At 46.9% G+C, this 55792-nt stretch overlaps 2 protein-coding genes across 4 annotated transcripts; one reads left to right on the forward strand and one right to left on the reverse strand.

The window, feature by feature from the left end:
* Positions 1–470: 470 nt before the first annotated feature.
* Positions 471–21708, reverse strand: LOC115173915 (tumor protein D52). 3 transcript variants are annotated; one of them, XM_029732424.1, is made up of 6 exons: positions 21566–21708; positions 5340–5464; positions 4776–4924; positions 4477–4578; positions 2995–3043; positions 471–2804 (listed from the first exon to the last, which is right to left on the reverse strand). In XM_029732424.1, exons 1-6 carry the CDS (start codon positions 21582–21584, stop codon positions 2667–2669), a joined length of 582 nt encoding a protein of 193 aa, XP_029588284.1. In that variant the 5' UTR covers positions 21585–21708; the 3' UTR covers positions 471–2666. The 3 variants fall into 3 exon arrangements, with proteins under 3 accessions (XP_029588284.1, XP_029588283.1, XP_029588282.1); XM_029732423.1 differs by lacking the exon at positions 21566–21708 and adding an exon at positions 8511–9134 and having other exon boundaries at positions 2976–3043; XM_029732422.1 differs by lacking the exon at positions 21566–21708 and adding an exon at positions 8511–9128.
* Positions 21709–23954: 2246 nt separating this feature from the next.
* Positions 23955–47792, forward strand: zbtb10 (zinc finger and BTB domain containing 10). The gene is made up of 5 exons (XM_029732425.1): positions 23955–24931; positions 31917–32955; positions 35758–35826; positions 41640–41815; positions 44516–47792. The coding sequence occupies exons 1-5, from the start codon at positions 24245–24247 to the stop codon at positions 44822–44824; spliced, it is 2280 nt and encodes a 759-aa protein (XP_029588285.1). The 5' UTR covers positions 23955–24244; the 3' UTR covers positions 44825–47792.
* The last annotated feature ends 8000 nt before the right edge of the window (positions 47793–55792 follow it).

Below are 55792 nucleotides of genomic sequence, written 5' to 3' on the forward strand. Positions count from 1 at the left end.
TTGTCTCTAGAAGGTTATAGAATGCCAAGCAGGTTCCGTAACCCCAGACAAAAAGAGAGTGAAGCTCCAACATGAAAAACAAAAGCTGCTCCAAAGAATGTCACTATAGCGATGATTAGTGTAAAAAAAAAAAAGCATCAAGTACTTGAATATATCATCTGTAACCACTGAACTATACCGGCTCTACACATGTTACTCCTCATTACAATAGGCATATTTACATTTCTACATACAATACAAAAAAGTATATTTCTAAATGTACCAAGGGGATATCTATTATTTATATATCTATATAGCTATTGGCACACCTGTCCACCTCTTGAAACCTGCCCTGCATAACATCATTGTATGAAACAGTGACATGACTATTTGTACCTCTGCCTCTTACAGTGTGATACCAGAGTGGATAAGGAACCCCCATGATGCTTTGGTACAGACAAAAGTGTCATAATAAATGGATGGAAAATGTATTCTCTTCTCATGCCTCTTAAATGTTGAAAACAACATAAAAAGACATTTATTTGAAAGGTTGTGAGGAATGCTAAAGGAGACAAGACAGGGCACTGTTCAAGTGCATTCTTGTTAAATAACCCAGTTTGACTTTTTTGTATTTATTTTTTTTAGACGTCAGCATTCCAATTACAGACCAGACCAGTGCCAGGGTGGCTGCTGAAGGTCTACTCTCTGGCAGTTTACCAGAAGACTTTTGATCACAGTTTCTGACAAACCATTTCTGCCCACAATGAAGAGGTGGGAAAGCCCCTTTCCTGAGAGGTACATCTGTGAAATAGGTCATGACTAAACAGAAAAGTCAACAGCAGATGGGCTAAATGGGGACAAAGGATCTACAGTAACTTCTCTCTGGAAGACATTTTATTAGCCATAATGTATTCTTAATAGTGGAACCAGGACTTTTCATTTCCACAATGAATCCATGCCATGATATGGCCAGTCGTCTTCCAGTAGGGGAGGACTTGCATTGGGCATTTAAACCAAATATTCACTAGTGTCCTAAAATGTACATACAGTGTACAGTGCCTATAGAAAGTCTACACTCCCCATGAAATGTTTTTCCTACAGATCGACAACCTACTCCACATTTTCAACGTGAATGAAAGTTATAGAACATTTTACCCCAAAAAATTACAAATAACTTAAATATAAATTGGATAAGTCTCTCTATCCTGAGTTAAAACTTGGTGGATGCACCTTTGGCAGCAATTACATCTGGGAATCATTTTCGTTCAACCAAGTTGGCACAACCCTTAGGGAAACATATATCCATCGTTTTAGTCAGGCTCAGTAAATTTGGTTGGGGATCACTGATGGACCTTGCCTCTGATTTTTTTTTTAAGCAGATTTAATTCTGGACAGACTAGACCACTCAGGAACACTTAACCTCTTAGAAAGACTTCTGGTGAAAAACATTCAAGGATGTGTAGACTTTCTATAGGCACTGTATGTATCATCCTAGTGTGGTCAAGAGTAAACATTTAACGGGATTCTGCATCTCACTCTTTTATACCTCAAGATGTTCAGAAGAGAAAAACATCCCCTCATAGAAAGTCAATTGAAAAAATGGATTAGCATACCACATACACTGTAGAGAAATTAAAATACCAACACGGGGAAATCTAGTTATTAGTCTAGGTCAAGAATAGTATATTTCCAATTTAAGGAAAATTGCACATCTTTATGAAAAGGTAAACAATGAAAATCACTAACAAAAACAACTACCATTCATATATTATTCAACAGTAGAGAAGTACACAGCATCCAGTAACTATCCTGCTGTGTTTCAGCAAACCAAGCAGAGAGAAGCCAGTGAGACAAGTGCCCCAATACGGACTTTGGCCCACCATGCTGTGAGGCTTTGAGTGATGTAAATTGCACTGACCTGAGGGTCAAGGCCAGCCGACACCATTACAACCAATCATGCATCTGCGACTATCATTACACACTGATCTGGATGCATTGGCCCACCCTCTCTGATATCAGAGTTAAGCACTATGAACTGCTCAGAGGTCAGATTTAGACCACCCCCATATGGTTAAGCTGTGAGGAGTGTGTGAGCTACACAGATCTGGTATTAACTCTACTCAGCTGTGCTCTATACCACATTACTGGTGCTATTGGTGATAGTAATAAATGACAGAGACAGCCTCTTCAGTGTTGGAACAGAAATGACATCCTAGGGTATTACAGTGACTGGAGTACATCAAAAGAAAAGAAAAAAACAAATGCCTGTTAGTACTCAAAGATATGGAAATATATGGGCCTGTGTGAACCAATTGGTTTTGTGCCATCACAACTTCACTTAATGAGAAACTGTATGTCACAGCAAGTGTAATGTATAATCTTCTACTTGTGCAGGTTCCTAAACCATGGACATTAGAATAGAAACATACAGTCGTACAAACATACAATTGTTACGGTGTCAACAATATTTTCATAATTTAATTGTTTTTAAATTTAAATGTTCCTGGGGAAACATTTTTCCTTTTTGGTTGTTGGTTCTGTTGTTTTGTGCTATAGGGTTGTAAAGAGTGAGCTGAAGAAGGGAGGAGGTGAGAGAACAGAAAGAGGGGAGACAGAAGGGGAAAGAGGGTATGGTTCTAGTGAATGTCAGCCTGGCTAGGGGTCAGGGGTGAAAGGTCAGGCTGGTCTCAGTGGGGCTGTTCTTCATGGCTGGCGATGGGCGTGGCCTCTGGCCGTTTCTCCACGGGAACAGTAGGGTCAGAGGTCGCTGTGGAGGTCAACACATCGCCAAAGTCACCCTGAGATGCCGTCGGGCTCATCTTGACCTGCAGATGGTAGAGGAAGAGAAAAAGATGAATGAATGAATAAATGAAGACAAACAAATTCATACATTTTTAACATCTGTTGCGTTTTGATGAATTTCTCCCCAAATATTCAAAGATAAATATTTTAGGGCTCCTCCAAATGTACTGAGAAGTGATTAAGTTCTTACTCACTCCTCTTCTCATCTTTTACCTTTAAAGTCTCGACTTTCTCCTCAAACGACTTAAAGGTGGGTGTGTTCCTGTGAAGAGGGACACGTGATATGAGTAGAGCAGGAAGAGGAGTGATATTGCAGAGACTAGTGTGTGGCGTCTGAAATGACACCATATTCCCTATTTAGTGCACTACTTTTCATAAGGAACGTTATCCGACGACCCATCCAGACAGTTCAGTTAACTATAGAGGATTCCAGAGTGGCCACATTCCAGTCTCTTCCATTCACAGATCATATAGACTATTTACTGACCAGAGGGTAAAAACACTAAGAATACAAGAACGGGGATAAGAAAATAATGTTAGTGTCAGAGATGCACCTCAGTCCCTATAAACTAGAGGGGTGTTGGCAGTCGCATCTCAACCAACAGATGTAGGCTCTTCATTTGATCACTCTTGTTGCTGGGAATTTTCCTGCACAGCGGGAAATGCAAACTTATATAGTGTATTTGAGGTTTAAAATAACTTCTAATGTTTGTAATTTCCATTTGAAAATGTCAGAACTCAAGCCAGTTTTTCCTCAAGTCCGTGAAGCTGCGAGACATTATTGTAAAAGGGGCTACAGAGAGTAGAGGAATCCAGCAAGCCGCGGTTTGGTTGTTAATGTGTGTGTTCCCTTACCTCATCACGGGCATACTAGCAGAATGCTGTAGGGAGCGTATGCTATCCGACAGCATTAAAAAAAGAGAGATGGGGGGTTACCAAAGAGAGTGCCCCAGTGTGGAGAGGTAGACAGACACATTCCTTCATTCATCCTTTATTTCCTACATTCAATCCAAGTTCAACTGACGAGTGACTAAGAGTATGTTGAGGTGAAAACATGCCTCAGTTACCATAGTCATTTATGGCAATGTAGACCTACTGTACACGCACAGTCATGCAATCACAAGAAGCATTTGAATGAATCCTCACAGATCTCACACAGAACCAGATTCCCCTAGCACAGAAGAACCCATGTAGTACAGTGACAGAGTGGAGAAATAGATATGAACTCTACAAGCAGCCAGGGGTTAACACTCAGCAAGACTACCTACAGAGTAATGATCTAAACAGCATCTAAATGACTTAGTATGGATGAACTAACTACCGGCACCAGCAGGGACAGTCTTACCCAAAAGCATTGGAAATAGATTGCAATCTGTAAAGGCCAAGTATTGTGTTAAAGACATGTACAGACAATGAACATTACATTTCCCATGATAAGACGAGCATGTGTATTCTCCCTGCCTGCCTCTTCAGTCCCCACTCTACTTGATAAAATACACTACAAAACTTCAGGTCTAAGCTTAAGCCCTCTCTGTGGTAAAAAAAAGAGCCTGTCTTTGTCTGCTTCCAAAATGGCGCCCTATTCACTACACGGTGCAGTACTTTTGACCAGAGCTCATTGGGACCTGGTCACAAGTACTGCACTATATAGGGAATAGGGTGTCGTTTCAGACGCAGACTATGCGTGTGCCTCACCTGACGTCCTCAAACTTCCTGCTGATGGCCGAGCCCACGCTGGTGAAGGCTGCCGTGGCCTTCTGACCAGCTACGGACAGGCCCTCTGACGTCTTCTTATAGCTGTTAGGAGGGAGAGGGAGAGCAAGACAAGAAAAAAAATGAGAGAAAATAAAGAGAATGTACACATTCCCCCTCTGACTAGTGAGCATGTGTTGGCTGACTCTGCAGAATAGTGTGCGTGCTCACACCTGCATGTGTGTATGCCTGTGTAGAAGTGTTACGTATGTGTGCGTTCCTGTGTGTGTACAGCCACGTACGCAGTAGAGGTGGTGACCTCTTGCCAGCTCTTGCTGATGTTCTGTTTGAGCTCGTTGAGAGGAGTGATGCCCAGCTTCCTCTTGAGGTCTGCCACCTGCTTCTCCTTAGCTGCCAGCACCTGAGACAGAGTCACGACCTCATCCTCCACCTGAGAGAAACAGACAGACATGACCGAGAGAGAGACATGACACAGAGAGACAGACATGACAGAGAGAGCGAGAGACATGGAGACAGACAGAGACATGGAGAGAGAGAGAGAGACAGACGGTGAGAGAGCGAGAGAGAACGCAACAGACAGTGAGAGAGAGACACACACGTTGAGGACAGAGACGGCGCAAGAGATGTGGACAGAGACGGCGCGAGACACGGGGTGTAGGGGTGAGAAACACAGGGTGTAGGGGTGGGCAGTATTGACTGAAACAAATTATCGTTTTTTGTTTCCCCCACCAGAACCACAATTCTGTCATTCGTACAACAGAGTTTTGTTATACATTATAACACTGGAAGTATCTACATTCTTATAATAGCTAGACCTCTGACTTGAGCCAGGGTTCCTGATTTACCTTGAGCAGTTCATCTCGTAGTTCCTCCTGTTCCTCCTCTGTCAGGGTGGGGACGGAAGGGGACACGGTCACCGACATCACTGCATCCTCCCCTACCTCTGTGATAGAGTCTGGTCTCACAGCACCTGGAGAGATGTAGTGGGAGGAGATGGAGAGAGACAGGGAGGGTAAAAAAAGAGAGTTAAGAGAGACATCCTCAGAGTTTCTGATCCTCAAAAGCTTGAGAGGACACAGCAGGGGTTCAATGATATGTCAACTTAGTGTTTCTCCTTCTGGAGTGGAGGAAGAAAAGACATAGCCCAGTGTCCACAGGAGGTGGAGGGACCAGCTAGATTAAGAGAGAGCCTTTGAAGGGCAGGTGTCAAACACACACACACACAATATTGTGGTCTCACTTCTTTGATGTTGGACTCTCAGCCAGGGCAAGACCCTGTAGGAATTGAAGAGTTTATTTCCAAAACACTATATCCACAAATCACAGTTGTGTTTATTCATAGATTTCAGATGTATAGGATTTTTTGTTTTGTTTAACGCTATATATCCATTGTTAAGCTGGAATGGAATATGTTCGTATCCTGTATACTTGACTGTCATATGCGCTTGTCTGTGGATAAGAGAATCTGCTAAACAGATGTTTTACATACAGATCATGTTACTGTATTCAATCAAATAAAAACTAAAGATAGATAGACACACACACACACACACACAGACACACACACAGACACACACACAGACACACACACACACACACACACACACACACACACACACACACACACACACACACACACACACACACACATACATATATATTGATGTCACAAATGTATCATTTGTACAGTTCTTTATTAAACATGTAGTTATTTGTTATATTTGACTGTAAAACCTAGCAGTACTACTTACTTCTGAGACTGAAGAGGATATTTGGCATTTTGCAAAAAAACCTGATTAATTGTCTTTCAGAAATGAAACCATCAAGTGATAGATTTTTAACAAATACATGTGTCATTGAACAAACGCCATGCCATGATTAGATAGATTGGGGTGGTTTTTCACTCATTATTTATTTAAAACAAAAAAAGCAAACGCACCAATATTTCTGAAAATGTATATATAGTGTTTTGGAATGAAACTCTTCCATTGTAACATGAATAACAGCTGAACTTCCTGGATGGAGACATTGAGATTTTTCAGCAGGAGAGAACCAGCCATGCAAGAGAAAGTGGGGTAGTTCAGAACAGAGTTGTCAATCAAAAAGACACTGAGAAAAAGGCTGTCAGTGGAATAAAAACTCCAATAACTGATCCCTAGCAGCAACAAAAGAACCATGTTATGAAAAATGTGGATATTTTGGCCGGTGCAGCACGAATCATGGGTGTTCATTGTGATCTGGGTTTTGACCCTGGGAACGGATGGTCCTGTAATTGATTAGTATTAGAGATAACTTGTGGTTACAGTAGTTCAGATACAGAACTGCAGCTGACATGTATCTATGGATGTTACCTGTATGGATGACAGTTGATTGCATCAGTAGCCTGTTTTAACCACTTTTCTTCATGCTTACATGAATGGCTAAAGAAGCAACTTCATACTAAACCAGTGATGTTTTGGACTTAAGAGATTGAATGACTTTCTGGTCCTTAGTGCTTGTTGACCACATTAAGGCTTCAGGATTAGGAAGACCATGACCAAGACCATTGGAAATAAGAAACAACTGAGTGAGTTTGCTCAGTGAACAGGCATCACACCAAGAGAATACAGAGAAGACATCACACCAAGAGAATACAGAGAAGACTGGCTTGAACAGGCATCACACCAAGAGAATACAGAGAAGACTGGCTTGAACAGGCATCACACCAAGAGAATACAGAGAAGACTGGCTTGAACAGGCATCACACCAAGAGAATACAGAGAAGACTGGCTTGAACAGGCATCACACCAAGAGAATACAGAGAAGACTGGCTTGAACAGGCATCACACCAAGAGAATACAGAGAAGACTGGCTTGAACAGGCATCACACCAAGAGAATACAGAGAAGACTGGCTTGAACAGGCATCACACCAAGAGAATACAGAGAAGACTGGCTTGGCCTCACGAGTTATTATGAAACAGTAGAAGCATGCTCTTCAATGTTGCTCAAATTACCATCAACCTAACAGAAATGTACCCAACTCTGAATATCAAATAATATTTCTATGAGATAAATTGTGTAGAAATGCTCAACACATTCACTCAACTCTTCTTGACCTTTCCCTTTCGATTGTTTCCCTCCCTCCCCTTGACGAGGCAGTGCCACTCAGGTGTCTGCAGTCCTGGTAGCTATACTGCTGACAGTGACAGGTCTGTGTAATCTATACCACCATCCCAGACCACAAGGGCTTCTACCTTATATCGGTTCGAACAGGAGTGTCAAACTCATTTTTCCCACGATGTGGCAGTAACTATAAAGATTAGCCTACATCACACAAAACGCTGATTGTTTTTGCTCCAATGCAATGTATAGGTACTCTGTATTCGCAGCCGCAGCCAAAAAATAAAGGCCACTACTTTAAATGAGGCCCGTCTGTTGAGAACTGAGGTTAATCCCATCAGAATGGCATGGAATAGCAGCGTATAATTAGCTTGTCAGTATAACAAGCCAAAAGGGGTTTTTAATTGTTAATTTAAGTCATTGAACCTTTATAAAAAAAAAATACAGTGGCCAGTGTAAGCCAATTATATTGCTGTAGGTTAACTAGTAATGATGGGACTGCCAGCATAGTTAAGAGTCATGTAACTTTTTGTTCGGTTTTTTGACCTATATTTGTTTAAAGGGCTTTGGCTGTGGTACCAGCTTTGTTCGGTCTTGTCATAGCTTGACCAAGCTCCTCTGATGCCAGCCCGACAATCCAAAACCACTCTAGGCTTCTTCCTAGGAGTGTTTTCAGTGTGGTCTTGTCAGAGTTCAACCCCCAGCAACCCCCCACCCATTTGACATCTGCCCCAGACAGACCCTTTAATAAAACAGGTCAGAATGTGACAGCAACAGAACACAGTCACACATCAAGAAACGCAAATTAGATCTCTTTTTGTTCACATGCACACCCCTCCATCTCATTCTCTTTGCAAACACCCTATCCACATCCCAGTACAAACTTCTTCACTCACTCACACACTGCTCTGGTTACCTCTGGCTGTGACAGTCACGTGCGGTGAGCCCGGTGGTGTTACATTGAAGCTGGGGGACAGATAGAGGTAGCTGCTATTCACGCCCTGCTCAAAGTCAAACGGAGACTTGTATTCCTGCTCCAGTGCGTCCATGGCTGTTGCCTGGCTGGGTTAGGTGGCTCCAGGCTGGGTTAGCTGGCTCCAGGCTGGGTTAGGTGGCTCCAGGCTGGGTTAGGTGGCTCCAGGCTGGGTTAGGTGGCTCCAGGCTGGGTTAGGTGGCTCCAGGCTGGGTTAGGTGGCTCCAGGCTGGGTTAGGTGGCTCCTGGCTGGGTTAGGTGGCTCCTGGTGGCTCCTGGCTGGGTTAGGTGGCTGGGTCCCACCACAATGACTCAGGTCGCTGCAGCCGCTGATTGCCTGCATGTGCTAGGACGCATGCAGCTGGGGCACAGCTCACTCAGTACTCCGATTGTCCTCTCCTGTCTCCTGGTCTGGCAGACACACGGTACTCCTGTGTCGTGTGTGTGTGTGTGACTGTGTGTCGTGTATATGACAGTGTGTGTGTGTGTCAGTATGTGACACTGTGTTGCGGTCGGACCCACACAGCTCCAGCCGGGCTAGCCTCCTAGCCTGTCTGTCGGTCTCTGGGTCTGTCTTTCTGCTGCAGGCTCACATGACATGCAGTCATCCAGGCAGGCCGAGGTGGCGTCACGACAGTCACTCTGTGGTGTTAATGAGTTACCTTCCCTTTCGCCGTCACTCTCTGCCGACACTGCAATCAGCAACCACCACAGTCTTTAGTCAGGCACTCCCAGTTTCCTGGTAGCTAGGCTTTTCTGTTGTAAATAATCCCAAAGGTCACTGGTGGATTGCTGCAATCATCCACAGTTTCTGATTCTGCACACCCAGGAGGTTTTTAAAGGAAAATACCATAAAGATGCTAGGCTATGCTAGCTTTTATGGAATGCAGGAGCGCTTCTGTGATGAGTTTCCAGCTCTAGTATACAGCCCTGGTCCCTCTCTCCCTTCCTCTATCGCCCCTTCCCCATCCATCTTGTCATCTAGGGAAAAACGAGGTTCCATTTGTTGGTTGGTCACATGACACGCTCAGGCCCGGGATAGGGCAGGCCCGTGAGATGGAAGCAGCCGTAATCTGCAGTGTCCCAGATTACAGCGAGCCGCTAATCCAGTTCAGACTGTCCAGCTGGGAGCTCCACTGTACTGTTACTGCAGCTGTATGTACCAACACTTACCGTACAGAGAGCAGGTAGCTGCATCTGTATGTACCAACACTTACCGTACAGAGAGCAGGTAGCTGCATCTGTATGTACCAACACTTACCGTACAGAGAGCAGGTAGCTGCAGCTGTATGTACCAACACAGAGCTGTGCTGTAGCGTGTGGAGAGAGCCTTGCTGTACTATATGTAGTAGTCTACCAATGCCGAACTGTGCTGTTTAGTGTCTACTGCAGACACAATAGATGAGCCTTTTGTGAGCATAGGCATATTAAAATATGTGTCCATGGTATACGACACCTACACTGGTGTACAGTACAGGCCAATGCTCACTCACACAGGTCTGTTTCAGAGCATAGCCTTAGCGTTCTTTTCCCATGCTGCTCGGCAGTAGCGGGGTCAGTGTTTGTATTGTGTCACACTAAAGTTCTGTACGTAGCCACTTCTGTATGGGTCTACATTTTATTTAATGAGGCAAGTCAGTTAAAGAACAAATTGTTATTTAGGGCCAATAGGGCCAATTGTGCGCCGCCCAATGGGACTCCCGAACTAGGCCGGTTGTGATACAGCCCGGGATCGAACCAGGGCCTGTAGTGACACCTTAGACCGCTGTGCCACTCGGGAGAGTGGTAAGGAAGGAAGGACCTTGGATTGAATGGAGCAAGGTTCTGCCATTGTTATAGGAATCTTGGATTTGTCCATTTTTGTCTTTGTAAGAGCCATGCGTGTCCTAGCAACCGGATTGCGAACTATAGAAATGATTCTACCAGTGAAATATATGGAGAGTGTTACAATATGACAAGGCTGTGATACAAAGATTCAGGTTACAATGAGGCCTTACAGTGAGCACTTCCATTCACCAAGTCCCTTACAAGCGAGCAAGCAGGTGCGCACGCACACACACCAACCTCGGCACCTCCTCATTCTCTCCGAAGTTGGTGTGAAGAGTTTATAGGTCCCGGATGTTTGCCTTTCTGGCTGGTCTTTGTTGGCCGGTTACCAAAGCATGCGTCACAGAGTACACACTCACACACATAAAAATACAAAGTAAAAGTCAGCCACTCATCATCTTAAAGGGAAAGTGTGATATTATTAATGCACATTTCATTCTAACACAGCATCATTTGTACCAGTAAGTAATATGCTATTCATTTATCTGAATGTTGATAATGCAATCCATGTGCTCTAGTGATGTCTGATTGGAGTTTGATTGGTTATACCTAGGAATTCCTACATGGGAGCACAAAGCAGGTTCCGTCACTCATTACAAGTGACTTGAAGCTAGCTACATCTGTGTGACTTATTTTTGTATTTCCTCCTTCCAGGGATATAACAAAAGCACCCTGTAGGTCAAGTAGTCACACTTCCTTGCCAACAAGTAGAACTTCACAATTTGTATTAATATTAGAAGAATTACAGTAATAACTTATTGAATCCATGCAACTTCTCCACAGTGGCGGGTATTCATGAATGCCAGTCTCTTGACAACAAGGTAGATGAAATTCGAGTAAGGGTTGCCTTCCAGAGAAACATCAGAGATTGTAACATTCTCTGTTTCACGGAAACATGGCTCACTCGGCATACGTTAGAGTCTGTACAGCCACCTGGTTTCTTCACGCATCGCGCCAACAGAAACAAACATCTCTCTGGTAAGAAGAAGGGTGGGGGTGTATACCTTATGATTACCGAGTTGTGGTGTGATCATAACAACATACAGGAACTCAAGTCCTTTTGTTCACCTGACCTAGAATTCCTTACAATCAAATGCCGACCGCATTATGCCGACCACATTATCTACCAAGAGAATTCTCTTCGATTATAATCACAGCCGTGTATATCCCCCCAAGCAGACACATCGACGGCCCTGAACGAACTTCATTTGACTCTGTAACTGGAAACCACATCCTGAGGCAGCATTTATTGTAGCTGGGGATTTTAACAAAGCTAATCTGAAAACAAGGCTCCCTAAATTTTATCAGCATATCGAATGCGTGACCCGGGCTGGCAGCATTCTGGATCATAGCTACTCTTAACTTCCACGATGCATACAAAGCCCTCCCTCGCCCTACTTTCAGCAAATCTGACCACGACTCCATTTTGTTTCTCTCAGCCTATAGAGAGAAACTAAAACAGGAAACGCCCGTGCTCAGGTCTGTTCAATGCTGGTCTGACCAATCTGATTCCAAGCTTCAAGATTGCTTCATTCACGTGGACTGGGATATGTTCCGGATAGCCTCAGACAACAAGGTGACTATTAAAACCTTTCCCAACCAGAAACCATGGATTGATAGCAGCATTCACTTTTAATCATGGCAAGGCATCCGGAAACATGACCGAATACAAACAGTTTAGCTATTCCCTCCGCAAGGCAATCAAACAAGATAAGTGTCAGTATAGAGACAAAGTAGAGTCGCTATTCAACAGCTCAGACACGAGACGTGTGTGGCAGGGTCTACAGTCAATCACGGATTACAAAAAGAAAACCAGCCCCGTCGCAGACACCGACGTCTTGCTCCCAGACAAACTAAACAACTTCTTTGCTCGCTTTGAGGACAATACAGTGCCACTGACATGGCCCGCTAGCAAAACCTGTGCCAACTTGAGTAAAACATTTAAAACGTGTTAACCCTCGCAAGGCTGCTGGCCCAGACGGCATCCCTAGCCGTGTCCTCAGAGCATGCGCAGACTAGCTGGCTGGTGTGTTTATGGACATATTCAATCAATCCCTATCCCAGTCTGCTGTTCCCACATGTTTCAAGAGGGCCACCATTGTTCCTGTTCCCAAGAAAGCTAAGGTAACTGAGCTAAATGACTATCACCCCGTAGCACTCACTTCCGTCATCATGAAGTGCTTTAAGAGACTAGTCAAGGACCATATCACCTCCACCCTACCTGACACCTTAGATCCACTCCAATTTGCTTACCGCCCCAATAGGTCCACAGGCGACACAATCACACTGCCATAACCCATCTGGACAAGAGGAATACCTATGTAATAATGCTGTTCATCGATAACAGCTCAGCATTTAACACCATAGTACCCTCCAAACTCATCATTAAGCTCGAGACCCTGGGTCTCAACCCCGCCCTGTGCAACTGGGTCCTGGACTTTGACTGGCTGCCCCCAGGTGGTGAGGGTAGGAAACAACATCTCCACCCCGCTGATCCTCAACACTGGGTCCCCACAAGGGTGTGTTCTCATCCCTCTCCTGTACTCCCTGTTTACCCATGACTGCGTGGCCATGCACGCCTCCAACTCAAATCATCAAGTTTGCAGACGACACTACAGTGGTAGGCTTGATTACCAACAATGACGAGACGGCCTACAGAGAGGAGGTGAGGGCCCTCGGAGTGTGGTTACAGGAAAATAACAATCACACTCAACGTCAACCAAACAAAGGAGATGATCGTGGACTTCAGGAAACAGCAGAGGGAGCAGCCCCCTATCTACATTGACGGGACAGTAGTGGAGAGGATGGAGAGTTAAGTTCCTCGGCGTACACATCACGGACAAACTGAAATGGTCCACCCACACAGACAGAGTGGTGAAAAAGGCGCAACAGCGCATCTTCAACCTCAGGAGGCTGAAGAAATTTGGCTTGTCACCAAAAACAGTCAAACTTTTACAGATGCACAATTGAGAGCATCCTGTCGGGCTGTATCACCGCCTGGTATTTCAAGTGCTCCGCCCACAACCGTAAGGCTCTCCAGAGAGTAGTGAGGTCTGCACAACGCATCACCGGGGGCAAACTACCTGCCCTCCAGGACACCTACAAAAAGATCCTCAAGGACAACAACCACCCGAGCCACTGCCTGTTCTCCCCGCTATCATCCAGAAGGCGAGGTCAGTACAGGTGCATCAAAGCTGGGACCGAGAGACTGAAAAACAGCTTCTATCTCAAGGCCATCAGACTGTTAAACAGCCATCACTAACATTGAGTGGCTGCTGCCAACATACTGACTCAAATCTCTAGCCACTTTAATAATTGGATGTAATAAATGTATCACTAGTCACTTTAAACAATGCCACTTTATATGTTTACAAACCCTACATTACTCATCTCATATGTATATACTGTACTCTATCCTTTCTACTGCATCTTGCCTATGCTGCACAGCCATCGCTCATCCATATATTTATATATTTGTATTCATTCCTTTACACTTGTGTATAAAAGGTAGTTGTTGTGAAATTGTTAGATTACTTGTTAGATATTACTGCACGGTCGGAACTAGAAGCACAAGCAATTTGCTACACTCGCATTAACATCAGCTAACCATCTGTATGTGACCAATAAAACTTGATTCGAAGCCAGACTTCCCCCACAAAAAATGACCAAGAATTATTTTTTTTAATATATTTTTTCTCTGCGTTTCATCATTTTCCTTCAATTCAAAGGAGGCTGAATGTATCTTACCAGAGAAAGCATCAGAGATGGTGAATCTGCGCCCCTGTCTCCGCTATGTGTAGCCTTATCTGATGCTGTCTGGTCAAAAAGAGTATGATAGTGTTGCCACCTGTAGCATTGAACGCAAAGGAAGCCAGCGAGCATTTGGCCTCCCTTGATTAGAAAAAAAGTATATAGCCATTCAGCGTTGAGCTACACTGTGAATGGTCCGGGCGCAAAAAAAAAAAAAAAAGGGTGTCAAGGGAAGCCCGTTTGGATTTGCCTTCACATCAAACATCATTGACAGAAAAAAAATGAATTGTTGCATCTCATTGTGTTGTTGTCCTCCGGTGGCTATCTAGCTAGCTAAAATTGTCCCTTTCCTAAATTAGCCATGGACAGATAGGGATTTGGACTTTTTATTCAATTACCGTACTGGCCAATGATTATTACGGTGATTCTGATCCAACCATAAATTCATACATTGTGTCTCTTGCCTGAGAGGATGGAAGTTCAATATGTAGAAGGTTAATGTTAACTAGCTGGTGCATCGTTGCCCATGAAAGGAAGTTAGCCTAGCGAGCAAGCATTTTAGCCAGGTAGCCTTGGACAACAAAAACTAAAAGCGCGTACTGTATGCCATAGACCAGATCGGCAACATGAAACAGGAGGATGGCATTGGCGTTTCTCTACAAGTAAGGTGAGTCTCTCACACACACACACACACACACACACACACACACACACACACACAAATCAGTACCATGGACAGCCACATATGTAGTTTACGTTGATTGGACTAAATTGTCTTTGGAATCTTTTATTTGTCGCAGTATTAGACTAAGCATAGGTGATTTGAGGATGTTGAAATGTTGGTGGAATAGTGGAACCAGCTCCTATATTCTTTGTGGTAATTCTCTGGTGTTCTAAATCAATAGTTGTTTAGTAGTCAGAAAATATCAGAAACATGACCTTGCTAACATGCTTTGTGGACTCCCTGGTTTTGTAATGAAAAAAAGGTGTGGTTGAATTTATTCTGCCACCGTCTTCTTATTGCCTTGGCCTTAACCCTATATATCACGGGGTCAAGGCATATGAACTAACAGGTTATAGAGCAAACAACACAATTATCACAACACATTGGCTGTAATGTGGCTTTTTTCCCAGTGATTTTACCCATGCACTGCCTCTCCATTTAGGTGTAGGTTTACAAGTTAGGTATTTGTTTTCAGTGGGGATAATGATTCAAAACAGCAGATAGCCATCTCTCTTTGCCTGAAATGTTCATTTCAAGAAACCCGAGCTGGCAACTTTAACCTTACCAGTTACACATAGAACTCCCTAAACCAAATAGGCTACTGATGAAAGCGAGGGTTTAAACTGGCAAAGGAAGGAGTGCCACTGTTCTTTGACTGTGTCTCTTACTTTAGCTTCCTATTTTTCTTATTCCCTCAAAACCGGGACCAGTGTCAGACATCCATTTTACCACTGCCCTGCAGAGTTTGAACACAAACAACGGACACCGTGGTCAGACAGAAAGACGGTCCTTTAAGTTGTTAATACTCCACAGCGTCTTGTCAGTAGATTATTTCCTGCGCACCGTGTCACATGATGGAGGGTCCCAAACAGGAATCATGAGACACTGGCTGGATGGATGATGACTTTCCAGCCCAGACCCAGCCCAACCGTGGCTGGCCAGTCAGTCAGTCAGGGGCAGGATGGAAGCCAGACAGTGTGGAGATGAAGAGGCCTAGGATTTCTCCACACCTAAAAAGGGGGGAATCACCCCATGACCATGGGACACTGGGGAAATGACTCAAGTCTCCAGTCCAGGCCTGGACACAGCCAGGGGTGCCATGTGAGAGGGGAGGCCTGCGATTTCCAGTGTTATGATAGGAGGCCCATGACAATCTACTAGAGAGGGAGTTCTACTGAGGCACTTCAGGGATATGAGGGGAGCTTTCCTTGGGCGTAAATAATAAAAGAGAGCAAATCTATATTTTGGTGGTGTAATCTGAGCTAGAAGACTGTTGCAGCTTATTTTTCAGGCTCTCACAACAATAATGTCATTCAGAGATGGCAATCGTGTCCTTCTCCCGTGGAGATGTTCTTTGCTCTACATTTGTCCCGATTTCCTCAAGATCTTATGATCAGGAATCCCACATTTTTCTCCACTTGAACCCAAAAAGCAGCCAGGTTATTCAGTTTGACTATTACAGCCAGGCCCAGGTTTCTCCCCTCAGTGTAATGTTAGTGCTCCCCCAGGCCCTCCTACAGCCCAGCCAAATCACACAGTCTGATGAAAAATTCACACAAAGTAATTGACATTGTAATGAATTCACATAAAGTAATAGACCCTATAAATAAATTCACATAAAGAAATAGAACCTGTAATGAATTGTGAGTCACACTGCACCCCAAACGTTTCCGATGTCAAGAGTTTATAGCACTGTGCTGTTGCTATTTTTTTATTTCACCTTTATTTAACCAGGTAGGCCAGTTGAGAACAAGTTCTCATTTGCAACTGCGACCTGGCCAAGATAAAGCGTAGCAATTCGACACATACAACAACAGAGTTACACATGGAATAAACAAAACATACAGTCAATAATACAGTAGAACAAAGGAAAACAAAAAGTCTATATACAGTGAGTGCAAATGAGGTAAGTTAAGGCAATAAATAGGCCATGGTGGCGAAGTAATTACAATATAGCAATTAAACACTGGAATGGTAGATGTGCAGAAGATGAATGTGCAAGTAGAGATACTGGGGTGCAAAGGAGCAAGATGAATAAATACAGTATGGGGATGAGGTAGGTAGATAGATGGGCTGTTTACAGATGAGCTATGTACAGGTGCAGTGATCTGTGAGCTGCTCTGACAGATGGTGCTTAAAGCTAGTGAGGTAGATATGAGTCTCCAGCTTCAGAGATTTTTGCAGTTCGTTCCAGTCATTGGCAGCAAAGAACTGGAAGGAAAGATGACCAAACGAGGAATTGGCTTTGGGGGTGACCAGTGAGACATACCTGCTGGAGCGCGTGCTACGAGTGGGTGCTGCTATGGTGACCAGTGAGCTGAGATCTCAGGGACTTTGAAAGATGGGTCTCAAAGGAGCATAGGGGGTTTAAGGAGTCTGTGCGTGTCTCATATATCAACCCAATTGAACGGGAGATTCTGGAGCGATGCCTGAGACAGAGTTTTTCCACCACCATCAACAAAACATCAAATGATGGAATTTCTCGTGGAAGAATGGGGTCACATCCCTCCAATAGAGTTCAAGATACTTGCAGATTCTATGCCAAGGCTCTTTGAAGCTGTTCTTGCGGCTCTTGGTGGCCTAACACCCTATTAAGACACTATGTTGGGGTTTCCTATATTTTGTCAGTTACCTCTATATGACAACTGTCTGCTCCTTGATGTTTTAACCAGGTCTTACAGGAAGAGATGTCAGTGTCAGTCAGTGGAGTCTCAGGTCTTGGCTGGTGGATGTTGCTGCCTCAGATTCTGAAATACTTCCTACAATAGCCAGACCTCTCAATGGAGCCTGTTGTGCCTTATTGAAATCTAATTAGAGTAACTTTGCCATGACCTTGGTCTTACAGTAATTACTATCATTAGGTTAGGCCACATCTCAGAGAAAAACATGTTTTGAAGCATGCAGGAAGGAGAAAAGTTGAGTTTTTCCTCAGTTCACACCATTCTAATGTAGAGCTAGTTTGTGGTTAATGCTACATTATGAAAGGAGATCAATATGAAATATTTTGTTTGCCAACAAAAGTTTACAATAATGTCTGTTTGGATTATCTGGGATGCATTACCAAGGGCCATAGATAAATTAAGGTTTTCAAAAGCTATAAACATATTTGCATTCATTTGATAACCGCATCTTATTTAATTGTCTGAGTAATAAAGACTTTCAGAGATTTCCAGCCTTACATTAAATAAACAGTAGGTCTATGATCATTGAGACTGCAATGAAACTGCTATGCCTGTTCTTATATACCCATTATGCCTCATTGTTGCAAGGTGAACCTGCAAGCATTTCATTGTAATGTGTACTAGAGGTCTGCGCGGGACTGATTTCTTCATTCCGCTCCTGTGGCTTTCTGTCCGACTCCTACCCACTTCAGCTAGAACTGGTCCCGAACCCAACCACAGTCCCACAATGTTATTTAGGCGTAGCCCATGTGACACAGCTCACTTGCTAGCCCTGGTCCCAGCAATGTTGCATCCTACATGCAATATCAAAAGCACTAATATCACAGAAGAAATAGATTCAATTACCAGAGATTACTCTACATAATTGAGACCACACATGCTCTTGCATGCTTAACTAGGAGAGGAGAGATAGGCTACTGAATTTAAAGCAGTGAATTCTGGGGTTCGTGTAAAGTGACAAAGAGGTGCTTTAAATACAATAGGTAAACCTAGGCTTACGCATACAAAGCAGAAAGATTACCATTTCCAAGTTGTCTGTCTGAACGACCGCGCATCAATGATCTCCGTTTAGACCCGCATCCCTCTACTGTGTACCCTTTGCACATGACAAATAAACTTGACATTGGCCCAGGCTTCTTCTTACTTCTGCTCCACATTATCAGTCATATCATGAAAAATAAACATCTCATTGGCCCTTCCACATCCCGCTAGTGTGGTGGTAGCCTACTTTTGAGGTAAACTGCAGCTCACACATTCATGTACAATGTCTCCACAAATATGTTACATCACAGCATAAGGCTCGCTAAAGTAAAGACATATCTGGGCCTCATTTTGTGCAGAAAGACATTCCCAGGCACTGTACAAACAAATGGACCCCTGAGAGCAAAAACGGACCCCTGAGAGAATAGAATAGGTAAGTAACCAATGGCAACTATGAAACAGAGAAGAGGAAGAAAGGGTGTTTGTATCAACTCAGCTCAATTAAACAAAGAGGCAGAGAAGTACATTTAAAAAAAAGTTAGAACACCTAGTCATGGTTTTCTTTATTTTCTACATTTTAGAATAATAGTGAAGACATCAAAACTATGAAATAACACATATGGAATCGTGTAGTTACCAAAAAGTGTTAACCAAACCCAAATATATTTTATATTTGAGATACTTCAAATAGCCACCCTAGTAAAAATAAAGAAAAACCCTCAAATGAGTAGGTGTTCTAAAACGTTTCACCTGTAGTGTATATGTTTACTGAACTGGAGCCATTCCCTAAGTAACACCAGTAAACCCTACAAGAAAAGGCATTTCCCCCCTGGTAAAACAGTTCCTTTTCAGGCCTTTGTCATTAAGGTTACCTTCAATTCTGATGAAAGATAGAGACCTGCAAAAGACACTATATTTCTCAAAAAGGAGTCTTAAAAAGCCCATAAATGTGCTCTTTCATCTGTTTAGGCATAATGTTTGACTGATATTGGTCAATTAGGCTCCAGATGAAGGTGCAGTCAGACACAGACTCCCCTACTGCTTTTACCTGAAGCACTAAAAACAAACTGAACATCTCCCTCTGTTGCCATGACAGCTGCCTGACAAGAAGAAAACCATTGACTAGTGGTCCCATCATGAGTCACCCTGATGAAAATCATGGCAACAGAGCCGTTTCATATCCAGTGTACACTGGGACTAACTATTTTGAACTAAAAGGTCATTCAAAAAAGGGGTCATATTTGCTGGCATGTGAACAACGCTGCCGTTTGTATTGAATGCCAGGTCGGCTTTTGATGAGCACAAATATACAAAAGGTATCAACGTTTTTTTGGTGTGTGTGTTGGGGGGGGGCAAACAGGTTTCTGAACCTCAAGACATATTACAGAACAAGCAGATGGACTTCAGGAAACAGCATCACCTCTATGCTCTATGTGCCGAAGGATGCTGATCCTGCTCATGACAGGTGACTAAAATGTAATCTATATAAAAGAAAAAGACAAGCAGGTCACAGAGGCCTTCCTACCTGGCAGCCCCTCCTGCAAAGTACACAAACAAGACACAGTGTGTCTCTGGCATCATCCTGCAACCTGTTGTTTAAACAACACGCTGCTCCCTGGCCTGCCTGGCCTGAATACCAGCTGCAGTGAGACGTGAGAGGTGGGCAAGCAGACATGAACGGAGAGGAGGGAGGAGAGGGAGGCACAAGGCAGATGGCTGCCCAGCAGAGAGGAGAGGGAGTAATCAAAGCCAGGAAAGATGCATTCAGCTGCTACCTGTCTGGCCCTGCATCGAATCACCTCCCAAGAGGGATGTTGGACAGAATGGGAAAGGGAGGAGAGGGAAGAGGTCAGAGGGGTCATAGGGGACTGGAGAGCAGACGTAGACAGTGGGAGAATATCATTGCATACTCCTCACCTCCTTCTCAAAAACCATTGGATGAGAAAGCCAGAGGCCTCTGACCTCCTCCAATGGGTTTTGAGAAGGTGGGAGGGAGAGAGGAGTATGCAATTCAGATTCTCCCAGTGATGCTCCTCCTCAAAATGACACTCAAGTGGCATAGGTTACTACCTGGATTGTTATTGTGAAAGGTGTATATCATTCTGGGAGTAAAACCATAGGCTAGACCTGTAGAGACATGAAGTGTTTACCCATTTCCGAGATGGCAGGAAAACTGAAAAAGTGCTGATAGAATGTTGTCGAGTAGTCTGTCAACATCACAAGACTAACCACAAGAACAGTGCAAATCAAAGGCTGTTTAGTGATGCGGCCTATCAAATAAACGTAACACGACGACATCATAAACATAGTACATTCAAAGTGTGAAAATTGAATTGTGACAACTGTGCCAGAGACATTGACTACAACGGAGATAATGAAGTTGTTCACAAACCTTTAAAACGATTAAAGACATACAGTAAACTTATCAATGGGTAATAAATGCATACACGTGAATGATCAAGAAGGAGAACAATCTGTACACAGTAAGGAATGTATGACACATCTACAGCGAGGTGTGGTGTGTGGGCGTTCCAGGAGCAAACATATGGTAAACTGTATTTTCAACCCACTTCAGTGAAAATAACAGCAAAACAACGCATAAATGTAATGTTTGAACCAATATTATGACTCATTCAACGTTCTTTCGAACGCGTGCAACAAAGTAACGTTAACAATTGAAGTTGGGTTTTAAATTCGAGGACTAGACAAACTTCCTTATCTGTATTGTTTTTCCTCCCACATTCAAAGAACAGGAACATTGTACAATGTATGAGTATTTTGTTTAACTTGTGTGGTTTGAGATGAATGGCTTGCATATTATTGTCTCTGGGTATATTGAAGACTAGAACATTCTTTGTTTTACTTTTCTTTTTTTTTTAAAGCTTCTGCAGAAGGATGAACTTGAGTTAGTTAGCATACGCTCTGATTAGCCTACAGCTAGCTGGCTAACTTTGGTTAGAAACAAACTAAACAGAGTTTTAAAATGGTTGTCAGTAATAGTACTGTCATTTTGCATGCTGTAACAAATACCTTACCTTGATCTGCTTGCTCCATCCTCACGCTATATGCTGTTTCTGCTATTCTTATTTGATCCAAAAGCTTGCAGGTTCCCCACTTCGCTCCTGCAATCTTGTGCACTCACATGCTCGCGGTAGGTGGGGTCCTCTGTGACGTCAAGCCGTAGAAAGAGCACGTAGAAGTGTAAACAGAGGCTGCGTTCGTAAATCCACCCTGGATATCTACTTCGATTCCACTGCGCTCTCGTCTGAGTGTGCCAGAGCGCAGAATAACTCATGAATTTACAAATGCTCAACACCCGTTGAATATGGCCGTTGTCAGTAAACGTCGACAAAAACTGAACAAGGCAGTTAACCCACTGTTCCTAGGCCGTCATTTGTAAATAAGAATGTGTTATTAACTGACTAGCCTAGTTAAATAAAGGTTAAATATGGATGCATGAAAACAGCCTAACCAGCTCTTATAGGGTGAGTAAAATGGCCAGTGAGGTGTTCTCTCATATGTGTCTGGAAGTAGCTAGTAAGCTAGCCAACGTTAGCTTGGTGATTGACTGCGGTTGTGATGTCAGAACGCTCGGATCAACCCTACTCCACAGCCAGAGCTGTGTCCAGTGTGCGCTCCCAGGGCGAAACGCTCTGAATTTACGAACACAACCAGAGCTGTGTCCAGTGTGCGCTCCCAGGGCGAAACGCTCTGAATTTACGAACACAACCAGAGCTGTGTCCAGTGTGCGCTCCCAGGGCGAAACGCTCTGAATTTACGAACACAACCAGAGCTGTGTCCAGTGTGCGCTCCCAGGGCGAAACGCTCTGAATTTACGAACACAACCAGAGCTGTGTCCAGTGTGCGCTCCCAGGGCGAAACGCTCTGAATTTACGAACACAACCAGAGCCAGGCACATGGTTCAGTGTGTAACACGTAATAAAGCTATCTATTTCAGCACGCCAAGGCTGACAAACTAATATTTCACATTTTGTTATAGTCATTTTTCTATATTTCATTGTAGGACAGCCGTATTGATGTCTTTCTGAACATACACAAGTGAATTTAATGTGGCCCCAGAGTGACCTTCCAGACTGTTTCAATCTGACCTGTAACCTAATTGATAGACACCCAATATGAGTTTTGACTCAGACTATAACCAGGCTGTCTATAGACTGTCTGTTGACACACACACACCCTTCATGATGATTGATTTATTCATTTGCATTCAACGAAATACTTAACTGACTTGCCTAGTTAACTAAAAATATAAAGTATAACAAATACGTTTAAGCCATTTAATGGAGAGACGGATTGTATGGGTGTGCATATTGTATTACCCTCCCTTTCACTCTGGATTTAGACCTGACGAGGCTTTATATACACCTGCCATTACCAGAAGCAGAGTGGGTCACACTCCCCATCATGTTCACACAATGTGTCCTGGTTTAGTCCTTCATTTACTGGCTTTGAAACTGGACGCCAGGCCTAACAACGCCACTCATTACTGGAACAGTGCTGTCAGTCAGAAAACTCAGCGAATCATGAAAGACTACTGCCACCTGCAGGAGCAAAAGATCAGGAGCAGGTTTCCATGGGATTATTCTAGGATTTAGATCAATATATATTCTCATATTGATTATGGCTCTGTAATTTAAATCATCTGTGGGGAAAAAACGAAACAATGTCAGTTATACCCAAACAAATGTTTTATGTTTTTTGTGTTATCTAAACATTAACGTATTACTTACGTATTACTTATTACTTACTATATCATCATACACTACTAATTTTGGTTTATTCATCAATAAAACCTAAGGAATATATATATATTCCACTCGGCCGTGTTGGACTGTATACATTTCCAATGAATTATTAGTTACGTATTTGGATTGTTATTGATTATTATTGTGGTTTTTCACATAATTAATTTTAACAAAATACACACTTATTTGGACAACATTTGTTTGAGTTTATTTTATTATATGCCTATAATAAACAAACTGGGTGATGTTGGATTGCATAAAAAATATTGGAAATAACGAAATAGTAATGGGGAAAAATGTGGAACGCAAAGAACCATGAAAGTGTTAATCATTCACCTGGTAGCTGTGTCACCACCTAGGAAGGGTCACCACCACACCTTGTGCGTTTGGTTGGATCATTTGTTGTACCTGCCCATTGAAATGAATGTAATACAAATACCATAGGTGCGCACTAGATCTGTTTGATGCAGTTAATACAAGGGGACCGTCACCCCGCTTGGCAGGAGGTCTGAAAGGAGGACAAGGATTTGTTGGTTGGAGACAAGCAAAACCAAAGATGACAAGCACGCGGAAAATGGGTGCAGCCATTCACACAAAAGACCCCTTGCTGTAAACAGCGTTGAGCTATAAAAGAACAGCACCCCCATCTTCCTTTAAATGACCCCCCACGGCCCCCCTTTCTCTGGTCGAAGTGCATTGTGGGGAAAGTCGTTGCCATTCGACCTCTGTAGGGCCTGCGCGGACGCAGCTAGAACCCTGAAATTCATTATGCGTTTTAAAGCTTTATTTATTTCCGCATAACCTACATACTCTCACCGGGAGGCCAAAGTAGGAAAAAACTATAAACAGACATTTAATTCGGATCCGCAACATAGAATACTTAAATATATCGAAATTAGTCGGTAGGGATATTGTTAAGAAAGTGGTATATTTTATTATATTAAGAAAATGTCTGGGGAGAGAAACCGCAGGTCGCTGGCGTTCAGAGGAGGTGGATTAGCCGTAACCGGTTCCAGTGGTGTCGGGGGGAACAACAGTAACAGCTGGGAGGCCCAGGCCTGTCAAGACCGACATTTGAACGGGAACAGACCAGATCAAGAAGAGGATAGGGATCTGCGGGAAAAAGGACCATCGCAAGAGAGAGTGGAGGGTGGGGGATCTGTCAGCGATAGCACAGAACCAGAGGCGGAGGAGGAAGAGGACCCGGAAGGGGGCAACTGGGCAGACGGGAACGGAGAGGATCGTGTCGGTTGGGTGGCAGTAACTGTCAGAGAAGACGAGTCCAGGAAAGGGAGTAACTGGACAGCGGGTAACGGCCTGAACAGCGAGGACAGAGGCGAAGCGGGGAGCGGGGGAGACGGGGAGCAGGAAACGGGTGGTGCCAGGAAGTCTTGGGTAGAAATGAGACCGCAGACGTTACTCCAGAAACATTCGCTATTCCAAGCTTCATGGCGACAGGAGTTCCCATGGCTCAAATTTTGCCAGGAGACGGGACTTATGTCTTGCTCCTGGTGTCACAACATTGCCACTAAAAACAACGACGAGCTAGTGAAAGGCAGTCGAAATTACAAGCGGGCCTTGCTTTTGAGACATCACCTGTCTTCTGAGCACGGAAGGAATGATCCGACCAAGCAGGTAAAGTGTCTACAGCGTCATTTATGGTTATCAGTTTGAGTTGTGTCTAACTTAGGTAGCCAATATCTACGCACGGCAGAGTTTCAGTTCCCTGGCAGTTCCATTTCCCCGCGAGAGGCTATCCAGCTGGCTTCCTAGTTCGCTAACGTTAGCTACTTTTTAGCTAGCTACTTGCTCGTTCTAATCTGACATGTTTGATAGTTAATGGTTGCTATCCTACCCAATGCTCCCATGTTAATCTAAATACCAAGCTACAGCTCATGTTTATTAAAATGTGCTTAATGGTGACATTTCTATAGAAACCAATTACTAGCGAAACAAATCTGGCTAGCCCGTAGCCCAGTGACAGTGTGACTCCCATTAACGTTAACGTGCTATTCCACGTACAAGTAATGGGAGTCACATTGGTTGGCTAGCTACCTTAGGGTGTTATTTTATATTACCATAGATTCAAGGACAGTACACATACCAGCTAGCTATCTACTGTTAACATTTGCCTGGAGTTGTATGTTTTCTTCTGTGCCAGAGTATAATGCACTTGCAACCATTCAACAAACGCTTTTGTTGCCCCAGCAACTACCTTGGTTGATTGCTAGCTTGCTTTGCTAGCTGGTGAACCGCACCCCTGCCTACCCAACCCCCCCTTCTCTGTTCTGCTTTGCACAGTGGAGAGCAGAATGCAGAATGACCTCTGGCGCATTTCTCCCCTCCTCCTGTTGGAGCAGCTAAATTAGAGGCATTGTGCTAGATGACTCCCCAGAATCCATAGATGGTGTGTCACGGGCTAGGTTGGACAGGAGGAGATGTAAATCAAGTCCAAGCAGCTTGACAGCTAGCTACCCCTTCCTACCCTCCCTTCCTGACCCACATGCAATTCTTTCTGTGAATAGGTTACAATAGGTTCATACACTATATATACAAAAGTATATGGACACCCATTCAAATTAGTGCATTCGGCTATTTCAGCAATCGAGCACACAGCCATGCAGTCTCCAGAGGTAAACATTGGCAATAGAATGGCCTTACTGAAGAGTTCAGTGACTCATCATGGCACTGACATAGGATGCCACCTTTCCAACAAGGTCAGTTTGTCAAATTTCTTTCCTTCTGCCCCGGTCAACTGTGTGTGCTGTTTTTGTGAAGTGGAAACGTCTAGGAGCAACAACGGCTCAGCTGTGAAGTGGTAGGCCACACAAGCTCACAGAACGGGACTGCAGAGTGCTGAAGCGAGTAAAAAACATCAGTCCTCAGTTGCAACATTCACTACCAAGTTACAAACTGCCTCTGGAAGCAACGTCATTACAATAACTGTTTGTTGGGAGCTTCATGAAATGGGTATCCATGGCCAAGCAGCCGCACACAAACCTAAGATCACCATGCGCAATGCCAAGCATTGGCTGGAGTGGTGGAAACCTCGCCCGCGTTAAACTCTGGAGCAGAGGAAACGCGTTCTCTGGAGTGATGAATCACGCTTCACCATCTGGCAGTCTGATGGAAGAATCTGGGTTTGGCGGATGCCAGGAGAACGCTACCTGCTCAAATGCATAGTGCCAACTGTAAAGTTTGGTGGAGAAGGAATAATGGTCTGGGGCTGTTTTTCATGGTTTGGGCTAGGTCCCTTAGTTCCAGTGAAGGGAAATCTTAACGCTACAGCATACAATTACATTCTAGACGATTCTAATTTGTGGCAATGTTCTGGGGAAGGCCCTTTCCAGTTTCAGGATGACAATGCCCTTGTGCACAAAGCGTGGTCCATACAGAAATGGTATGTTGAGATCGGTGTGGAAGAACTTGACTCGCCTGCACAGATCCCCCGACCTCAACCCCATCGAACACCTTTGGGATGAATTGGAACGCCTACTGCAAGCCAGGCCTAAATGCCCAACATCAGTGCCCGACCTCACTATTCCTCCAGTTGTTGAATGGATGCAAGTCCCCTCAGCAATGTTTCAACATGTAGTGGAAAGCCTTCCCAGAGGAAGGAGGCTTTAATAGCAGCAAAGGGGGGGATAAACTCCATATTAATGCCCATGATTTTGGAATGCGATATTCGACGAGCATATGTCCACATACTTTTGTTCATGTAGTGCATGTATGCTGGCAGCAGCATGGGTTGTCATGGCACCATCTGACCTTGCCAACCCATACATTTATGGAATCATTTTTTTTTTATGGTATGTTTTGTATCATATAATTACCAAGCTATACATTCTAAGGTTGTATGTACAGAAGGACTGAAATCATGACAGACCATCACCAAGGCTTCATTCCCCTAAGCTTGATATCAACGATTGATTACTTGATGATGTTCCCAATGCCAAAATGATCAATGTGTATATTGCTGCAAATAAATCACGTTTGGAATATTCATCATAGGACTATGAAACACCTTCTGGGCGAGATGGAACATTCCACTTGTCATTTCAAAACCTGCCCAACTCCATTGCTACCCAATTACAAAGCAATTGCTAAAATCCTATCTAACAATGTTGTTAGCTACTGTAGTAATTACAGGGTTTTTACACAGGGTTAAAGAGTAATCACAGCAGTATATAAAAACAACTACAGAGCCCAGTTTCCTATTTGACATCTAGGCCCTATCACCTCTTATCTTGACTCTGATTCAAGCTGTCAGGGGAATTAAGAGCATGCAGCCACAATCTGACTCTAATTTGTCAGTGAAATGCAAGAGGATTGGATCACACTGCCAGACCACCAGGGTTAGTTCCGTCCGATATACGCAATCACTAATCAGAATGACTTAAAGTGAAGGCATCCACTAACTTGTACACGTCACTAATTAGGAAGGAAAGCAGTGGGAGGAGGGATTAGAGAAGAAGTAGTCCTCCTCCCTGAAAACAAGACTTCCCTGGCTGCTTGGTCAGGGTTTAAAGGTTAGGGATAGCGAGGGATAAGGCAGTAGCTGCCTTATCCACCATATAATCAAACACTTTCCTATAGCCTCATTTCATTTTGTAGCTTTTGGGGGGAAAAAGATTTTAGATGCCTTTTTAACATTTCTTGAATTTCTGTGCAGTTGTTAATGTCAAAGTTTAAATATGCAAAGATGATTTTCCCTGTGGTGTTTTTCCCCATATATAGTAGCGTAATACTGTTTTGAATATAATTCCTGTGTGAACTACATTGTGGCAGCACATGAAATGGCATAATTTTCTTCACCCAATTCCGGACCAAAGTCCGGGGAGGACGACAATTCTTCCCTGGAATCCGTCAACCCAACGAGGAGCTGTTTGCATTGTTGGGAGGCCTGGAGGCCTGCTCCCCTCCCACACCTTAGGGCCAGACACACTGCCGCATTGTTCTAGCATCTGGGAGACGGTCGGGTTAGGGGAGGGTATGGAGCCAGCTGGCCTCAGGGTAGGGATGGGATGGTAGATGGATGGCAGTGGGAAGTCACGTTAGCCCGGGCACCCATTGCCCACAGGGCCCTTGGTTTGTTTTCCTTTTCTGGGATATTGTTCCACAAATTCTACTCTCTGTTTTAAGAGGAAGTGTTTTATATTTGTACTCCTGGATGGGGAGAGGTTAGCCAACAGTAGCCTACATCACACAGTTAAGGACTGGTAGGTAGCTCTACTGTAAAAGTCGTTTCAATCTGTATGTATAGGCCTAGGCTGCATTTGCAATCCATTTTAGTGATACGTTGATTGTAATGGCCTAAACACAGAATTTCACACAGTGCATTCGGAAAGTATTCAGACCTTTTCCACATTTGTTACGTTACAGCCTTATTCTAAAAGTGATTAAATTGTCCCCCCCCCCTCAATCTCCACACAATACTCCATAATGACAAAGAAAAAAATGTTTTTTAGACATCTTTAGAAACTTGTATAAAACTGATATTACATTTCCATAAGTATTCAGACCCTTTACTCAGTACTTTGTTTAAGCACCCTTAGCAGCGATTCAAGCCTCAAGTCTTCTTGGGTATGATGCTACATGCTTGGAAAACCTGTATTTGGGGAGTTTCTCCCATCCTTCTCTGCAGGTCCTCTCCAGAGATGTTCGATTGGGTTCAAGTCCGTGCTCTGGCTGGGCCCGCTCAAGGACATTCAGAGACTTGTCCCAAAGCCACTTCGCTATTGTCTTGGCTGTGTGCTTAGGGTCGTTGTCCTGTTAGAAGGTGAACCTTCTCCCCAGTCTGAGGTCCTGAGCGCTCTGGAGCAGGTTTTCATGAAGGATCTCTCTGTACTTTGCTCCGTTCATCTTTCCCTCGATCCTGACTAGTCTCCCAGTCCCTGCCGCTGAAAAACATCCCACAGCATGATGCTGCCACCACCATGCTTCACTGTAGGGATGGTGCCAGGTTTCCTCCAGACGTGACGCTTGGCATTCAGACCAAAGAGTTCAATCTTGGTTTCATCAGACCAGAGAATATTGTTTCTCATGGTCTGAGAGTCCTTTAAGTGCGAAGGCTGTCATGTTCCTTTTACTGAGGAGTGGCTTCCGTTGGGTTCTTGGTCACCTCCCTGACCAAGGCCCTTCTCCCCCGATTGCTCAGTTTGGCCAGGCGGCCAGCTCTAGGAGTCGTCTTGGTGGTTCCAAACTTCTTTCATTAAAGAATGATGGAGGCCACTGTGTTCTTGGGAACCTTCAATGCTGCAGACATTGCTTTGGTACCCTTCCCCAGATCTGTGCCTCGACACAATCCTGTCTCGGAAAACTTGTTTTCGCTTTGCCATTATCGGGTATTGTGTGTAGATTGATGAGATTATCATTTTTTTCAAATTCAGTTTAGAGTAAGGCAGTTGTGTAACGACGTGGAGAAAGGGAAGGGTCTGAATACTTCCTGAATGCACTAGATTTCATTTAGTTGATGAACGTCAACGGGCCTACCAGTACTCTAACCTCATGTTTCCACCATAACATCACTGGGCCTGGCTCACAATAAATGGCCACGTCAGAGGTTCGTCTTCTCACCATGGTATTCTCATTTGGACTCAGCCAGAGCAGTGTGAGAGACCTGCCGACCCAGCAGCACTAACACAGTCCGTAACACGTGGCACATCTGGATGAAGGATGAGCCGAGTATGGAGCTGGAGCGAGTAGTGTCCTAGCCTGACTCCCGTACCTCCATACTGCAGCCCAGCTCACATAGCCTAGGCCTACATGCAGTAGTGTAGCAGGCCTGTACCCCAACCATTGTGACCAGTCTCGGTTACTGTGGCAGTTATTATGGTTAAAACTGCCTGAATACCAGGACGTATCCCCACCATTGTGACCTGTCAGTTGTTGCGTCTTGTTAATCCAGTGAATATGACTGCCTATTCACTTTTACCCCTACCTGTACATATTATCTCTACTACCTCGTACCCCTGCACATTGACTTGTACTCCTTGTATAAAGCCTCGTTATTGTTAGTTGTGTTCCTATTTTCTATTTAATTAGCTAATTGTCTTAATTTTTAACTGCATTGTTGGGAAAGGCTCGTGAGTAAGCATTTCACGGTAAAGTCCACACCTGTTGTATTCGGCACGTGACAAATAAAATTTGATTTAAAGTTAGTAAATATGCCTCTTTATGCAAGCAGGAAGCAGGCGATTTCACCAGAGATGGTTAATCCGCCAGCTCACCCTCCTCCTTCCGTATACACACACACCTTTCAAAGTGTCAATGCCACACCTCTCCAAATACTACCCATCCTGTTAGGGCAGAAAATAAGGTGACCCACTCTCTGGCATTGAGCCCATTGTATGGTTGTGTGGATGATTGAATCATTCTGCGTCTTCCTTCCTGTTATCCTATTCAGGGCTTAGCCCCTCTTAGAGAGCCACATGCAGCCTGTCTCCTTTACACACACACACACACACACACACACACACACACACACACAAGTGTCAAGTCAGGGCCTTTCTGGTTAAGTGGGAGCAAAGAGCAGAGCAGGCACAGAGGAGCCAGGGTTTAGCTGCTGTATCTAATAAGTGTGTGAGTGCAGGGCCATACAAAGAAACCCCAGTGAGGCACAAAGCAGCACTGAACAATGAGCCTGCAAGAGAGGAGAGAGCCTGGTATTGTGAGGGTAAATGGGGTGACCTGGCTCTATCTCTTCTTCTCTCTGCTAGCTCTCTCTCGCCCTGTCTCTCCTTTCCTCTGGTCCTGCCTAGCGTTAGCTAGCAGGAACAGAGCGCCTTGCTGCTCCTGATAATAACCCCGATCATGCCTGCTCGGACAAGGGCTTCCAGTCACTCAGAGTAGGGAGGGGGGTGGGGACCTCGAAGAGCAGAGAAATGGATTTAATATAAATGACTTGAGCTGAAAACCCAGCTATGTAAGGAGAGTGGGGTGGGGGGAGAGAAAATGCAGGGCTCGAGCAATGTAAATTACTCAGGATTAGGGCATCTGCTATGCAATTCCAAAACGAGGCAGAAATGTATGCAGGCAGTGTGTTAGTGTAGTAAGAGTTATGTCAGGCAGTGCTGTGTACTCCCTCTCTCTGGCTCTCTTCTCCGTACCAGCTTGGCCTGTTGCCTTGGATGGGAAACTCCCATGGAGGGATAGAGGGAGGGATGGAGGCAGAATAATGAGTTTCTCTCCCATCAGCCATCATATTGGCAGGTAGCGGGTGGGGTTTTGGGACAGTTAAATCTGTTTGTCTGTTATGAGTGGTTATAACACCATTGGCTGCTGTCACAGACCCAGATTAGGCCCTATTCCTGGACAACAAATCGGCATGACCTGGGAACCTGCCCCATCATTTCCTGCAAAGGTCTGCGTAACAGTAACCTAAGCAGCTCTCTGACTGTATTTCAGTCTACTTTGGAAGTAGTTACCACATTTCCAGGTTTCACCAGGTGAAGCAACACCTCCCCCATTATGGAGCCAGTCAGACCAGTTTCACCCCTGCCAGGTGCATCTCTGTCGTTGTCCCTTTCCTTTGTGTGTCCCTAGCCATTAATCCTGCTCGTCTATTTGTTTCTCTCTCTCTTGCTCTCTGTGTGTGTGGGGTGTGTGTGTTGTCTACCAGGAGCTGGAGCAGCCTGGCTGTGAGGACCCCCCCCAGGGGACAGACATGGAGACAGAAGACTACTACAGGAACAACAAACCTAACCAGGACTCCTACTGCTACCAGCTGCTGCAGGAGCTAAACAAACAACGCAAGGGAGGAATCCTCTGTGACGTCAACATCGTGGTGAGTGGAGAGGTGTTCCGGGCGCACAAGAACATCCTCGTAGCCGGGAGCCGCTACTTTAAGACCCTCTACTGCCTGACCAAGAGCGAGAACACTTTCTCGTCATGTGACCAGACGACCACAGTCACCGACACCCACCTCGACGTGGCGGCAGTGGCAGGTTTCTCGGTCATCCTGGACTTCCTGTATAGCGGTAACCTCCTGCTGACCAGTCAGAACGCCATCGAGGTGATGTCCGTGGCCTCCTACCTCCAGATGACGGAGGTGGTGGGATCGTGTCGGGGGTTCATCAAGGAAGCCCTCAACATCAGCATCAAGCAGGAGGCCCCCGACTCAGTGGTGGTGGATTACAACAAGAGGAGAACGGTGGCCAAAGACAGGGCTGGACAGGTGGGCTCAGACGGCAGCACCAACAAGAAGCCTGGGAGTAACTTCTGGGCCACCAGCATCCTGTCCAAGCTGTCAATCAAAGCCAGTGGTCATGTCCAGGATGGGGAGCAGGCAGGGAGAGGCAGCATAAAGGAGGAGCCCAGTGACGTGGAGCTGTCTGCAGGGGAGGGCTGCGCCCTGGGAAGCTCCAGCTGGGGCTGTGAGAACTCGTCCGAGTCTGCTGAGAACGAGCCTCCGAGCGTTCCGGGGCCGGTGTTCGTCTGGAACGAGCCGGCTCCCGGGGCTGCGGCGGGCGGGGTGGTGGTGGTGAAGAGGGAAGGTCAGAGGGTGCAGCCGGGGAGCGGACGGAGGAAAAAACAGATCACGCGGCGGTTCGTCTACAACATCCCACCAGAGCCAGAGGAAGGGTTTGATGAGGGGATGTTCATCCAGCCCTCAGCCTCCTATCCCAGGGAGGACTTCTCCTTCCTCTCTGAGAACGCCGGTACGTCACCTCACCCCCTTCTCACACCAGTTCTTTAGGTAGCCAATAGTCAAAACTAAGCCCTCAGTCCCCCAACTGACAACACATAAACACATGCACATTCTTTAGGTAGGCCGTACCAGCAGTTGTTTATATGACCAAACAGCAGCCCTGTTTTAGAGAACGTGTAGGCCTAGCATTTTCTGTTTAGTTCCTAGACTAACATGATATGACGACCATGCCTCTAGTCATGGTATTTAGTTGGTGGAGGTCTGAGTTAGTCCAGAGGTCTGTTCTGTTCCTCTAGTCGTGGTATTTAGTTGGTGGAGGTCTGAGTTAGTCCAGAGGTCTGTCCTGTTCCACTAGTCGTGGTATTTAGTTGGTGGAGGTCTGAGTTAGTCCAGAGGTCTGTTCTGTTCCTCTAGTCATGGTATTTAGTTGGTGGAGGTCTGAGTTAGTCCGGAGGTCTGTCCTGTTCCTCTAGTCGTGGTATTTAGTTGGTGGAGGTCTGAGTTAGTCCAGAGGTCTGTTCTGTTCCTCTAGTCATGGTATTTAGTTGGTGGAGGTCTGAGTTAGTCCAGAGGTCTGTCCTGTTCCTCTAGTCATGGTATTTAGTTGGTGGAGGTCTGAGTTAGTCCAGAGGTCTGTCCTGTTCCTCTAGTCATGGTATTTAGTTGGTGGAGGTCTGAGTTAGTCCGGAGGTCTGTCCTGTTCCTCTAGTCATGGTATTTAGTTGGTGGAGGTCTGAGTTAGTCCGGAGGTCTGTCCTGTTCCACTGGACATGGCAGCCTGCTAGTGCTATTCAGAGACTAGAGAGTCACAGTACCCCGAACAGACGTGGTCTCAAATCATGTCAAATACTTTATCTGTGCTGGATTTGAGCTTGCCTGGCTTAATGGACCAATAGAATAGTCCGCAAACTGCAAAACCCACCCATCTGGCAGGCTTGAGCAAACGCTGGTGGTGTTTGAAAGATTTTGAGTAGTATTTGAACCCAGGTGTGATCCAGACTGAAGGCCCCTCGCCCTCCACTAGCCGTCCCTCCACTAGCCGTCCCTCCACTAGCCGTCCCTCCACTAGCCGTCCCTCCACTAGCCGTCCCTCCACTAGCCGTCCCTCCACTAGCCGTATATCTTTTTAATTAGCAGCCAGCCTGGTATGAGTATGGCCAGCCTGTCCTTTTTAAGTCGGCCCCACTCCTGTCGTCATCCTGCCTCACCATACCTCAGAAACTCTGGGTAATCTCTGACTCTATGAGCCTGTCACAGCCATACACACATGCTCACACAGGGCCAGCTCTGCCCCCATTAAGCAGTGTGCTGTATGGAATGATATCATGCATTACGGGGGGATTTCACTCCTATTGCAGGATAAGGAAGTAAAGCAGGGAACACATTCTTCCTCCAGGTTCCTTTAAACACAACACAAATCTTCTTATCACATGTTTTATTGTGGTGAGGGGTGTTGCAAATCTGTGTGTCATCATTAATGCAGCAACACAATTCCCTAATTTGGCACTCTGACCTCTCCCTTTCTGTCTCTCTCCAGCCTAGATCTATGTATTAGAGATGCTCCAGTTCCCCTCTAACTGTAGTAGTATGGGTTACTCTGAGGAGAATCTGCGGTTTAGCATTAGTGCACAATATTTAAAAAATATTTATTTACCTTTATTTTACCGGGGTCACCGTTGAGACCAAGACCTCTTTTGCATGGGAGCCCTGCATATACACTATTTACAAAGTAGAATACAATATAATACAAATATTCCAGAAAAACAATCACATTCCTCAGCAAGGAGGTCCCCACTCCCCAATCAACATTTTAAACTGCCAGAGGCAGCAGAACATGCAGTTGTAGGGAACTCTGTAGATTGTTCCATACACGGGGTACAAATACATTGAAAGCAGATTTACCCAACTCTGAGGATACCGGAGGGATTGGTTTTGAAACATTTTGCAATAGATAAATGAGCATTTCTTATTGGACAAATCTCCCTGTTTCAATCTGTTTTCTTCCGTTTGGTGCCGAATGAACACTACCTAAGCTTCAGGTGACCAGAGGTCCATTCCTCTGCTTTACCATAGCAGAGTTAGTGGATTTATGGCTATAAATTCTTGGTTCCTCTCTAAACAAGGCCGTTGGATTGTTTTAAAGTGCGGGCTGCCTGGTTGCTGCCTATTTATATACACACACACACACACACACTAAATAACCTTCCAATCCCTTGGAGGTGCAAAGCTGTCAGGGTCTGCCCCTCCCTCCCTCCCTAATCCCCCCTAATGCACTGGGGCTGTCCTCGCCATTCCAAATATTGACCCAGGCAGGCAGAATAGAGAATGGGACCAGTGGTCAGGTACTTAACAATAGGCTCTGAGGGCCAGGCCCAGAGCTATGGCTAATTAAGCCTGTTCAGTGTAACATGATCCTCAGTGAAGGGCTGAGAGCTTCATCCTGGCATAATCCACAGCCCAGTGGGAGAGGCTGGGAGAGGCTGCTGAATACAGTGGCCTGGCTAGAGGAAGTGTTCTACAGACAGACAGGCAGCTCCAGGGTCGTATTCATCAGGGATTAGGCACCAAACAGAAACCACAAAAGCAGAATGAAACAGGGAGGGTCTACCTCCACGACTTGTCCAATAAGTCATTTTCTTAATTTATTTTGAATAACATTTTTCCTACAGTGTGCCCTGCTGAACACGACCCTGGGGATAGGTCTGTAAACTGGGGTGTGGGGGATTGTGTGCCTGGTCTTTTGTGTACGTAAGGTAGTGTCCTTCTGCCCCCCCCCCCAAACCTTTCAGCCCCTCTGTTCCTCTTCTCACAGAACTGGCCAACCAGATTCAGTACAGCCTCCTACAAGACTCCTCCCAGCAAGGAGAGTCCTGGGAGAACGGTAAGATTTGTCCTCTTCTTGTATAAGCTGCATGTACCTACTATTATACACTCTAGTAGTTGGCTTAGTGTCTGTTCAGAAATATGTTCAGACTTTGGTGCTTACAGATTAGAGATTACTATACTTATGACCGATTTTGTTTTCAAACCTTATGTCATGAACGTAACTCGGTGGATGGTTAATATGATTGTGATCAGTGATCGTAAAACTTATTCTAAGTGCCTCTGGATAGGAGTGAAACGACTAAAATGTAAATATCCCACACGGTGGGGAAACACTGTATCCTCTTGAACCCGAACAGCACAGGTGACCTGCTTTTCCTCAGCTCCCTGGCAACCTGGCCTGCTTGACAACGCTTTTGTGTCTCGGCACAAACAAAGACAAAGGCAGAACCCTATCGTTCAGGTGGCTGTGCTGTGGTACAGAATAGAGCCTTGCCAAATCAATCCGTTAACTAGTCCCTATAGCTATCCCTGGGGTTGTTTAGTGGTTGGTGTGGTGTTATGATTCCACTTTCTCACATCATAGATTCGTCAAGTATCTTTCTTCACAATTGTGCATTTGCTTACCGAGGCTGTAATATTTGCCCACTTTAATGTTAACCTCGTTGATATCTGGTGAAATGTGTTCATCGCAGCCGAGGCACTGCATTTCCAAACATTTTCTTCGAGATTCTTTCCTTCCTACACCAATCTGGAATGTTTTATGTCAGTGGGTTAATGGTCAAACAACTACATGTTATCGGTCGGGAAATCACATTAGACTTATTATGTTATGTCCCCTAGGCAGTAGTTGCCATGGCAACCGACACTTCTCTAGTATTGTATGGGGGTAACTCTGAGTGACTGTTTTCCCTTTCCATAAACACCATGGTAACATGATATCCCCTGGCTGGGGACCCCCCTCACCCCACCACCTCACCCCACCACCTCACCCCACCACCTCACCCCACCACCACACCTCACCCCACCACCTCACCCCACCACCTCACCCCACCACCTCACCCCACCACCTCACCCAACCACCTCACCTCACCCCACCACCTCACCCCACCCACCTCACCCCACCACCTCACCCCACCACCTCACCTCACCCCACCACCTCACCCCACCACCTCACCCCACCACCTCACCCCACCACCTCACCACACCCCACCACCTCACCCCCTCACCTCACCACCCCACCACCCCACCACCTCACCCCACCACCCCACCACCCCTCACCTCACCACCCCACCACCCCACCACCCCACCACCTCACCCCACCACCCCACCCCCTCACCTCACCACCCCACCACCCCACCCCCACCCCCACCACCTCACCCCACCACCTCACCCCACCACCTCACCCCACCACCCCACCACCTCACCCCACCACCTCACCCCACCACCTCACCCCACCACCCCACCACCTCACCCCACCACCCTCACCCCCACCACCTCACCCCACCCCACCACTCACCCCACACCCCACCACCTCACCCCCCCCCCACCCCCCACCCACCACCTCACCCCACCACCTCACCCCACCACCTCACCCCACCACCCACCACCTCCCCCACCACCTCACCTCACCACCTCACCCCACCACCTCACCCCACCACACACCCCACCACCACACCCCACCACCTCACCCACCACCCCACCACCTCACCCCCACCACCTCACCCCACCACCCCACCACCTCACCCCACCACCACACCCCCACCACCTCACCCCACCACCTCACCCCACCACCTCACCCCACCACCCCACCACCTCACCCCACCACCACACCCCACCACCTCACCCCACCACCCCACCACCACCTCACCCCACCACCTCACCCCACCACCTCACCCCACCACCTCACCCCACCACCACACCCCCACCACCTCACCCCACCACCACACCCCACCACCAACACCCCACCACCTCACCCCCACCACCCCCACCACCTCACCCCACCACCTCCCCACACCCCCACTACCTCACCCCACTACCTCACCCCACTACCTCACCCACTACCTCACCCCACTACCTCACCCCACTACCTCACCCCACCCCCCACCACCTCACCCCACCACCTCACCCCACCACCCCACCACCTCACCCCACCACCTCACCCCACCACCTCACCCCACCACCTCACCCCACCCCCCACCACCTCACCCCACCACCTCACCCCACCACCTCACCTCACCACCTCACCCCACCACCTCACCCCACCACCACACCCCACCACCACACCCCACCACCTCACCCCCCACCCCACCACCTCACCCCACCCCTCACCCCACCACCACACCACCTCACCCCACCACACCTCACCCCACCACCTCACCCCACCACCTCACCCCACCAACCCCACCACCTCACCCCACACCTCACCCACACACCTCACCCCACTACCTCACCCCACTACCTCACCCCACTACCTCACACCACTACCTCACCCACTACCTCACCCCACTACCTCACACCACTACCTCACCCCACTACCTCACCCACCACCCCACCACCTCACCCCACCACCACAACACCCCACCACCTCACCCCACCACCTCACCCCACCACCCCACCACCTCACCCCAACCCCACACCCCACCACCTCACCCCACCACCCCACCACCACCTCACCCCACCACCTCACCCCACCACCTCACCCCACCACCCCACCACCTCACCCCACCACCTCACCCCACCACCTCACCACCACACCCCACCACCACACCCACCACCTCACCACCCACCACCCCACCCACCACCTCACCCCCCCCCCCCACCCCACCACCCCACCACCTCACCTCACCACCATCACCCCACCACCTCACCCCACCACCTCACCCCACCACCACACCCCCACCACCTCACCCCACCACAGCCCACACCTCACCTCACCACCTCACCCCCCACCTCACCCCACTACCTCACCTCACCACCTCACCCCACTACCTCACCCCACCACCTCACCCCACCACCTCACCCCACCACCTCACCACACCCCACCACCTCACCCCCTCACCTCACCACCCCCACCACCCCACCACCCCACCACCTCACCCCACCACCCCACCCCCTCACCTCACCACACCCACCACCCCACCACCCCACCACCTCACCCCACCACCCCACCCCCTCACCTCACCACCCCACCACCCACCACCCCACCACCTCACCCACCACCCCACCACCTCACCCCACCACCCTCACCCCACCACCCCAGCCATCTCACCCCCACCACCTCACCCCACCACCTCACCCCACCACCACCACCACCTCACCCCACCACCTCACCCCACCACCTCACCCCACCACCTCACCACCTCACCCCCCCACCTCACCCCACCACCCCCCACCACCTCACCCCACCACCTCACCCCACCACCTCCCCACCACCCCACCACCTCACCCCACCACCTCACCCACCACCCACCCCACCCCACCACCTCACCACCTCACCCCACCACCTCACCCCACCACCCCACCACCTCACCCCACCACCTCACCTCACCACCTCACCCCACCACCTCACCCCACCACCTCACCCCACCACCACACCACAACCCCACCCACCACACCCCACCACCTCACCACCACCACCCCACCACCCTCACCACCCACCACCCCACCACCACACCCCCACACCTCACCACCCTCACCCCACCTCACCCCCCACCCCACCACCTCACCCACACCTAACCCCCACCCACGCACCACCTCAACCCCACCACCTCACCCCACCACCCACCACCACCTCACCCCACCACCTCACCCCACCACCACACCCCACCACCCACCACCTCACCCCACCACACACACCCCACCACCACACCACCACCACCCCACCCCACCACCACCACACCCCACCACCCACCCCACCACCCACCCCACCACCCACCCACCACCCCACCCCACCACCTCACCCCACCGACCTCACCACCTCACCACTCACCCACCCTCACCCCACCCACCTCACCCCACCACCACATCACCCCACCACCTCAACCCACCACCACAACCCCACCCCCCACCCCACCACCCCAACACCCCACCACCCACCACCCCACCCACCACCCCCACCCCACCACCACACCCCCCCACCCACCACCTCACCCCACCACCTCACCCCACCACCAACCACCGTCACCCCTCACCCCACCACCTCACCCCACCACCACAAGACACCCACCACCCTCCCACCACCTCACCCCACCAACTCACCACCCACCAACTCACCACCCTCAAACCCCACCACCCTCACCCCACCACCACAACACCCCCCACACCGCTCACCCCACCTCACCTCACCCCACCACCACCTCACCCCACCACACCCCCAACCACCCTCCACCGTCACACAACCTCACATCCTCACCCCACCAACCCCACCCACCTCACCCACCTCACCCCACCACCTAACCCCACCACCTCTCAAACCCCACCTCACCCCACCACCCTCAGCCCACAACCCCACCACCTCACCACCACCACACCCCACCCCAACCAACCTCACCCACCACCCCACAAACCTCACACCTCACCCCACCACCTCCCCCCCCACATCCCCACCTCACCCCACCACCTCACCCCACACCTCACCCCCACCCCCCCACAACACCCCCCCACTCACCACCCACCTCACCCCACACCAAACCCACCACCCCACCACTCACCCCACCACCTCAACCACCACCCCACCCACCTCACCACCTCACCCCACACCTCACCCCACCCCCACTACCTCACCCCACTACCTCACCCACTACCTCACCCACTACCTCACCCCACTACCTCACCCCACTACCTCACCCCAACACTCACCACCACACCCACCACCTCACCCCACTACCTCACCCCACCACCTCAACCACCAACTCACCCACCACATCACCCCCTCACCCCCCCAACCTCACCCCACCACCTCACCCCCACACCCCCACCCACCCCCCAACCCCACCACTCACCCCACCACCTCACCCCACCACTCACCACCAAACCCCACACCACACCCCACCACCTCACACCCACATCGCCAACCACCTCACCCCACACCCCCCACCCCCCACCACCCACCCCACCACCTCACCCCACCACCTCACCCCACACCTCACCACCACACCCCACCACACGACCCCACCACCACACCACCACCTCACCCCACCACCACACCCCACCACCACACCCCACCACCTCACCCCACCACCACACCCCACCACCACACCCCACCACCTCACCCCACCACCACACACCACCACCACCACAACACCACCACACCACCCCACCACCACCACACCACACCCCACCACCACCCACCACCACCCCACCACCACCACCCCCCCACCCCCACCCCACCACCACACCACCCCACCACCCCACCACCCCACCACCACACCCCACCACCCCACCACCACCACCTCACCCCACCACCTCACCCACCACCACACCCCACCACCACACCCCACCACCTCACCCCACCACCCCACCACCTCACCCCACCACCTCACCCCACCACCCCACCACCACCACCTCACCCCACCACCTCACCCCACCACCTCACCACCCCACCACCCCACCACCCCACCACCTCACCCCACCACCCCCACCACCTCACCCCACCACCCCACCACCACCACCTCACCCCACCACCACACCCCACAGCTCCTCTCTTCTATTGAGAAGTGAAAGGCGAAGGGGTTTTACCACCAGAGTCCAGAGTGGCTCATCAACTAACTGCTCCAAATTCCTCCCTTCATTGTCTGTCAAATGTGGGTTTGAGCAGCTGATTAGAAAGCAGCCTCCTGACTCATAACCTGTTTGTGTTTTTCTTCTCAGGCGAGACGTCCGACACGGCCCTGAATAAGCTCAAGTGTCCCCATTGTAACTACATCGCCAAGCACCGGAGAACACTAAAGAGGCACCTCATCATCCACTCTGGTGTCCGCTCCTTCAGCTGTGATATCTGTGGCAAGCTGTTCACCCGCAGAGAGCATGTCAAGAGACATTCCCTGGTTAGTAGAGGGCCTGAAAGGGAACATCACCTCCCCCCAAACATAGCTGTCCTCCTCCACATTCTCACCTTCCCCCAGACACCTGAGGAGGGTTGCAAAATGACAATTACGTTCTCAAGATTCCCAGGTTTTCCAGAAATCATAGTTGGAAGATGATTGTATTCAGGAGGTAATAATCAGGAAATCCTGAATCTTCCAACCAGAATTTCTGGAAAAGCAGGGTATTTTGGGAAAGAATTGTGCAATCCTGCACCTGAGTCTACCTCCACACCCCTCAGTCCCTAAAACACCCAGCACCTGAGTCTAACTCCACACCCCCTCAGTCCCTAAAACACCCAGCACCTGAGTCTACCTCCACACCCCCTCAGTCCCTAAAACACCCAGCACCTGAGTCTACCTCCACACCCCCTCAGTCCCTAAAACACCCAGCACCTGAGTCTACCTCCACACCCCCTCAGTCCCTAAAACACCCAGCACCTGAGTCTAACTCCACACCCCCTCAGTCCCTAAACCACCCAGCACCTGAGTCTACCTCCACACCCCCTCAGTCCCTAAAACACCCAGCACCTGAGTCTACCTCCACACCCCCTCAGTCCCTAAACCACCCTGCACCTGAGTCTACCTCCACACCCCCTCAGTCCCTAAAACACCCAGCACCTGAGTCTACCTCCACACCCCCTCAGTCCCTAAACCACCCAGCACCTGAGTCTACCTCCACACCCCCTCAGTCCCTAAAACACCCTGCACCTGAGTCTACCTCCACACCCCCTCAGTCCCTAAAACACCCAGCACCTGAGTCTACCTCCACACCCCCTCAGTCCCTAAAACACCCTGCACCTGAGTCTACCTCCACACCCCCTCAGTCCCTAAAACACCCAGCACCTGAGTCTAACTCCACACCCCCTCAGTCCCTAAACCACCCTGCACCTGAGTCTAACTCCACACCCCCTCAGTCCCTAAAACACCCAGCACCTGAGTCTACCTCCACACCCCCTCAGTCCCTAAACCACCCTGCACCTGAGTCTACCTCCACACCCCCTCAGTCCCTAAAACACCCAGCACCTGAGTCTACCTCCACACCCCCTCAGTCCCTAAAACACCCTGCACCTGAGTCTACCTCCACACCCCCTCAGTCCCTAAAACACCCAGCACCTGAGTCTACCTCCACACCCCCTCAGTCCCTAAAACACCCAGCACCTGAGTCTACCTCCACACCCCCTCAGTCCCTAAAACACCCAGCACCTGAGTCTACCTCCACACTCCTCAGTCCCTAAAACACCCAGCACCTGAGTCTACCTCCACACCCCTCAGTCCCTAAAACACCCAGCACCTGAGTCTACCTCCACACCCCCTCAGTCCCTAAAACACCCTGCACCTGAGTCTACCTCCACACCCCCTCAGTCCCTAAAACACCCAGCACCTGAGTCTACCTCCACACCCCCTCAGTCCCTAAACCACCCAGCACCTGAGTCTACCTCCACACCCCCTCAGTCCCTAAAACACCCAGCACCTGAGTCTACCTCCACACCCCCTCAGTCCCTAAAACACCCAGCACCTGAGTCTACCTCCACACCCCCCTCAGTCCCTAAAACACCCAGCACCTGAGTCTACCTCCACACCCCCTCAGTCCCTAAAACACCCAGCACCTGAGTCTACCTCCACACTCCTCAGTCCCTAAAACACCCAGCACCTGAGTCTACCTCCACACCCCTCAGTCCCTAAAACACCCAGCACCTGAGTCTACCTCCACACCCCCTCAGTCCCTAAAACACCCTGCACCTGAGTCTACCTCCACACCCCCTCAGTCCCTAAACCACCCAGCACCTGAGTCTACCTCCACACCCCCTCAGTCCCTAAAACACCCAGCACCTGAGTCTACCTCCACACCCCCTCAGTCCCTAAACCACCCAGCACCTGAGTCTACCTCCACACCCCCTCAGTCCCTAAAACACCCTGCACCTGAGTCTACCTCCACACCCCCTAAAACACCCAGCACCTTCCCCTAGCTACTCACATTCCCTGGTGAGTAGAGGACCTGAGTCCTTCAGACACCTCGCTTGCCTCTAAACACCATGTCCTTGTAACGATGTCATCTTGGATTTCCTTAATTACTTGTTTTTAAAACACACCACCTCCCTCTTCAAAACATTATCACACACACACACACACACACACACACACACACACACACACACACACACACACACACACACACACCAAATATCCCTCTGTCTCCATGAACCTGCTCTCCCCCTCATCACTCTGTCCTCCACCCTCCCCCTCAATCACTCTGTCCTTCCCTCTCTCTCCCCCTCATCACTCTGTCCTCCACCTTCTCTCCTTCCTCCACCTTCCCTCTCTCTCCCCCTCCATCACTCTGTCCTCCACCTCTCTCTCCCCCTCCATCACTCTGTCCTCCACCTCTCTCTCCTCCTCCATCACTCCGCCCTTCGCTTTTCCTCTGTAGAAGTGTCCTCCATGTCTTTTGCTGCATTCATTTACTCCTCAGAAATTGGAAAGTTGGAAATATTGGATTGGGTAGTGGCAGTTTCTGTTCATATTTCTGAGTTAAGAGCAAATGTATGACTATTCCAGGAGTTTAGCGCGAGTTTCTAATTTCCACATTTCCAATTATTCCGACAGAACATGAACACAGCATTAACCTTTGTCTCGCTCTCTCCCCCCTCCCCATCCCTACAGGTGCACAAAAAGGACAAGAAGTACAAGTGCATGGTGTGTAAAAAGATCTTCATGCTGGCGGCCAGCGTGGGGATCCGGCATGGCTCGCGGCGCTACGGCGTTTGTGCGGGATGTGCAGACTCCCACCAGGCCACACAGGGGGGCCTGGAGTCCCTGGAGCGGTTCGTCCGCGAAGACGATGACTTCGAGGAGGGAGGCGAGGGGGAGGAGCCTGACGAGGACATGGCTGAGGAGGGGGAGGAGCCTAACGACAACGACCAATCCAACTGGGAGGAGGGCGACACTGGTGCTGCCCTTGAGAACGAGTAGTGACTTGCTCAGATAGAAACAAAATAGTTGACGAATTATACATTTAAAAAAGCTGGTAAACAATCAAAGTGCTATCAAACCTTGAGGTTATTTACACGGTTCAGTGTATGAGACAAAAAGAAGCTTTGGTAGTGAGGGACTCCAAGATGTACAGATATTCTATGTGTCAGACTCTGGGCTTAGTGCTCACTAGAGAAAGAGATAAAAATGAAATATTGAAATCAGGTTTATGGTGCTGTATTTTATTTTTGGGGGGAGGGGTTTGGTGGTGTACAGCGGTTTAAGTTACGATAGGCCAATCATCTTTAAAATAAATGTTAATTATTTAATTTATGAAAGAGAAGTTATTATGGTCTTATTAAATATACTTTTTTTCTGTTTTGTTGTAAACTGATATCAGAGAAGTTCTCTTTCAGATTTGGACTTTCCGTCGAGTCTGAAAGTATATTGTTAGCTGCGTGTTTTAGAAGAAAGTACATCAAAGAAAGAGAGCATTATTTGCCGACAGGAAGATTTTATGTTTAGATGCTCTGAACATTATAATTTTCTATTTTATCTTTTCCATGCACAAATCTTGGAACCAAAAAATCTGTTTGTGACTAATTTATCACAGCCATATTTATGAGTTTAATTTAAGTGGGCTGTGCTATGTGCCAAGCAGAACGCACACCAAGATTTAGCAGGAAATAAGAAAACTACTGAAAAATGCTGAGAAAAAATGAAAGGAATACTTCTGTATTTTGGCAATGAGGACCTTTATCTACTTACCCAGAGTCAGATGAAATCGTGGCTACCATTTTTATGTCTCTGTGTCCAGTATGAAAGAAGTTAGTATTGGCTTGCAAAACTACCTCTAACTAGCTTTAGCGCAATATCTGGAAGTCTGCTAGCAGATACCCATAGACTTCCTCTCATTGCGCTAACGCTGGTTAGCATTGGCTCGCGACAGTACCTCTAACTTCCTTCATAATGGACACAGAGACAAAAATGGTATCCACGACTTCATCTGACTCTGGGGAAGTAGATAAGGCCTCATTACCAAAATCTTGTTGTATCCCTTATAAAGCAGAGAAAAAAATAAAAAGTGATTCAGAACAAGTGAAAGTATAAGGGGAAATGTTATTTGCTAGCTTTGTATGAATCACAGCACCACACAGTAACACTTTATAAAGCATTTTGACATTAATTTAAAGCTTGAATTTTGCCAAATGATGGAAATGATTGGTGCTGTAATGCTTATGTCGCAAAATACTGGACCTACGGCTGTATATGATGTTTCTAATCATAAAGCCTGAAATGACTCAGTTATATATTAATCAGCTCTCTATAGAACACTGTTGTGCTATTGTCTTTTTTTATTTCATTCTCACTCACTCACATACCATTTTGTAGAACTACCGGCAGTACTGGACCTAAGTTAAGAAGATAACTATATATATATATATATATATAGTTATGTTAGGTACTGAGTATATATGTATGTATATGCTATTATTAACTTGAACATTGGGTGTAAGGTGGTATTTGAAGAGTGGCGATAGATCATAATATGTGATTTATGAAGTCGAAAGAGAAACTCCATTTTCAAAAGTGATGATATTTTTACAATCAGTTTTTATTGAATTTGTTAAGTCTTTTTATTTTGTCTGCCAGGTATGAAAACACTTTGTTAGGTATAAAGTGAAGCTCTATGGCCATCATAGACATGCACTTACTTATTGTTTTGGCGTTCATGAAAATCATTTAGTCTTTTTTTGCTTCCCCAAAGAAGGTCTGAGTGGAACTATATTAAAACTGTCTTTTCTCTTCCTTGCGGAACATTTTCTAAGACATTTTGTTATTTAATATTATATTGACTCCAAAATGCAATCAAGACTGTTAATTTCTATCTGTTTGTCCCCAAAAAATTGTTTATTATTGTTGAGATGATGTATTAAAAAAAAAAGCCAGGTAAATTCTATAGTATGTAGATCCTTGCTTGTGTATGTAATCGTCAGATTTAAATGTTTTTATAAAAAAAATCATTCACTTTACCCTAGATACATATATAGTTTTATTTGTCCTTTACAAAGATGTATTTCCTTTTCATTTTTCATTTTATTTCATTAAGAACATATTTTATAAGAAATATGGATTGTTTGAAATGTAGGAACAGCCGTTTCTGTCCATATGCAGTGGATATATATTGAAGTGCTAAAATTATACAGAAATGTTTGATCTCCCTTTTTTCAAAGTGCAAATGTATTTAATGGAAACCTATAGTAAGTTTCTCATCCCTGTTTGTAAAATATGATTTACCATCAAATCACTGTGGGAAGAAAAAATATATAACTAGTTGATTTTACTTAATGGAACACACAGTCCGCTGCAGTTAGCTTGTTTAAAACCTTGGCCTGGCTTTGTGTCGTGTCTTGGTTGCGTTCAGAAGGCACAAAATGGAAAACAAGTGAAACGGGGAGGTGCTATGCTATCTGTACTTGTCCAATAAGAAACACTGGTTTTTGTTTTCCGTTGCAAAATGTGTTGTAACGTTGTGCCCTAATGAACACAACCCTAGCCTTCCTCTCTCTGGGTCTATGTGTGTGTGTTCACACCTGTGCTTTTCCATCAAACCACCCTGTTTCTTGTTTTTATACTATCCTTTGACTCCCTTACTGTACCACCGATGATCTCAAAATGATGTATTGTTTTAGATTTTATTATGCTGTACTATAATGGACAAAACAAACAAAACACTAATACAGAAACAAGCTTTTTTTAAAAGGTGTATTTTTCAACTCTCTTTTCAAACTACAGTGATGCAAAACCAATGGGCCTTTCTTGGGCTCAACCCCAAACACAAAACAAGTCAGGTTACTCTTTATATGTTTTTTCAAGGTTTTCAAAATTAAATTCTCCTTTTTCTGTTTAAATTGTACTACTGTTCCTCTGTAATACATTTTAAAAATAAAACTTTGATAATGCTTAACCTTCATCTCTGTTTAATTTTCTAATGTTTTTTAATCACATCACTGTATAGTCTTGCACCTCTATGTAAAGGACAGGACACACCATAATGAACGTTGGCTGTGTGCAGCCGTCCTGACGAAGCTTGGTCCTGACGAAGCTTTTTCCTGACGAAGCTTGGTCCTGGGGACATGGAGGAGCTGGCTATCGTTTGACCTGAGGGTGCGGGTGGGGTTATTGAGGGAGAGGGGTTCTTGGAGATAAGGAGGGGCATTTCCATGAATACACTGGAAAGTCAGCAGGAGGGTTTTGAATTAAATCCTGAATGAGGCAGGGAACCAGTGCAGAGATGCCAGGATGGGGGGTGTTCTGGATGAATTGGAGCTTCTAGAGAATCCTGCCAGGGATCCCGATGAAGGGTGTGTTGCAGTCGTCCAGCCTTGAGATAAAGGCATGGACCAGCTTCCCTGCATCAGACTGAGTGAGGTTGGGACAGAGTTTGGCAATGTTCTGAGGTGATAGAAAGACGCTTTACACTGTTGTTTGATGTGGCTGTCAAAGGTCAGGGAGGAATCAAGCTTTACACCCAAAATGGAAAGTTGTATAAGACTCAATGCTGCCATCTAGTGGTTAGGTTGGGAAATAATCATTCAGTTATGAAGGTTTTATCCCCGCCACAAGGGGGCAGCACTTCACCTCTTTGTCCTGTGTTACAGCCATAGACTTTCAGCAAGGACAGAGCTAGCTACAGCTCCTTGGTTACATTAAGTCAACACACCCCTGGTTTATTCATCTCAGCACTGCTAACACTCACAGACACAGAAAAAGGTCAGCATTACGTGAAGGGGAGTTTCTATCATTTATCCTTAGATAACTGTTTGTGTTACACAACATTGAAAGTTAGTTTAGTGGTTATATATTATTGTGAACTCCTGCAATAATCTCAGCAACAACCTGTTGCTGGGTTTGACAATTAGGACTACTGTAAATTTCTTTACATGAGGACATTTTTACATTGCTATTGTAAGTATGGGTGTTTGTTTGTGTTCAGTGTGTGTGTGTGTGTGTGTGTGTGTGTGTGTGTGTGTGTGTGTGTGTGTGTGTGTGTGTGTGTGTGTGTGTGTGTGTGTGTGTGTGTGTGTGTGTGTGTTTTTGAGTGTGTGTGTTTTGCATGTGTGTGTGCGTGCGTGCATGCGTGTGTCCATCCGCACACACACACACACACACACACACACACACACACACACACACACACACTCATCAAACAGCCCTGGGCAGACCGCCACCACAGCCACACACTGGCCCATTCTTTGGTGTGTGTGAGAATGGCGGGGGAGTCCTTTCAGGCTCCTTTGTGTGGGTGTCTGTCAGCGGTGTGGTCTGAGGCAGGCCCTATTGTGGCCCACCACTGTTCCTTATTGACACAGGACCCTCTCTCTGCATGTTCCCAGGCTCCAACCCACCGCCCTGGCTGTGTGTTTGTGTGTGTGTGTGTGTTCGTGTGTTTCTGCCCATGAATGGCTGAAACTTAAACCAGATCCTCGGAGCATGGTGGAAGTTTGTTTTCTCTCCCCGCTCCCTTCCTCAACACATTGTCTAGTGGCGTTCAGCCTGGCACTCATATTTCAATCTAAACTGTGGCGTTTACATTGAAGGGACTCAGGTAATCATGTGGTCACAGCTGCAGCTGCTGACAGGTCCTCTACCACCCATTGAGAACATCCTGAATAGAGACACACGTAAGTTTACACATGAGCGCACACACAGCATGGAAATGACACCTACACACACACACGCACACACGCACACACACACCTACGCACACACACACACACACACACACACACACACACACACACACACACACACACACACACACACACACACACACACACACACACGCCGGGACCGAGATTGGTTGTTAGGTTGTGGCTGGTGACTTCAGGGGTTTTATTAGAATTATTTGAATGAGCCTGGATGAGCCTCTGGTTTCCATGCAGTACTGAATCAATGATTTACACCACAGAGCCACTATAGGGTCACTATAATGTGTACTGGGCTAGCCTGGTCACTATAAGGTGTACTGGGCTAGCCTGGTCACTATAATGTGTACTGGGCTGGCCTGGTCACTATAAGGTGTACTGGGCTAGCCTGGTCACTATAAGGTGTACTGGGCTAGCCTGGTCACTATAAGGTGTACTGGGCTAGCCTGGTCACGCATCCACCAAAGTTGCTGAAACAGAAAGTTGACACACGTTTGCCAAAAAGCACCTGGATGATCATCAAGACTTTTGGAAGAATGTTCTATGGACAGATGATTCAAAAGTATAACTTTTTGGACGACATGGGTCCCATTATGCCTGGCGAAAACCAAACTACATTCCACAGTACGAACCTTATACCAACGGTCAAGCATGGTGGTGGTAGTGTGATGGTTTGGGGATACTTTGCTGCCTCAGGACCGGGACAACTTGCCTTAATAGAAGGAACCATGAATTCTGCTCTGTATCAGAGAATTCTACATGAGAACGTCAGGTACTCCGTCTGTGAGCTGAAGCTGAAGTGCAGCTGCGTCATGCAGCAAGACAACACAATCAAGTCTACATGAAAATGGCTAAAAAGCAACACATTTGAAGTTTTGGAATGGCTTTGTCAAAGTCCAGACCTAATCCCAATGAAGATGTTGTGGCAGGACTTGAAAAGAGCAGTTCATGCTTGAAAACCCACAAATGTCCTGAGTTACAGTTCTGCATGGAAGAGTGGGCCAAAATTCCTCCACAGTGACATGAGAGACTGACCAACAACTACAGGACGCATTTGATTGCAGTCATCCAGTCATTGCAGTTAAATGGTGGCACAACCAGTTATTGAGTTACTTTTTCACACAGGGGCATAGGCTGTTGCATAACTTTGTTTATGAAATAAATATGTAATTGTTGTATTATTTGTTCACTCAGGTTCCCTTTATCTAATATTAGGTTTTAATTGAAGATCTGATAACATTTAGTATAAAAGTATGCAAAAGTATAGAAAATTAGAAAGGGGGCAAATGTACACTGCACTGTATATGAATATATAAAGGACTATGCATCTATATGAATATATGAAGGACTATGAATCTATATGAATATATAAAGGACTATGAATCTATATGAATATATAAAGGACTATGAATCTATATGAATATATAAAGGACTATGAATCTGTATGAATATATAAAGGACTATGAATCTATATGAATATATAAAGGACTATGAATCTATATGAATATATGAAGGACTATGAATCTATATGAATATATAAAGGACTATGAATCTATATGAATATATAAAGGACTATGCATCTATATGAATATATAAAGGACTATGAATCTATATGAATATATAAAGGACTATGAATCTATATGAATATATGAAGGACTATGAATCTATATGAATATATAAAGGACTATGCATCTATATGAATATATGAAGGACTATGAATCTATATGAATATATAAAGGACTATGAATCTATATGAATATATGAAGGACTATGAATCTATATGAATATATAAAGGACTATGAATCTATATGAATATATAAAGGACTATGAATCTATATGAATATATGAAGGACTATGAATCTATATGAATATATAAAGGACTATGAATCTATATGAATATATAAAGGACTATGAATCTATATGAATATATAAAGGACTATGAATCTATATGAATATATGAAGGACTATGAATCTATATGAATATATAAAGGACTATGAATCTATATGAATATATAAAGGACTATGAATATATATGAATATATGTTTATAGTGTTTATAATGACTCTCATAATATTCAACCCTACTCCAGTTTTCTCATGGCTGGATTTCTGATTTCTCATTTGAACGAGCACAGGGCCCATCGGACCTGTACGTCAGTCATGCAGGCAGGCAGGGGATGACGAATACTGCATGCTGCCAGAGAATGAGAGAAAGGGGGAGAGGGGACAGAAAGAAAGAAAGAAAGTGAAAAATATCTATCTCTCCAAATGGTTGGAACGCTTCGTCCATTAGTGGAGCAGTGGTCCATGGGAAACGGCAGTTGATGAAATTAAACTGAGGTTTTGTTGGGCTGGGTCCATCCGGCCTGGAGCAGGCTATGCTGGGGAAGGTTGGGCGGGAGTGGGGCAGGCTGGGGGAGAGTTGGGGTGAGGCTGGGGGAGACACTCACTGACTGGTGAACTGGTGTTGAGCTGTGAACCTGGCAGAGGGTCCATCCTGGGGCCTGGGCCCACTGCTCCTCAGAGACGACACATACAGAACAGAGAGGGCATTAGCATGAGAAAACTGCAGGGCAATTAAGTTGTTTTGCTGTTTTCTTTCAACTCTTCTTTTCTCTGGCTTAAAGTCAAGGCCAGAGCTTGCTGCCCGCCTGACAACCAACCCCCAACACAACATACACCCCTGAAGACTCCTCTGCCCCCCTACACCCCTCACCCCTCTCCTGTTGTGCCCAGTAGCTATGCCAGTCAGTGCCAGGGAACTGACAGCTAACCAACCAACTGCCTTCCACTAACATCTCCCACACACACGTACATGTGGGAACTTCAGGAAAGCCTGTGTGTGTGTGTGTGTGTGTGTGTGTGTGTGTGTGTGTGTGTGTGTGTGTGTGCGTGCGTGCGTGCGTGCGTGTGTGTGTGTGTATATACTGTGTGTGTTTTCAATTCTTCGGCTATCTCCATTGGAGAACCATGTTTGGTTTCAGGTAGAACCCTTTTGGGCTCCATGTAGAACCGTCTGTAGAAAGGATTCTACATGAAACAACAACTACCTCTTCCCCTACTGTATTTATTTATTTATTTATTTTGCTCCTTTGCACCCCATTATTTCTATTTCTACTTTGCACTTTCTTCCACTACAAATCTACCATTCCAGTGTTTTATTTGCTATATTGTATTTACTTTGCCACCATGGCCTTTTTTGCCTTTCCCTCCCTTATCTCACCTCATTTGCTTACTTTGTATATAGACTTATTTTTCTACTATATTATTGACTATGTTTGTTTTACTCCATGTGTAACTCTGTGTTGTTGTATGTGTCGAACTGCTTTGCTTTATCTTGGCCAGGTCGCAGTTGTAAATGAGAACTTGTTCTCAACTTGCCTACCTGGTTAAATAAAGGTGAAATAAATAAATACAACTTTTTTTTTTAACTGTTCTACCTGGAACCAAAAGGGTTGTACCTGCAACTAAAAAGGGTTCTTCAAAGGGTTCTCCTAAGGGGACAGCCAAAGAACCCTTTAAGGTTCTAGATAGCACCTTTTGTTCTAAGAGTGTATTTTTATACGCAGCTGAGTGTATGAGTGTTAATGTGTGAGGCTATGTGTCTCTGCACGCTTGACGGCTGTCTCTACTAGTGTATAATATGAGCATGTGTGTGTAGGTGTGTGAATATATGTGTGTGTGCACGGCTGTGTGCATCTGTTGAAGAGTGTGTGTCTATGTGTGTGTGTGAGAATGCGTGCGTGTGTGTGTGTGTGAGCATGTGTATATGTAAGCAAGCGTGTGTGTGTGTGTGTGTGTGTGTGTGTGTGTGTGTGTGTGTGTGTGTGTGTGTGTGTGTGTGTGTGTGTGTGTGTGTGGCTGGGAGAAGGTGCTGGTTCCCACAGCTCAGCTCTAATTCAGCTGTAACTCAATCTCCGTGTGAGCGGCGGTCCGCCAGCGCTTTCCCTCCCGCCGGAGTGTGTGTGTGTGTGTAAGACATTTCTCCTGTCAGTCACCCCCCCCCCCCCCCCCGGATCGGTTTACTGTGTCAACGCTGGGAGCCGGCGGCAGCAGCCGCGCTCACATGCCCCGCTGCATCCTGTCACCATATACCTGCCATTCAGACAACTGGAGGGGGAATATGGGGGAGAACACGGTGGACTCCTGCTGGGAGTAGTATAGAGCAGTGTTTCCCAAACTTGGTCCTGGGCCCCCCCTGGGTACATGTTTTGGTGTTTCCCATAGCACTACACAGCTGATTCAAATAACCAACTCATCATCAAGCTTTGATTATTTGAATCAGCTGTGTAGTGCTGGGGCAAAAAACTAACCGTGCACCCAGAGGGGGCCCCAGGACCAAGTTTGGGAAACCCTGGTATAGAGGAAGAATGGGACGAGGGAGGGACGAGGTAAGGGGGAGAGGGGGGGAGAGAGGAGGGGGGGTCAGACGGAAAAGAAATCAAAACAGATGTGAAGAAGTGTAGGAGAGCTATGCTGCAAGCGTGAGTGTGTCTGTGTTTGTGTGTGTTCGTAAAAAGGGAGAAAAAAAACGGAGTTAGAGATAGGGAGGGGGTGCGTGTGTGTGCACGTGCTTCCCTGTCAGCGTGTCTGTGCTTACCTTCCTGCCCGTGTATGTGTGTGTGTGTACATCTGCCTGTGTGTGTGTGCATGTCTGCCTGCGTGTGTGCTTCTGCCTGTGTGTGTGTGTGTGTGTGTGTGCATCCGGCTGTGTGTGTGTGGGTGTGTGTGTACGTCTGCCTGTGTGTGTGTGTCAAGTCTGCCTGTGTGTGTGTGTGTGTCTGTGTGTGTGTGTGTGTGTGTGTGTGTACGTCTGCCTGTGTGTGTGTGTGTGTGTGTGTGTATGTGTGTGTGTGTGTGTGTGTGCATCCGGCTGTGTGTGTATGTGTGAGTGTGTGTGCGTCTACCTGTGTGTGTTTGTGTGTGTGTGTGTGTGTGTGTGTGTGTGTGTGTGTGTGTGTGTGTGTGTGTGTGAGAGTACGTCTCCCTGCGTGTGTGTGTGCGTGTACGTCTGGCTCTGTGTGTGTGTGTGTGTGTGTGTGTACACGTCTGCCTGTGTGTGTGCATCCGGCTGTGTGTGTACGTCTGCCTGTGTGTGTGTGTGTGTGTGTGTGTGCATCCACCTGTGTGTGTATGTGTGTGTGTGTGTGTGTGTGTGTGTGTGTGTGTGTGTGTGTGTGTGTGTGTGTGTGAGAGAGTACGTCTTCCTGCGTGTGTGTGTGTGTGTGTGTCTGCCTGTGTGTGTGTATATGTGTGTGTGTGTGTGTGTGTGTGTGTGTGTGTGTGTGCGTGTACGTCTGGCTCTGTGTGTGTGTGTGTGTGTGTGTGTGTATACGTCTGCCTGTGTGTGTGTGTGTGTGTGTGTGTGTGTGTGTGTGTGTGTGTGTGTGTGTGTGTGTGTGTGTGTGTGTGTGTGTGTGTGTGAGAGAGAGAGTCTGCCTGTGTGTGTGTGTGTGTGCATCTGCCTGTGTGTGTGTGTGTGTATGTGTGTCTGCCTGTGTGTGTGTGTGTGTGTGTGTGTGTGTGTGTGTGTGTGTGTGTGTGTGTGTGTGTGTGTGTGTGTGTGTGTGTGTGTGTACCCAAGCCCCAGTAGACTGAGCTGAATACCAGTAGCCCATCAGAACGAAGTGTGTTGTCTGAGCTCAGGGGGGTGGGATGATATTGCTGTTGTAGTTAACTTCTGTCTGTCTCTGTCTGTCTGTCTGTCTGTCTGTCTGTCTGTCTGTCTGTCTCTCTCGCTCTCTCTCTCTCTCTGTCTCTCTTTCTCTCTCTCTTTGTCTCTCTGTCTCTCTGTCTCTCTGTCTTCTCTCTCTCTATTCTCAGGCTTGTTGTTGCAGTAGATCCCCCCTGACTAGGTCATTATTATAAAACACAAGACACTGTGGGAGCAGGAGTCAAACAAGCTTCTACCGTTTCCACATCAGGCAACTATCTCAGTTATCTTGAATGGTTGTGGTTTCTCCTTTGTTCGGTGTTTGTGGCTTAATACAGAATCGCTTATAAAAGTGGAAATGGATCAACAAAGTGAGGTAATGTATGAGCCAGACAGTATAAACAGATGAGGACTTGATATTGCCAGATGCTTTTTCTGTCCAACAACTAAATGCCACCAATGCATCAGATCAGAGCTGAGTCACTGTTCTATTCTCCGCCCTTCACCTATCTACACCATCATAATATAGCACTGTGAGTAGTGACACTATTTTCTGTTAGACAATACCTGTTTACATCCTGAGCTGTAGAACCTCTGGGACCTGTTC

This window comes from Salmo trutta, chromosome 34 (genome assembly GCF_901001165.1).
Source record: "Salmo trutta chromosome 34, fSalTru1.1, whole genome shotgun sequence".
In the NCBI taxonomy this organism is placed as follows: domain Eukaryota; kingdom Metazoa; phylum Chordata; class Actinopteri; order Salmoniformes; family Salmonidae; genus Salmo; species Salmo trutta.

What these genes read in the sequence shown, in the direction of transcription:
- zbtb10 (XM_029732425.1), top strand. Translation starts at nt 24,245, where the DNA reads ATGTCTGGGGAGAGAAACCGCAGGTCGCTGGCGTTCAGAGGAGGTGGA. An exon ending in CTTCCTCTCTGAGAACGCCG is followed by an intron (nt 32,956 to 35,757) that starts GTACGTCACCTC and finishes CTCTTCTCACAG; the next exon opens with AACTGGCCAACCAGATTCAG. An exon ending in ATGTCAAGAGACATTCCCTG is followed by an intron (nt 41,816 to 44,515) that starts GTTAGTAGAGGG and finishes CCATCCCTACAG; the next exon opens with GTGCACAAAAAGGACAAGAA.
- LOC115173915 (XM_029732422.1), bottom strand. Translation starts at nt 8,643, where the DNA reads ATGGACGCACTGGAGCAGGAATACAAGTCTCCGTTTGACTTTGAGCAG. An exon ending in TACGAGATGAACTGCTCAAG is followed by an intron (nt 4,925 to 5,339) that starts GTAAATCAGGAA and finishes TGTTTCTCTCAG; the next exon opens with GTGGAGGATGAGGTCGTGAC. An exon ending in AGAAAGTCGAGACTTTAAAG is followed by an intron (nt 2,805 to 2,994) that starts GTAAAAGATGAG and finishes TACCATCTGCAG; the next exon opens with GTCAAGATGAGCCCGACGGC.